General features: G+C 38.4%; 3 protein-coding genes across 3 annotated transcripts in view; all 3 read left to right on the top strand.

Annotated features, from left to right (window-relative positions):
• Positions 1-887: 887 nt before the first annotated feature.
• LOC121942625 (ATP synthase F(0) complex subunit C2, mitochondrial-like) lies at positions 888-5,024 on the top strand. Its single transcript, XM_042485889.2, has 5 exons — positions 888-978; positions 1,271-1,370; positions 2,503-2,574; positions 3,964-4,163; positions 4,643-5,024. Exons 1-5 carry the CDS (start codon positions 938-940, stop codon positions 4,755-4,757), a joined length of 528 nt encoding a protein of 175 aa, XP_042341823.1. The 5' UTR covers positions 888-937; the 3' UTR covers positions 4,758-5,024.
• A 1,802-nt stretch (positions 5,025-6,826) lies between these two features.
• Positions 6,827-14,854, top strand: nsun3 (NOP2/Sun RNA methyltransferase 3). The gene is made up of 6 exons (XM_042487405.2): positions 6,827-7,128; positions 8,988-9,091; positions 9,167-9,684; positions 10,711-10,865; positions 11,840-11,961; positions 13,123-14,854. The coding sequence occupies exons 1-6, from the start codon at positions 6,958-6,960 to the stop codon at positions 13,457-13,459; spliced, it is 1,407 nt and encodes a 468-aa protein (XP_042343339.2). The 5' UTR covers positions 6,827-6,957; the 3' UTR covers positions 13,460-14,854.
• A 33,924-nt stretch (positions 14,855-48,778) lies between these two features.
• Positions 48,779-60,948, top strand: part of LOC121948064 (ephrin type-A receptor 6-like) — a 69,064-nt gene continuing 56,894 nt past the window's right edge. The window contains exons 1-2 of the mRNA XM_088076625.1: positions 48,779-49,298; positions 60,032-60,096. Coding sequence (XP_087932751.1) covers positions 49,220-49,298; positions 60,032-60,096 — 144 coding nt within the window. The 5' untranslated portion in view covers positions 48,779-49,219. The remainder of the gene's footprint in view (positions 49,299-60,031; positions 60,097-60,948) is intronic.

Here is a 60,948-nt window from a genome sequence, read left to right as displayed (position 1 = left end):
GCTGATAGTAAATTTTTTGAACAAAAAACAAAAACAGCAATATTGAAATAGTTCTTGAAATATGTTTCCCAGTTGAGAAATATTGCAAAAAATAAAAATGATACCATCAGTGAGAAAAAAAAAAGAAAAAAGAAAACGTAAATTCTAGTGCTTACATTAATCTTCTCTCGCTTCTACAATTGCAAGTCCCTTTTTTTTTCGTGCATTACACAGCTCTATAGTTTGACTTCATGGTACAGAATGCAGCAGCCAGGCTGCTGACAAAAACTATGTTAAACAGTTTACTTTATCTAAATGACCTCAGACCTAGTTTGGTTTGACAACTATACATCTGTGAAAAGTTCATACTAGCTGATATATCAGCCTCTAATATAGATAACATTAAGTATTATTATATACCACGTTATTTACATATTGTTACTTCCAAAAAAACTTATATATATTAAATAAAATATCCCCAATTACTTATTGGCCTTTTTTGCATGACAAATGGGAAAATATTCAATTAATTACCTCTATAAATGATTATATTTATACATATTTTCTGTTAGGACTTTGCCAAATGTGTTGATTCAACATTTTTCTCAATTTTGGAGGCTGTCATTTCTACTAGTGGTATACTGTCTTCAGTTATATGAGGGTGTATATAACCTACAGCATGATTTGTTCAAATGGTCTCTAGGGGGTAGTAAACAACAGGGAGATTTTTATGTAAATCTGCATGTAAAAATATATTCAATGTATTTCCTTTGCGGACAGTGCCAGAATCAGTCATTATTACTATCCTTGCACTGCAAAGTCCTTGTTGTCGTTGATGAAAATACATTTAAACATGCTGTTATGTCATGGTCTGAACTGAACTGTAGCTCCATGTATGTAATAGAGTTGCTCCCTCTATCAGGAAACCGGAAATCAACCCTATAACACCACACTGCGCATGCGCGTGTTTCTCGTGTCTTCGACCTCTACTACAAACCGGTAAGAGCTAACCTCCTCTGTCACAAACTGTGTGTGAATTAAATATATATCTGTGACATTTTGGTGTAACTCGGTATATTTGTAGCTATGATAATCGCAGCGCTGCTCAGCTCTTATGATTTTACAACAAACGTGTTTTCAGCGACATTGTTGGATTTGTAGCTAATCTTGACCTTACTTGTGTGTGTCCACGTAACTTTGCACACTTTGTACTTTTATGTGCAGCAGACTCGTCTCAGACACAGCGGATTGAATTTGCTAAGAGTTGTTTTTCATGCATTGCTTTCTGCAGACAGCAGATACAGAATCAGCACCAGCTCCTTTGGTTGACCTGTCCACTACGTCCCATCGTGATGTATGCCTGTGCTAAGTTCGTCTCCACACCCTCTCTGGTGAGTCAATGAATGGAGATAACAGCTACATGTATCCTGCCGGTGGCAGTCTGTTTTTGAGAGCACAGAAAGCAGCAGATGTAATAATGTAGCCTGCTAACATTAGCACACAGCTATGTAGCAGTGTTTGACCCTCTGCTAAAGTCAGCTAGTGTTCACACCTGCAAGGACGTCCTTGTTTTAACATTATGGTGGCAAAGCTCTGCCTATCCACTGCATTCCCTTGTAAAACAGTTTATTCATAGTCTAAAGCAAATATGAATCCTTATCATCTACATTTGAAGAATATAATGCAGTTTATTGAGAAGCAACCATATTTAAGTTGAAAAAAGGAGTTGGTTTAATTAAATAATCCAATGCAACATTATAATTGCTCACTGCAGGTCTTATCTATGCTGGAATTTAGCTATTTACCAGAGTGGTGAAAAGCGCCAACATACATTTACTCAAGAACTTTATTTATGTACAATTTTGAGTACTTTACTTGAGGTTTTTTGTGGGGTTTTTTTTAATGATACTTCACAGAATTGTGGACAGGTCCAGTCATGACTTTGCATGACTGGACCTGACAAAATTTAAAAAAAAAAAAAGATTTGCAACTTGATTTGTCCTTTAACATCAGTTACTCAAGACTTCATTTGAACTTAAGTATTAGGACTTAAAAAATATGCCATAACTTCCCAAAGATATAAAAAAGTATGCCACAATTTAATTTGTATGCCACAATTTAATTAATTTAACGTTAATGCTATCGTTCCCAGCCAGTTGACTCGAGCCAAAAAATTATGACTTTTTTAGGATTTGAAATTGAAAATTGAAATACTTGTAACTTGCAAACAATGACTTGGTCTCACCTCTGCCACTTTATATTTCACTTTACTATATTTCAGAGGGAAATATTGCAGTCATACTTCTACTTTTATTTAGGAGCTAAAATTACTTAAATATTAAGATTTTCCATGCAAAACATATGATTAGTTTCTAAAATATTATCAGTATTTACTGACTTAAGGTGTAAATATAACATACTGGAAGAGCATCTTATCAGAGCATGAATGTCTGAACTAAATGTTTCAAAAATCAACCAAATCAAACCAAATCTTTTTCTTTTCTTTTCTTTTTTTTGATACAGGTCCGTGCTGGATCTCGGGCACTGTACAGACCGCTCTCAGCAGCAGTAGTCTCGGATGCCAGGAAAGCAGAGGTAGGTGGCTAATTCAACTGGGAATTATATATATATTTATTATTGACTTTGAGTGTTTATCAGAGGGGCACTCTGAAGCTATCACAGCTCCATTCATCTCCCATTACCTTGTTTTTCACATACGAAGAGTGACTTCGACAAATAAAAACCACTGCACATATTAAAGAAAGGTAATTTAACATTACAATGTTAAGTATTTCTGAAACTTTCAACATATTTTTAAGTCGTTTTAAGTATTTAAATTGGGATTTGATTGAGACATTTATTTTTGAACTTACCCATTTACCTAAAGCTAATATGATGCAAGTCCAAAGGCTGCATATTTTAACACTGTTTACTGAAGCTGCCAAACAAAGTTACAAAATAAAAAACACAGGCAGATTTTCAAGCTTCTAGCAAGTACAACAACAGACTGGTGAGGTGATGGGATTACAAGCTAAGTGTAGCATGCCCAGATTCGTATTGATGAGTACTACTGCATGTTTTGTTATGAGCAAAAGCGATTCTAGCATCTGCATCAATGATAAACTTCAGCTAGCTAGCCTTTGTGGCTAACATTAGCCACACATAGGTTGCAACTACTGTAACAAATACAATACAAATTCCTTTACCTTACAGAAAATGCACTTATGATCACTTGTTTTTTGGAGAACCTTAATCAAGTACACAGTAGAGACTAATTTAGGGCTCAAAGTTAGGCTGTAGCATGAACTTCAAAGCTATGTTAGTATTCCAGATAAATGCACAGAATGGATTCGACCTGCATGTTTGAGGGTAAAACCTCAGCAGCTAGTGAACTCACAAAAGTGACAGACATTGAACCGCAAAACCATTTCTGTGGATATTTCATGGTTATTTTGTGCAAACAGGAGCCTGTAAAACACCACTGACTGCAGCTTTAATGTCAAAGTTTGTAAAAAAAAACCAAACAAAAAAGCCCATCATAATAATAAAGAATTTAAAAGAAAAGTTACGGTGGGCAATTTATTGACTTTAAATTGAAATGGTAAATGCAGTGGACCATTATCTTCCAGAAATATAGAAAATAGGATATTTTACACCACATAACTATTGGGGGATCTTATCAAATCTTACTACATGTGGCAGAAACATGTTAGTGCCACAAGTGCCGCAATTTTTCACAAAGTGCAAATATATTCCATTTGTAATTGATGTAAATAAAATTATTATTTTATTATTAAATATTAAACAGGTGAGGTTGCACCTTGTTTTTTACTATTTATATTGTTATTTTTGCTTGCATATCTAGTACACACCTTGCTGCTGTAACAAATGCAAATTTCCCCACTGTGGGACTAATAAAGGATTATCTTATCTTCTGTCTTGTTGTTTTTTTTTACTAACCTCAGTTATTATTTTGTGTTTCAGACTGCTTCCCTCCTGGCGCCACAGAGCTTTGTAGCCTCCCAGCAGCAGGTGGCGGTGCGGGCGTTCCAGACTAGTGCTGTGAGCCGTGACGTCGACACTGCTGCAAAGTTCATTGGAGCTGGAGCTGCCACTGTGGGAGTGGCTGGATCTGGAGCTGGAATCGGAACAGTGTTCGGTAGCCTTATTATCGGATATGCAAGGTAAATTTAACGCATCATCAGTCATTTTGGGACATCTTCACTAAGGGGGTAATGTTTCATGTGCCAGCAAAAAAAAAAAATCCATTCAGTTAGTCAGACAGATAAGGCCTAAGAAGTATTAATTAGCTCTAAGTGGTTCCTCACATCTTAAAATCTCTGACTTTATATGGTTGTTTTTTAATGGTAATGGCAATAACTGTGAAACTCATATACTAGTTTCAATAGTCTAAAGTCAATTTAATTAGCATTTTAGGTGAAAAGAATGGCATCTTTGAGTGAATTATTAAGGGAATTATCTAATATCGTCATGGGTTTGTGTTGCCTCAAAGCCTTCCAGTTACTGATAGAATTATTTTATCACATGTTAAAACTGTCTTGGGAAACACTGCGATTGTCTGCTTACTAAAATGTCACGATACTTGTACTTTTAACACTTTGTACCTCCAGTTTGTCTCAGTTGCCTCTCTCTTCCTCAACAGGAACCCCTCTCTGAAGCAGCAGCTCTTCTCTTACGCCATCCTGGGCTTCGCTCTGTCTGAAGCTATGGGTCTCTTCTGTCTGATGGTTGCATTCCTGATTCTGTTTGCCATGTAAACCAGGCGCTGTAAAGGGACACATCATAAAGTTAACAAGATTTAGCAGTCTGAGATGCCCTTGAATGGTACGATGATGTCAGCTTATCGTTCTGCCCATTCTTGTTCACTGGTGCTTCTTCAAAGATTGTAAACCCACTGATGTAAGAAACTCTGGCAAACCCAAATCATCTTATGACTGAAGGTTTTGCTGTTATATTGTACATTTAATCCACTGTTTTTGTTAAACATAAAAACCAATAACAGAAGTAAAATGTTTAATTCATAATGTGTGTTTGTGCATTTATAAATGGTATCGGGGTTATTTTTGTATGCTGATTTACATTTAAAGTATCAGTTGCACTCTGTTTCTTCTAAAATAATGGTAAGGTGGATGGTTAGCCAACAGCTGCACAAAATGTGAAGAAATGGCTGTGATGTAGCTTCACGGAAAACTTTTAACTTAAAAGTCCCAATTAATTCACAACATAGCTCAAGTTTTTAAATCACCTGTGGTCTGTCTCTATTAGAGCTCCACCAATCAGTCATTTAATCAATCAATCCTTTAAGTCTTTTTTTTTTTTTAACGCCAGCAAAAATACCAAAAATGTGGCATTTCTGAGTTTTCAAACTGATTATCTGCTGCTTCCCTCATCTTTACATTATAGTAAGGGACTGTAGTTTATTCAGCAGAGTAGAGGGGCGGCTGGGGTGCAACTTCAGGTTCTTTTATATCAAGAAGACCCTCCTCTGAGCTACAATTACTTTTCCTCGACCATCTCTGAGTGAACGGAGGAAACTCTGTGACCTCCCTCCACCATAGGTAACCATATTTCACACTTTCTGGCTACAATAAATGCTGTTGTTTTTTTTTTTGTTTTGTTTTTTTTTGAAGAAAATGCTTTCCAACTCACTTGTGAGATTTGGGGTTCTGATGATTTTTAAAATAAATACAAAATAAGACCATTTAAAGTTGAATGTCCTTATAAGCCAAATCAAGCAGCAAAACTGCCTCACCAGTGCTAAAAAAATAATTTGAAGTGCTTCCCCCATTTTGCACCACCCCTCTTATAAATAATCAAGAGTTCCTAACATTAGAGTTAATTTTGTTGGATTTGGAAACGATGGTTGGACAAAGCAAGACATCTGATAAAGTCAATTTAGGCACCAGGACATTATAACGGGCTTTTCTTGCGGTTTTCTAATGTTCTGTAGACTTAACCATTAATCACGAAAATAATGTATACATTATTCGGTTGTGATGGACAACGTACTCAATTATTCTACTTAAGCAAAAGTAACAATACCAAAGTGTAGAAACACTGTTACAAGTAAAGTACGGCATTCAAAATGTACTTTAAAAGTAATCACAATGCAGAATTTAGCCATTCATAGAATAATATATTATTGAATTGTGGTTATTTCTTTAATTGTTATGAATGAATACAGTCATTACTTTAATGTTGCAGCTTTTAAAGGTGGAACTAACTGTAATTACTTTATATACTACTGAGTACTTTTACCTGTAATTACACATCATAATTTATTATCTGCTTTATATTTTGTATGAATAATAATTAAAGTTATGAAATAAATGTAGTGAAGTAAAAAGTGCAATATTTTCCTCTGAGATATAGTGGAGTAGGATAATAGAAAAACTCAAGTAAAAGTACCTCGACATTATAATTAAGTACGGCACTTTGCTAAATGTACTCAATAATTTTCCACCACTGTTAATTGGTAACATACTTTATCATTAATAACAGGATTACTTTCTACTATTTAAAGCTCAAGCAGAACCAAAATTGTCGTCGAAAATGTAGTTGACATGACTGTTAAATCTAGCAAACGTTAGCTAAATTAGCTTTGACCTTGGCACTAATTTCTGTCACCAGGCTGTATTTCTAAATGCTATTTTCGTGAATACAGAAATGTCTTTTTTCTAAATAATTTTGTAAGCATTTCCAAAAGTCTCTTGTTTGGTCTGGTTGTTTTTTACACTCACCAGTAACCTCCAAAATAATATTGCAAGACGCTACAACTTTAAAAAAAACAGGCTGCTGAAAAACAATCAGCGGTTATGAGGTGGAACTAAAGACAGAGAGTCAGAGTTGGCGGAGGGCGGATTTGAGTAACGTACGTGTGCCTGAGGTTGATGAAAAATACCCAACCAGTTATAAAAATTATATTCGGCTTATTAGTCTGTAAAATTACACAAACGAATGTCTAAATATATCTTGTCATTACTTCGCTTTTACATTGCGAGGAGGCGAGTTTGCTTAAAAAGTGAGACCCCGGCGCTGACAGCTCTGCGGACGCTGCCGTCGGTTAACTGTCACTCGGGTCCCGATGTTTTACAACTGCGCGAGCAAAAAGAAACACCCAAAAAACAGGTAAACAAACACGAGGAGGTACTTTTGTGGGAGTATTGCTTGTCGTTAAATTGTCTCCACTTGTTGTTTTTAAACCATGTAATTTTCTGTATTATCAGCTTTGTTACAGCCAAATTACATCTTGCACGTTCAACGTTTACGTTTCAACACCCGGTTTTTACTTTCGCAGCTCAGGTTTAGTAACAATTGTGTGGCTTGAATATTATCTTAAAACACAGTAACGTTAGTTCATTAAAGTTTGCACTCATTAGCTCGTCAGGGGGAGAAACTGCTCTTTTATTTGCCCACTAGACGGGGTAGTATGGGGAACTCGGGTAATGAATCCATTGAATGCTGAGCATTTTGTCTTAATTTCTTACAAAACTCTAGAAAAAGACAATGAGCAACTAAAGGGGACATTCCCCAAATATAAGCAAAAATTTAAATGAATAAATATGTATACAATTTTTACAACAACAACAGTACAAAGAAATTACCTGAAAATTAGTAATAAATAGATACATAGATATTTATTTAGATAATTAAATACATAAAGAAGAAGAAGAAACGAGTTTCAAAATAAACAAGGACTCAACCTGGGAAACATTTGACCAAGGGCAAAAGTGTTGCTGGGAACTTAATTGTAATTGAAATAATTGTCATAGTGTCATATAAGAAGGATATTGAACTGGCGAACATAGGACCCTGGGCAAGTTTTGTTGAGTCAGAATGTATTTACTGAACTGACAAAGAAATATTTGGATAATAATACAGACAAAGAAGGACTCCAAATCCATTTTTTAAAAATATAAATCATTTAACTTTAACTTGTTTGCGAAGAGGGGGTGTGTCACGTTGTGTAAATTGACACCTGCTGCTTGTGGTAACCTTGCCCCTAGTTTTTATTAGTGCACTAGAAGAGATTCTCTTAAAGAGCTCTGGTTTTTATCAAACATCTGATCCATTTTATATCATAACATTATTAGCATAACATAGCCAAAACACAGAATCACAAATAGACCAATTTGTTCAGTTACAATATGAGCTTGTTATTATGTAAAAGGGTAATTTTACCAAATGATTAAAAACAAAAGTAATAACCCTCATATCAACTAGTATAGTGATCATTTATGAGGAAAGCGAGTAAGTTAATTATCTCAATTGTTGTACTGATAAGTGAAGTATCAGAGCTCTCGTTATTTTTCACCATGGAAACATCGAGCTGCTGCTGCAACAAACTGTCAGCCATCAAGAAGCTAAAATGTGGACATGTGTTCCCAATTTAAAAAAAAAAACATACAGCAGATCAGGCCTGAAACTTTTACTTGTATTTACTATCGCTGATATTAACAACCATAGATGGAACAACAAAACAGGGGAATGCTGTGTTACATGAAAACTATGGCCAACTGCCTTTCTTTTGTCCCAGTTTCAGAAAGTTTCTTAATCTCATATGATTTCATGAAATCTTATGTTCATTTAGATATTTAAACTCAAATATACCTGTAGTCATTTCTAACGGGACAGATTTTACGCATAATATCCACCAGGGGTAGCAAGTGCACAAGACTAATGACGGCAGTTTTTCTTTCCAGCTTGAGCTCAAGAATTTAAAGGGAATTTGGTCAGTTAACTTTTGGGATGAGAGGTAAATGTAGAGACCAATTTTGATTGTTTCAGCAGGAATTAATTAGTGGATTTTGGTTTCTTGATGTTTACTCTTGATATTATGGTTTTCAATCATTTGTACCTGGTTAGGACTTACAGCTTTAAAACTAACTTCAGTGCTATCAGAGTTTACTTTAAGGATGCTGCCAAATTTCCTGCCTCTTTAAGGTTTATCTCTAGATTACATTTTCTAAACTGTCTGCCTGTAACAGGTAACAAAAAGGCCCAAAAAAGAAAGATTGCCATGTCAGCCAGTGCTGGATTGCTTTGACCAGCAGTACAGCCAGGAACTTGGAGACTTATGGGAACCTGCAAGGTAAATTTTCTCTGAAATGATAATTGAAATGTACAAATGTGCAGCATTTATACCCTTCCTGCTTTCCTCCCACAGAGCAGTGCTTCTGGACCCTCACTCTTGGCAGTATGGAGTTATGCTCAACCGCTTCAGCACTGTGACAGGCATCACACAGATTCTTCAATCACAGGGATTTTCCACATTGCTGCCACAAACAGATGACTCTGCATTGCTTCCTAATGGCTCCTCGACAACATCAGATTCAAAACACAAAGCAGAAGACTCTCTGTTGCTTTCTGACAACATCTCCAAGTGCCATCCTAATGACTCCCACCTCCAACCTGACAGCACCTCTCATGTGCTCAGTCAAGACCCTCAACCAGAGCCGTCACTCAGTTTGTCCGGTACGACATTACAGTGTTACATCCATCCATATCTTCTGCGGTTTCCCTCTCAGGCTCACAGGCCTGGCCAGCTGAAGCAGTACTACCTCCTGAATGCTGCCTCGCTGCTTCCAGTGCTGGCTTTGCAAGTCAAAGATGGAGAGAAGGTTTTGGATCTCTGCTCTGCCCCTGGGGGCAAAGCTTTAGCCATAATGCAGTGTGCCACCCCAGGTAAAAACAATTATTATTATTTATTGACTTTGCAAACTTTTATTTGCTTTCTTGTTATCATGCAAAGAGACATAAGATTGAGTATATTAGTGTAGTTTTTAAAACAAGGCAATATTTGATAAAAGAAGGCTAACAGAACTTATTCACTGCTTAGAGTGTATAGTTATAACTTTCTGATGTTAAATGTTAATTATTGTTATTTGCTATGTATAATCCTTTTATTTACAGACTTACATAGGTAATACATATAAATGATTATACTTAATTAGATGTAAATGACACTAAATCATAACTGTAGTTATGGGATGCTGACAGCAACAGCTTTCTTCTTAAAGGGAGAGTTCAGATTTTTTTTAAGGTGGAGTTGTTTGAGGTACTTACCCAAGGACAATGTACTACTTAGAGTAGATGATGGTCAGCACAGCCCAATTTGAAGCAGCAGGCAGGAGTACCACCATGAAAGCTAAGCAAGGGAGCAAAATGGATTTTAGCCTCCTAAAAAGACCCACTTAAAGAAATCAGTTTAAAGTCACTGCTTTACCTTCCTGATGATAAACTGAACTGGAAGCAGAACTTATCTTTGCTCTCTTCAAAGCCACCAGATTCCATTGACAAAAATAATAATTTTACTTAAGGCTTAATGCTGGAGCTACTGGTCTACAACTGACTCAATCAGTTAGTTAATGTTATTTTGTTACTTTGGTGTTTTAGAGGATTTGTTTGGTTTCACCAAAGTCCCACAATAACACAAGTAAATCACTGGTAGAGACAGTGGTAGACCAGCAACTGCCATTTCCAGTGAGGTAAAATGACTTTTTGTCAGCAGAGTCTGTTGGCTTTGAAGAGAATAATATAACAACTTCCTAACCCCACTTAGAAAACTCAGACCTATCCCTTTAAATATTCATAGTGTGCTTTGCATTAAAGTTACTGCAGTTGAATCTAAAGAATATTTGTTTCTGCTCTGAATAGTCTATTTGCATTGAATACTAGTAATAAGTAATGCTGCCCTGTGTTATGTTCCAGCACTTCTCTGCTGTAATGAACCAGACCCTCACAGACGGGACTGGCTGGCAAAAACCCTGGAGTCTTTTCTGCCCCGCTCACTAATCAGCAGTGTGATTGTGTCTGCACAAGACGGACGGTCTTTTGGGCAAAGTGAAGCAGGAACATATGACAAGGTGACAAGTTCATGTTTACAGCAGCATGTGACTGAATTTCGCTTCAGTGTCCAACAAATTGAGGGCTTTCAAGGCCATAGTTGGAATTGAATGAGAACAGCAAGCTTTTCAACAGAAGCTAATAAGCCCAGCGGACAAGAAGAAAACTGCTAATTCAAAACTGGAGCCAAGGATAGGCAGACAAATGGCTGGGAGGTTTCAAAAGACCCAAAGTGACTGATAATGGACCAGAATATTGAAAAAAGGAAAGCTCATAATGAAAAGTTACAGAGTAAAGGGCTGTAAACCATAACAACACCTATAAATACAGTTTGGTGTATGGTTCTCACTTATGTAGATGGCAGAGGCTGTCCCACAACTTAACAGGGTTCCCAAGGACATTAAGAAAACAAAACAAGAAAAGTCACAGAATTTCACAATCACATTTCCAAGCCTGGAAAAGTCATTGAGTTTGTAAAAAAATATTGAAAGTTCTGGAAAAATCCTGGAAATGTGTTGTGTGTAATAAATTAAACTACATTGATGTAATGCAAGGCTGAATTTATTTTATGTAGCTGTAAAATGGCTCTAATATACGTTGACGTGTGACACTGTTTATATTGTTCCTCAGTGTGGACGCTCATATTGTTATTGTCAGTTATTGCTCTTGGTATGGACGGCCCTTAAGACCCAATGTGAACAAAGACTGAAAGGCATTAGAGTTGCACAAACAGGCTGCATAGATTTAAGATGTGTTATAGAGGACAGATTCGGTAGAAGATTCTCAGCTGAGGTGTACACTATAGCACATTAATGTACAGACCTCCAACATTTGCCTTTTCGTCTGCCTTTTCCTTCATTAACTATTTACATTTTCCTACTCCTTCGCTTTTGCTTTTTTTCTTTGACCCTTTCTGTCTCAATGCCATTACACTCTTGAACTCTCTGACTCAGACTCTGAACTACTCCCATCTCTCGCTCTCTCTCCATTGCAGGTTTTAGTTGATGCTCCATGTTCTAATGACAGGAGCTGGTTGTATTCTGGCAGCAGCCAGCAGGGGGTACAGAGACTGCGGGAAAGAGCCAGGCTGCCTGCGCTCCAGGCTCAACTGCTTCGGTAAGTCCAATTCCCAACATAGAAATGTCTGCTATCCTCCTACATGTCACTACACGTTGCCCAAACTGGTTATGAAACAATTACCTGTGTTGCAGTTACATACAGAATCATGTATACACGATATAGAAAATGATTTAATGATGCAATTTGCACCATTTGTCAGTTCAGCTCTTAACCATTTAAATGTCAAAGTAAAAAAAAAAACACAAAATGTAGAGTTCCATGGAAGCTGTATCTATGTGGCCAGTATGTGTCAAAAGATAGTAAAAGGATTTACTGTGTTAAGGGAGAGAAACTCAACCAACATATAGTGTAGTCGGGGTGACAGCTAGTTTACAACTTAAAGGGACAGTTAACCCAATAATCAAAAATGCATATTTTGGAGATATCAACCAAAGATGCCTTAATAATGAATAATGTAACTAGAAGTCACAGACCTTGTTGTGAGCAGTTTCATGCAGGAACTATTTTCTATCGAACTATACCAGCCAACTGCATCACCACGCAGAAGTAGGTGTGCATCTACTGCTAGCTCACCTAGCATCACTGAGTTAGCTAACATTACAGCTCAGTCTGGGAGGATGCTACTAATGTTTACATCGCACGCTGTCACGAGCACAAGCCAACATCTCCAACACTGGACAGCTAACACCAAAACAATCTAAATTGATAAATAGCATGACAGGTAAGAAGAAAAATATGCAATTTCGATTTTAGGGTAAACTGTCACTTTAATGTCAGAGTCAAGAGTACAGAACGAAACATACCTTTTTTTTCTCCACACATTCTTTTAAACTGGCGCATACTTTACCCACAATGCAACTTAACAGTTTGGTCAGAGATATGTTATTTGTTATGCCAGCAGCAGATAATGTAACCTTAAGCTGCTATTCTCAGCAGAGATGAGGAGAGGGCCAAAGAGATCTGGTGAGATCACTTCAAACTTGCAGCCTTCATCCCCAACAGACACTGACTTAAGTGACATCATTTGAGGCAATTTACCAGACTTCCCACAGCTGTCTCTGAGGCCACAAAAGGCTTTATACAATTTTTTTCACACATCAAGTTGAACTCCTCAAGACCTGTAAACAGACCTTGATGTGTAAAGTTAGTGAAGTTCTCCTATAAAGTCCCTTGTCAACATTTGTCTACTCTTTACAGGTCTGCACTGTCAGCGGTGCGTCCAGGGGGCGTTGTGGTCTATTCAACCTGCACTCTGTCCAGCTCTGAGAACTGTGCCGTGGTTAAGACAGTGCTGAAGGACTGTCCTGAGGGTGTACCTGAAGACCTATGGGAGGAGATTGCCATTCCTTTATCAAAATACTTTACGTTTCATCCTGCTAACCCTGGTCATGGACACACACCTCACAAGCCAGCCCTGCAGCCACAGAACAGCACTTCGTCCTCTTATCGCCACAGACTCGGCATTTTAGTGGTCCCTCAGCCTGGCAAGACCTGGGGACCCATGTTTTTGTCTCGGATTAGAAGAAGGCAGTAGTGTGGATCCATCTAAGCAGAAAATATATGTGGAAACAAGTGGCTAAGCAAATACGTTTCTTTTGTAAGACTTTTGTCATTTGCATGTTTTTTAAAGATGCAAATGCTTGTAAAACAAACTGACAATGTACTAATTAAATTTTAGCACACTGAAAACTCTACACAGTGCCAGCCTGTGGCATCTAAAGAGGAGAAAATTAACAGCAGTTGTATAAACAGGTGGATGTTAACATGTGAATGACTGTTTACATGCCCAAAATACTCTAGTTTTTGCCCTTATTCTGAAAAAGACAACTCCAACTAAGCTGTTTACATGACTAATGAAATTATTCCACAAATGTTCCTTTTTACATGCAGCTGTATTTCCTGTGATTATCGTGTTCTAACATCTTTTTTTATCACGTCAAAATATGAAAAAGTGCAGTGATTATCACTTGTGCCAAGGTTTTTTAAACAGTTTAAACCATGCAAACACATTCTCTCTTTCATTTTTTTCAGTTTCAACCACCCTCTTTCAAAGGTCAATGTGACAATATTTGCGCCTGCCGAAAAGCTGTTGATGTCCAAGTCTTTGATAATGTTTAAAAGTGGGTTTGTTTCTCCTTCAGACCAGAAATGTGGGATTTTCTTTGTTCATGCATCTCTACCCCACAGCCTCGAAAACAGCTGGGTTGTGTGCAATGTATCCATGACAATGTACAGAGTTGATTGTGTACAAGCAAGAGGTCAGGTGTCGCAAACTGCCATAAAAACTGCAATTGAGACACATATTTCAGATGCACTGTATACATGTACAAAGAATGCTGCTAAAGCCCAAATAATACTGGCATATCCTATGTCCTATTCAGAAAATGCTACATTTGCAACAAGGCCTAATTTGGAATAACCAAACAGGACTAATGTTTACATGACCCATATCAAATTCAGAATATTGTCATATTCTGCCCTCTTGGCTAGGTCACTCTTGGAAAAGAGATTTTTAATCTCAATGAGTCTTTTACCTGGGTAAATAAAGGATATATATTTATATATATATATATATATGTTGGGAATAATAGTGGAATATTACCGTGCATGTAAACATCGTCAAGGTTTCAACATGCAAGCACAGATGATATGTCAATGTGGTGCTCACAACTTTTTTTTTAATGCCCCCAAGTGACCAAAAGAACCAGCAATTACAGGTTCAATTGTTTTCTCTTAGCTTCTACAACCCAACTCCTTTTTATGTATTTTTTTATCATTATTATTCATTGTTTCTGACAATTATGGAAACTGCTGATACTGCTGATGTGCAATGAGACAATATTGACTGAACAAGTGCTTAACATTAACTATTGTTTGTCCTAGTTGTATAATAAAATTGATAATACTTCAAGACTGCAATGTTCTACGATGTGAGATTGTAATATTAAAAATTCATTCATTGTTGTATTCTATTAGGAATCAGAATGAGACTAAGGATTATTGCCAGGTTGGTATTCACTTAGAGGAAATTTGCCACGCTGTTTGGTGCATACAACAAACATTAAGAGGAAATGAAACCAAAGGCAAAGTGCTGCAAAGGGAGAGACTGATTATGAGTTTGTGTAATTTTAGTTTCTATATACTCTTTGAGTGGTGGTTAGAAAACGTGAGATGACATTACAAGTCTGAGCACTGCAAGCTCACAGTCAGAATCTCTATCTTCCATGCTTGAGTCAGAGAATCTGGTTCATTAAATTTTGATTACCTCTTGACTTGAGTCATCACTAAATCTTACAAAAGTTTCTATCTGAACACTTATGAATGATATGTTTATTGGCCTATGTTTGTTTTTTAAATATATTAGTGCCATAACACTATCATAAATGTCTTCAGTCTTGACATACTAGATAGAAGGCTAAAAGTTTCCCGTCTGAGCGATTATTTTAATAACCAGGAAGAGCAGTAATGATATAATTAACGCACAGTTTCCCTTTCTCCGTCCCTGCTATTCCCTCCATGCATTGTCCTGCTCTGAATTAACACATGCTTCAAGTCTCACCGGCGGTAATCTTCCATCTGTCATCATCATTGCCTCCCCTCAGTGTGATTGAGACGGCCGTTTCATCTCCTATAGTGGCTCATTACCTGGGTGGACTGTTCTTGTGTCATGCTTGAGTGAAAAGTAGACTATTTCATTGCAGTGTTGTAGCTTTTCATCAGGCCGTGATTGCTCAGACCAGAAACTGAAGGGTGTTTTCAAAGTAACTGTAGACAATAACGCAAGAAGAATTCATATATTTTTTTTACCATTTTGAACATAACAGACTGACAAAGTATGCTGTTGCCGAGGCAGTTATGTGTGAAAACCCTTATTTCTTCCTCCCAAATATATAAGGCTGGTGGTTCTGGGCGCACCTATGAGACACTGTCACGGATGTGATTGCTCAAATAGGAAAGCTACAAGAGCCTTGCACCGGTTTCACTTTGTGTGGCCATAGACACAAGCATTATTGGGTGCATTTATATGGCTATTTTTATTGGTTGTCCTACTTTTGCTCCACTTCTGAGTGTCTTTGAAAAGTATCTCTGGTCTCTGATACGAGTGCATCATTACCCCACCACCGCGACATCAACACGACTTAAAAGTGGCGAGATGTGGAGATGAAGTGGGGCTTCATTGGGGTTAACCATGTTGCTGACCTTTGTGTGAACTCTGGTTTGTTGATGTTCCCCATATTGCAGTGTTTCCTCAAGGGGAGAATCTCTAAGCAGCTTTTCCTCCACTTCAAAGGGAGAGAATGTAGGCCTGCTTTGCATAATCAGGTGGGGAACAGCTTTTTGCCAGAGAGGCAGGAATTAATTTGTGGCACCGCCAGATGTAATCATTAAAACCCCAGTCATTGACTATAAAGGGAGGGGGAGGAGGAGGAAATAGAGGTTGGAACTGTAGAACAGTATATAGCATGAGGAAGAGATACAGAGCGCTGGATGGTCCTGAATGCCAGAGGACACTAAAGCTAAGCAGGCTAATCTGGTGTGAGCTCTGAATGCCATGTTTCAGTCTGGTAGCATCCAGCTCTGTAACTCTGTGTTTATTTTCCATGTTTATTACTATTTTAGTGGTGCACACAGTGATGAAAAGAGATCACAAAAATAGTTATTTAAGTAGCTATATGCTGTATGTCAGTCACACTGAAGGCCACATAGCAGTATGTCTGCTTTAAAGCTCCACTCAGTTTGTAGTGTGTTGTTCAGTCTTACTGCTCTCATTAACTTTACTTCCAGCAGTAAGCAGCTGTTTTCAACAAAAAAACCCTCTCAAAACCCACTGTACTCTAGCTGCTCAATACCAAGCAGCAGACGGATAAAGTTAGATAACTTTGTGCTGAATCTGTCCCTGTGCTCACATTAAGTAAGAGATAATATGTGAAAAAAAATCATATTCCTCTGCCTACTCTGTTGCATTGTTGCAATTCTTATAAGCAAAGCTGGCCTGTGATAGGGCGCCAAATGACCCGCCAACCACTTTTCAATTCACAGTAAAAGTAAACTGATTTGCACTGGGCTTTTTCTTTGTACACTGATCTTAAATAAGGTGCTTGAGTACATAAAATAGCATGTAAGTAAAGATTATTTATCACGAATGAAAACTAACTTTCAATCACTGCTTGTGAACTACTTTCAAACTGTCAAGCTGGGCATCACTGATCAAATTTAAAGCAAGATTCTGTTACTGCATTGCCTATTTCTCCCCTATAATGTGTTCAGAAACATATTTTAGTGTACTGTTTGGCTGTAAAATTAGAAAGTTGGCACGGTCAGTGGGCGTTACTTGGTATTTCTCATTTTACAGCTTATCAGGACACTAAAATTTGGCTGGGTCCAGACCTTTGAATCTACACATTCCACTGAGTTTGAGTTGACTGATTCTGGTCTGGCATTGTGATAAGAAACAGAGGTTTCTCAGTGTTCGTTGGTTAACCACATAACAGAGAGGGACCGGAAAGCTGTTTTAAATGGAGTGTCACATCTGTGATTCAGCAGCAGCAACTGCATGACACTCAGCTGACAAAACAAATATCAAATCTGGCCTACAGGGCAAAATCTGTGGTAGCTTTCCTTGCTGACAAATAATTGCCTGCATGGACAGTGATGCTCACAGTATGAACTAATGTAAGCCTTAATTTTATTTCATTTTTCATTTTATTTGACCTTTATTTAAATCAAATTTTTTAAAAAATGGATAAATTTAAAGCTTACAATAAATCATATCGTAAGCATCACTGCCCATAATGACATTCGACAGTTCTCTGTCCTGTCACTCTGCCTTGACCTATTTGTGGTCATGGTAACGTCAATGCTGCTCTTGCTGCTGAAATTTAGTTGCAGATGCGGCATATCTACCGACTTCAATAACTGTCAAACGGTGTGCAGACTCCACCTAATTGGCACACCGCAGGCATACGCTGGTGTGCTAATGGTACAGACCATAGACTGTATATAAAGGTGGATGACATGACAGCTTCCCCAAATTGTAACTTTGCAATCTTGACCACCCCCTGGTGTCTGACTACAGTATAGGTCATGAAGCCCTCCTCCTCCGTGTTAGTGAATGGGACCTAGGCCAAACTAAAAACTCAAAGTACACGCCAAATAAATTTTTCCCAAAGATGGTTTCTGTCACTGAAGGTAGTTCTCATCATCCTGATGTTTGTTCAAGCAATTGTTTTATAAGTTATTCATTTAAGAGTTATTCAATTCTACAAAAAGGTGATTTTCCACTTGCGTTCAATGGAGCTGATCACTATTGGTCGGACGGGTGTTTTGGCAGGAACTCCCCCACCAAGGATTTCGCCACTGCGCAGACTTCGGCTCTCAATGACATCACCTGCGCAAGATGGCAGTGCATGCATCTTGGATATTTTAACCTCACTTAATGATAGTGGGGGCACGTTGTCCATCTTTATATACAGTCTATGGTGCAGACCCAAAGTGGACTTAAAATGAGTGACTGATTTAAATGAAAATTGAATCTCCCTCCGCCACGGAAAAAAAGTTGGAGTGGACTCAGTGTCAGACTGAAGATGGAAACATAGTGTGAGACAATTCTGTCTGATATCAGGCAACACTGAAATATGTTACTAGTAATTTGAGGGGAGAAATAGGCAATGTAGTAACAGAATCTTGATTCATTTAATCAATATTGCCTTGTTGGAAAGTCTGACCGCAGTTGTAGGCATTACTGACAGCTGCATTAGAGACTCCACAGCTCTGATAGGTTGTTGTCGGTGTGCCATTGTAAAGTAGCGTACCAGCAGAAAGAGGAGGAGGGACATCATTTTTTCACAGATCTGTCCCATGTACTTCTTTCAGGAAACTGTGACAGTTTCAGCAAATGCAGCACAATATACTGTAGCTTTAATGTTTCTGGGTTAATTGGTGGGTTCATTTTATGTTATAATATATTCATATACAGTACACTAAATAGAACATCACTGACTTAGAACAGTTTATTCAGTATTTGTACTGCTGAAATCCAATCGGATTCAACGCACAATAATCACACTGTCAATCGGATATTTTCCCCCTTGTGACAAATGTTTGACTTGAAGCGTTTGACACTGAATGTGCCAGACAGTTTACAAGTGGGTCTATAGATTTAGTACCTTTTGGGGTATCCATCACTCATTTCAAATGTCATCATTTGTCAATATTCCATTAGTGGAAGTGAGAGACCAGGATCGCTGCTCTTGATTGATTGTCACACAACTAATCTCTGAGGGGAAAAAAGTCTGCAAAGCATGAATACTTATGGAGGTCAAGTTAAACTGTTTGTCCATGTGTTAATTAGGCTACAGCTTTTTACAAGAGTAAGTGTAGAAGTCAGGGGCAAGCACACACAACTGCAAAGAAGGAACAAGCCCGACAAGAAAACCTGAGGTTAGCAGTCTTGGGAACTCATAATGGACCAGAGCTGGGCCGAACAACTACTGTACACCTGCAATGCAATCCTAAAAAAAACTGCTCAGGTCATTATCTTGCCACTTCTGGCTAGACAGATGATAAACTAGCAGCAACTAGAAAACCACCACCTGTGACTCTTTAGAGGAAGAAAGTTGGTTTAATTGCAAGTTTCTGTATAATCCAAATGCAATACATAACAGAGAACATATTTTTTAAGGGTTTTTTTATTTGAGCACAGACTGAAAGAAAATTTCCTGTCATGTGTTTTATGGCCTGGGGAGACATCGAGCGGCATCAATGTCAGCACAGACAGACAATGCCAGAGGAAAATTAATGGGAGGGAAAGTGAGAGGGTAACTGAAACAACTTCAAGATAAACAGACATTTTTATCCTTTTATCTGCTGTTTGTCTGTCAAACACAGACTCCAAATGCAAAAGAAACTCCAAAGTAAAGTAAAAGTAATTTTATTTGTTTAGAGACCTTGCAGAGAAATCAGAAATACTTTATTGATCCCTGAGGGGGGGAATTTGATACATTTAAGTTTCTCTAATATATAGCAAACAGAACTATAAGACAGTAGAAATAAAAATAAGTATGTAAACAAATTTTTTTTAAAAAACTGTGCCTTATGCCACAATGTTTAACACTAGTATGTAAAATAGACAAAAATATTTGTGTATGTATGTAAAAATATTTTTAAAAAGTGTATTATGCCACTATGAATAAAACTAGTATGTAAAGCTTGAGAAATATAAAAACATGAGCACTGTTACAATTTTAACACTAATAAGTAAAATATTTAAAAATGTGCATTATGCCAAGCATGTGAAAAAATATATTAAAAATGTGTATTATGCCACAATGTATAAAGCCAGTATGTAAAGTTGAACAAAATCAAAAATATTAAAATCTGTGTTTGTGAGCACTTCTCCTTTGCCAACATAATGCCCCCACCTGACAAGTGCTGCATATCAAGATGCTGATTAAACAGCATCATAACTGCACAGGTCTGCCTAGGCTGGTCCCAGTGACCCTGTTTAGACCTGCCATCAACATACATCTCAAGTGATCTGACTATAAGTGAAAAGCACTAAAGCTGTGTTAACAACCACCAAAACACATTTCCAATACGATCATTCAAACCACTTGCTGAGGTGGTGTGGCATTGACCACATATTTTTTGTAGTGTAAACAGTACCGTTGTCCTGATGCATCTCCGACAAGGACCATGTCATCAGTGCAGGACCCAATGGTTGTTTTATTGACAGTGCACTAATGCTCTGCAGCTTACCCATTTTATGTGGAGTTGGACTAAGTGTTGCGTGACGATCCCTCGCTTTGCTCTGTGGAAGTAGATGAGCTGAATTGTACTGTCAGTGATATTTCCAGCTGTACAGACAACTGCTCATGTGAGCACCAAGCATGCTACAAGCAGCTAGCACAAGTGCAATAAATGTGCACTGGGCAGGAACGAAATCTGAACACAAGTGGTCAGCTGGATATGTTTAATAGGCCCGGGTGTAAACAGCGATATGTCTCAGCTGTCCACTTATCCACCAAAACACATGTTAATACCAGGTCTAAACGGGCTCAATAAAAGGCAGCTCTAAAATGTGCAGCTTGATCACACAACATAATGACACAAATGTTACAAGTATTGAGGGAGCATGCCAATGTTGTTTACATTAATTTTGCAGCACATTTACCCTCCTACAACCGTGGATTACATGTAACCATACCAGCTCAAGACCTCCACATCCAGCATCTTGGCACGCTCCCTCAAAACATGGGACATCTGTGGCATTGTGTTGTGCGATTAAATTGCACATTATTAGAGTGGCCTTTTATTGTGACCAGCCCAAGGCACACCTGTGTAGTAATGATGCCGTTTAATCAGCAACCTAATGTGCCACACCTGTCGGGAGGATTGATTAGCTTGGAAGAGGAGAAGTGGTTACTGACAACAAATTGTGACCAATATTTAGGAGAAATATATCTAAATGCATGAAAAAAGTGTTAAAACTTAGACCTGTGAAAAATGGAAGCAAAAACTAAAGTTTTACATTTAATTTTTTGTTCAGTACATTAAAGCGTAAGCAAGAATAATTTAGGATACTGAAGGGCAGTGATCCTAGTCTTTCTCTGAGGAATCAAGAAAATTACTGAAATATACAGTATATACTTGACTGTGTCTTAGGAAACAACTTAAATAAAGCTGTAATGGTTGAATTTCAGTTGGATAATATTTAAATACTGCCAGAAGCAGCAGGAAGTGGCGAATGCTTGTCTGACCTATTCTCGTTTGTTTCTTACTGCATATCCCAGTTTAACATTCCTTCACAAAGTTGTTTTAAATCGAAAGGGATTCATGAGCAAAAGAAAACGCATCTAAGCATCAAGAGCACTTGAAGACTAACTGCAGTGTGGATGCTGATGAACTACACCAAAAAGAGATATTGTGTGGTTGTCCCTCCCTCAGACCTCTGTGAGCCTCAGCAGCTGCAAGGAAGGAGACATCCATAACAGCTGCACCAAGAAGACAAAGCACGGGCTGAACAGACTGAAGGCAGGACAGATTACTCAGGCCCGGACATTCATTCATCCTTTGAGGAAAAGATAGAATTGATCGGGAGATATAAAAACTAAATAAAAGCCCCGGACAGTCATGCAGCGAAATGGGATTTGAAAGAAAACTACTGGGTCTTTTTCAGTTTTAAGTATCAAGTCATCACTCTCCCACAAATGACATGCAAATTGGAACAGCCGATCGGTAAAACTGGGAGCAATTATGGCAACTGGCACTTAAACAGTAACTTTTCAAGAGGTTTACAATCATGAATTAAAAATGTGAACAGCAGAATGACAGTATATGTTTTCTACATGACATGAAATATATCAAAACCAGCCCAAAACAATCTTCTTCATATTTGAGGTACTGACCCCTACTTTTTCCTAAAATGTACGGTGGATAAATGAATCTGATATATAGTATCTGAAATAAACTGAATTTGTGTTTGTGAGAGGAAAGTCATTTGTGCAGCCCTTCCAACAGGAAAGCGTAGTAATATATACATTTTTCATTTATTAAACAAGAAAAATGACAGTCTACATGACTTGCCAGGTTCGGATCCTTCTGACAGAAAAGGACTAATGACAGACCTGCACAGCTGCGCACTTGGACTTCTGTCAGACTTATATCAAAGGAAATTTGTCCATGGGACTTGACTCAGACCTGAGACCTCCCCTGACAGACCTTGTTTAAACACATCCCTGGCACTGTAATTTTTTTATTATAAAGTCCTGTCTGTAGGATTTAGGGGGACATATTGCCAAAAAAATTGAATATAGCATAATAAGAAGGTTTTCTTTGGTGTATAATCACCTGAAAATAAGACTTGATGTGTTTTTATTACCTTAGAATGAACTGTTTGTATCTACATAGGGAGCAGCTCATCGGCCAGAGATCGGCATATTGTACGTTGAAGTTTGCAGCCCCTCCATAACAACCCAACCAGCATTGGAAAAACAACTTTTTGTTTTGTTTTTTTTACATGAAACTGCCACATTCAGTGGTTTTTCCAGTTTAAAACTTAGGGTACATTTGTTTTGTAGAGGAAGAAACCTCTGCAGACAGTTTAGTTCCCAGTAAAAAACTGCTGAATTTCTGGAACTGAAGTTATCAGAGAAAAAAGGTGAGCACACATTAACAGGTGCTAGCTCTTTAATGAGCCGAACAGTGTCAGAAAAATATTAATTTGCACCATGAAACTGCTTTATTTAGTGTTTTTAGTGGTAATCACCTGGGCCATTTGTTTTGGAGGAAGAGACCTCTGTGTGTAATTCAGCTGCCAGTAAAAATCTCCTGAATATTGAACACCGAAGGAATTATAACAGGGAGCTCACAAATGACACATGGCGAAAAAGTTTTAGCTGGTTGCAATGAGCAATCCTTACTGCTACTAAATCCTAAACACAGCTCTTTTAAAAGGACAAAAAGGTCTCAGCAATTTAAAAAAAAAAAAAAAAAAACATTTCCAAGACAACATCCAAATGTCACAAAATTTTAACTGACAGCATTAAAAGGCCTGAATGTCTTATACTGTAGCATGATTTGCAAATGGCTAAAAGACCTGACCTACTTAGTCTTGAAAACTTCAATTGGGACTTGACAAAACTTTAAACTTTTATATGGATTTGCTGTTTATATGGAAAGGCAAATTTTAAGCATATTGAGGAAATTTTATCCTAATTAATTTTTCCCGTATCCTAGATTCTGCTTCTTAACATGTGAAAATCAACCACTCTCTGTGCCTGGACCACTGCAGGTTCGGTTAAAATTCAGGGGACTCCATGCTTCGTTATCGGTTTGACGTCATTTTAGGAAATCTCTCTCTCATTCCAGTATTCCAGTACAGTCAATTTTCATGTTAACCAGCCCCATAGCTGCAGTTCATGTGTATTTGATCCTACCTTAAAAGAACATGCACACTGAAGCCCCGTGTTAACTCTTATTTGACCCCTGCATAGATCCCTATGGTACGTGTTCTCCAAGAATAAAATGTTCATCCAGAAATGGTGTACCCAGATTGAGTTGCCTCATCTCAATTTTCACTTCACTTCTGTTAAATTTCCTGACTTCAAACCTTGTTGAAGTGGACACTCCCCGAGTGAAGGAGAAGCATGAATAATAGATTCTTCACCCAAAGGGAAAAAAGGGGAGAGGAAGTCAGAGGGGGGAGAGGTATGAAGGAGCTGATTAAAACTGATAGATTTCAAACCAATACTTTCAGTTTAAAACTTCATATAAAAAAACATTAGTGGGGGATGTTATTCAAAAGATTGAATGGTTTGGCACTTCCTCAAATTAAGAACATGTTTGCAGAGTGGTTGGAGGTAATTCAGAAATAATGGAGGTCTCCTGGAGCCTACCTTTAAAATGCTTAGATTGGATATTCAATAGTCTATTCATCACATTTTATGTAAGCACTTAAGCACTTACACATAATATATTTATTATTTGTATTCAGCCGGTCGTAGTGGAATGTGCAGCTGGTAAGTATTGCAGGAAGCCATCTCTCCCCTCTCAGATTTTTCACACCATTTATGTCTATTTTGATAAAACTTGGACAGCTTGCCTTTGAAATCTGGCATTGCTAAAAAAAAAATATGTATACTTATTACTTTTGGTACACCAACAAACTAATTGTGCTACTTTGTAAGGTTTGAGCTATCACAAGGAAACAGTTTAGTGTATTTGTTTTCATACAAAGTGATGCATTTTGTTTTAGACTTTCCAAAAAGTTTGATCAACAAGAAGGCCTTTGCGAGGCTGCACTTAGTCACACTGCAGCTTTGAGTTAAATGCTTAAAACACCATGCTTAACATGCTGATGTAAAGCAGGTATAATATTTGCTATGTTCACCATCTCACGGGCCAGACAGAGTGAAGTGTGACCCACTAACCATTTTCTTCTAATTCACAATAAAAACTGATTCATACTGGGATTAACATATCCTCTGTTTGTGTGCTATTTAATGAAAATGCAAATACAATGGTTTACATGATATATCACAAGTTAGAGTCCCACAAATGACAATATGTACATGACGTAAAGCTACATTCTTAGGTTACTGTGGCTAGGTTTAGGAAAAGTTCACACAGTTCTGCAGTGGAACAGGGGAAGATTCCTGGACACCCTGAAAGCAGTCCAAGCTATGTCCCAAATGTTTCTTTTCTATGTCCTAGAAAAGTGCCTGTGCACACCTGACCTGTGCAGTGCTGCTGCGTCTGGATTTGCCTCTTGGCAAAAATTAGTGAGGAGAGCAAACATTAATTTCATCTGATAAATGTTATTAATGTTTATTCATTAACTAGTCCCTGGTCTCCTGCCATTTTTCGAAAGAGACGCTCAGACAAACCAAGTTCAAAATCCCTGACTTTAGAGTTAGCATGCTAACATTTGCTAATTAGCAAATTAGCAATTACAAATGAACACTTCAAGATACATGAGGGGGGCAAGAACTACTTCAAATTACAGAAAACATCTTTGAAAAAACATTTCTTTGACATGTACTTAGAGAAATAAATCCCCTTTGTTAGCACATTGGGGGCAGCGTCTATGACCCATACTGCAGCCAGCCACCAGGAGGAGATCAAGATGTTTTGGCTTCGCTTTTGAAGAACCGTTGAAACATATCTTTATATAGAGTCAATGCTCTAATGACAAAGTACAGCTGAAGCTGGGGGGCATGTCTTAAGATTTTTAGGTATTTTTGACAAATTGAAATTTTGACCTCATTGTGGCACTAGATGAAAAAGTATTAATATCACCAAAGTTACTGCACTTCACCCTGAGGGGGACATGATTGCCGGAACCAAATTTCAAGGGGATCTGTCCAATAGGTGTTGAGATATTTCAGTCTGGACCAAAGTGAAAACCGACTGACAAACAGACTGACATTGCCATAGATAGATCCATACATGCCGTGGCTTTAAAAAAACTCAGTCATTGGTGCAAAGTAGGTGCTGCATCATTCCTCATTGAAACCACTGCAGGCTTATTTCCAATTAGCATGACTCAGTAGTCAGTGTGCTGACCGGACAAGTGGAATGCCTGCCTTGTTTCAAGGGTTTCACAAGGCATACAGAAGGTGACACCGAGGCCAATGCAGAGCATAATCTGAAGTCAGCATTAAGGCAGGTGGCAGAAGGGAAATGTCTTCTACTTATCCTCCCTGTCGATTTTTTCTTTACCTGCCTCCCTGTCCCTTCTGTGCTTCCAGAACTTGCTATTCTCTCGGTCTCCTTGTCGCTGGATGACTTTTTCTCTCCCTTTCCTCTGTGTATGTGGCTGTCTTTCTCTACCCCCCTCCTCTCGCTCGCTCCCTCTCAAAGGCAGCCTTTGATCTTGCCAGCCCCAGCACAGAGGTAGACAGTGATGCTGTATAGCTTTTCTCTGCCTATTAATGTCTTAACTCTTGCTCTGCCTTTTGCAGGAGGTCTACTGAGACATCATTTCCCCTCACCACACGGTCTAATGACAGGCCTGGACACCCTTAATCACCAGCGTATTCTGTGTGTGCGTACGTGCATGCATGCGTGTGTGTCTGAGGGATAAGGTAAATTCAAATAAAGTAAGGAACGGGACTGAAATTCATATAAACTGGATTAAATGCAGTGACAGCAATAGCACCTCGGTGTCCTTATGACAAAAATGCCAACATGTAGTCCGCTGTTTGTTTCCATAAATAATGCACAGCACACACTGGCCTGTTGTAGTCTGATGCAAATAATCATTTTGTTGCACATTATAAATACATACAATATGAAATATGACATAAAAAAGAAAAATATCGAAGGACATATGTAGACTGAATTTAAACTTGCACAATAAGATTATCACATAAAATGTGATGAATTAATATTTGAAAGTATCAGAAAAATTTTGGACTGATGTCTAAATATTTCATCCCAAACTTTGCATCATCAAGGCATCATTCTGTGATCCTATTCTGAATCATTATAGCTCCAGGAGAAAGAGAGGAAACACATTTCTCTGGCAGTAAAGTAAACCGCTAAATTAAGATAAATATCCATTGTGGTGTGTGCCAAGATTGCTTTCCCAGTGTCACACAAAAATAATGATATCAAGAGAGCACAATCGTCACAATGGGAGGAAGTCAGAGTGTCGAGGATTCACTGGAACAACCGCAATGACACGTTTACCCTTGCGGTGACTGTAAACAAACAAGCTGAACTTGACCAAAACAAAAACACATTTGAATATGGTGCTGCATACAAATATGCACAGAGACAAAGCAAAATAGTTGCTATCAGATTTTCTATCAGTTAACCAATCAATTAATTGACTGATTATGACAGCTCTGCTTTACTCTATGTAAGGGTGAATTAAATGCTTTATATGAAAGCAAAAAAAACCCAGAAGAATAAACATTTTGGCAAATCCTGCACTTGCCCATGATCCCTAAATTAATCCCAACAAAACATTTTAACTTAACTCTTCGATGCCAGGGGTGGAGGGTGGCTTCAAATGTTTTCTCAAAAGCACTAAATCAATGCTATTCTGCAAGGTGCAACCTCTGCGGCCGAAAAATGAAGCCAACGCGAAAGTGCCAAAAACTGTTGTTCCTTGAATGGCCACTTGAGGCTGGCTCGAGAAGCCAGTCCCCATAATCCCCATGTTAAAATCGTATTATGTAGCAATTTGGGTCCATGCGCTTTGGTGCCTACCAGAGGTCTCTGATCACAACACCAAAGTTGTAATACACACATAGTGCTGTTACACCTCCCTCTCATTGGCAATTTAACTTTTTAGTTAAGTTGAGGTGTGCGGAGCTAGCAAAGACATGAGAGACCAAAGAACCATATAAGCTGACAAGGTACAGTAATATTACCAGATTTCCTCCGTTACCGTCCTCTTCCGTCTCTTAGCCTAAGCCACTGTATCAAACAGTACCAGGACGAGCTGACTGGCTTCTTTTTAGCTAAAAGGCTGGTGTGTGACGTAGTGCTGATAAGCAGTACTCTCTGTGGGAGTGGGATAGACACCATTCTCCATGTTGAGAGTTGGTGTACCATAAGATCAACTCAAATTTAAGGAGGAAAAGCTGCATACATGGTTTCCACACATTTCCTTGGACAAAATTTCAAAACTTTTCCATGAATTTTTAAGGACCCATGATAGTATAACATGAACAGAACTGTATGGTATACTTTGCTTCAAATGTTAACTACTGTATTGAAACTAAACAGCAACCTTTTCCGATCTCTAATAACTGCTTATGTCTGTTGATTTCCAATTGAATTTTAACCACAGGAGACTACTGTAACAATTAACTCCATTACACACACAAAATCCATAAGTTTTCCAAAACTTTCAAGGATTTTTACTAATTCCATGACTTTTCCAGGCCTGGAAAATAATATTGTGAAATTCTGTGACTATTCCAGGTTTTCCATCACCAGGGAACACGGTACATAATGTTGCTTTAATAAGTCCAACATTACAGCAGAAATAAACATGCTTACAGCCTGGTACAAAAAAAATCCCTTTCATGAAAACTGCACTGGAAGTGATTTTTTAATCATTCACTCATTTAAATTTTATTAAAGCTTAAAGCAAGTTATTCATAATTAACAGAGGGCCACTTTGAGTGGCAGGCTGTCTGCAGAGACTGTCCCCTGCTTTTCAGTCAGATCCACCCCTTCCTCCTCCAGAGCTCCACCCTTTTCTCCAAATATGGTCACTTCTGGCACCATAGAAATGAAATGGCGATGGCCAAAATGCTGAACTCAAGGCATCAAAATGTGAGTCCTCAAAACAAAGGTGATGTAACAATGGCCACATCCATTATTTGATACCATCTATGACTTTACCAAATGATTTACTGTTGCCTTACTTGAGCCTGCTCCACACCAACATATTAAATAAATAACTAATTTTAAAAAGTAGCTGACAGCTGACAGTGAAGACTTTGCAGACATGCTCAGTAATAATCTCAGCATCATTATGTTTTCCCTGAAATAAGAATATACTTGCAAATGAACTAAGCCGAAAGGAGATGTGCTTGCTTTGCTCTCATCTCTCTCTGTGAACCAGTCTTATGTCACTCGTTCTCCTCCTCCACTTCTCTCTCTCTCTCGCTGTCTATTCATCTTTCTCTCTTTCCTGGAGTGATGGCTCAATTACCATTCCTCACACTCAGGCTTCAAAAGTGAGCAAAATGGAGCAGGATTTCTTGACCATGTAAAAAAAAAAAAAAAAGAAAAGGAAGAAGAAGAAAAAAGACTTTTAATTTCCCCTCACTCTCCGTCTCTGGCTGCCGAAGTTCACTCAGCTCTGTAGTGAATTGTGACACCTGTAATTTAAGAGGTTTCTGGACTGCAGCTGAGCTTTGGAACGATTCAGTGAACTTGGTACTTAACAACAGAGGAGGGTAAAAACTTCTGAATGAATGTATGAGGGAATCAATTAGTCATAAACTCTGCTTCCTGCAAAGACTGATATGAACAATGCAATCTCATCCAATCTAGGTTTAGTATTAAAATATCTTATCAGTCGGTTTCAACAGTATAAAGTGATGGAAAGTCATTTACCCCAATCTTTCCATTCATCAATTTTCCAGCTGCACACTTCTCCTCTGCCTCCCTTCATCTCCCCGCTTCTGAAGTCCCTCTTTCTCTCCCCCCTTAATCCTCCCTTTCCCTAAGTGCTAGCTCCCAGCCTTGAGCCTCGGGGATCCGCACGACTTGATTGTGTTTTGATGTTCTTGTGAAACTTACAAGTGCACTCAGCACTCAAGACCCATAACATACATTCTCAAGACCGTTCACCCAGAGGAAAAGAGACGGAGAAAGGAAGAGTATTTACTATTACTGCTGTTGGTGCAGTGTACACACTCGCAGCTGCATATATGCACACAAAAACCTGCATTGCTATATATGTGAATGCAAAAAACATCCTGTATACCGACTCATGAATCCATGTTTCCTTTATGTCCTGAATCAAGCCCAAAGTGGACTGACTTAAGCAAATTGTAAGTCTGTTTTTTGCTTCTTTTTGTCTTGTTATTCCATGTTTTAGCTTACTTATCAGTTTCTCTGTACTATATAAAATAATCGGTGAATGCAGTAATTGACATATAGCCAATCTGACATGCATAAGGTAAAAAAAAAAAGAAAAAAAACTTGCACGATTAATTAACTCTATAAATGATATTAACTTCTGACTAAAACTTCACATCTTAACTGGTTATTACTCAATCTTGTATCAACTCACAATGAGCTGAGGTTTTTCTTGAGTCATTATAAAACTATCAACTTGCCCAAAGTTGAAAGGCCCTGCACACAAGGGTTTTAAACTACAGAGGCTGCAGGGATTTCACCAAACTCTATGTGCTAATAAGCACGACACAAGTTGTGCAGGTGCAAAACAAGAGAGGAGAAAGATATTTATCCAGCACAGTTTGTACACACCCACACAGTCCTGAGAGGAAGTCTTATTGGGCAACATAAGTGAAAACACCTGTTTGAGTGGGCTAAGTGTGTGACAGTTAAAGCAACAGTTCACCCCCAAATGAAAATGACAAATTTTTCCTCTAACTGTAGTGCTATGTATTTATCTAGATTGTTTTGGTGTACGTTGCAGAGTGGTGGAGATTCCAGCAGTACAGAGATGTCTGTCTTGAATATAATGGAACTAGATGACACTCAATCTTGACCCTGTTATTCAAGATAATTAACAGACCTTGTTGTCAGCGCAAAATACAACCATAAAAGGCGTTCTGCTTAGGTGAGCTGTAACATTAGCTGGCTCTGTGGTGCTAGGTGAGCGATCAGTAGATACACGCCTTCTTCTGCGCAGTGATACAATTAGCAGGTAGCATTTGGTTGAAAGGGAAACAGTTTCTTCATGAAACTGCTCACAACAAGGTCTGTGGATTATCTTGAGCAACTCACATCAAAACAATCTACAATGATAAATGGGTAAAAGGAAAAATATGTTTTTTTACATTTACTCATTCATTTCTTTCAATGTACTCACCAAAATAAAAGCCATTGTTGTTCTGTGTAAAAATGACTGAATCTACTATTCAGTTGCCTGACTTAAATGAATCAGTCAAGTATCTGCCAAAGTTGTCCACACAGAGTCTAAAGTGCAGATGCTGAAAAGACTGAGAGGTGTTGTTTGTGGGTTCATAATTCTCCCCACAGAGGTGGATCACGCTGATGTGACAGGTGGCTATCGGCCAGAATATCAAATATGGTATCTTTTTCCTCTTTCTGAAATCAATAAGTAGTAAATCTGAGGAATAAAGCTTTTGGAATTCAATAAGCTGAAGTTTTATGTAATAATTCGTGTAATTGAGCTACTTGAAATGATTCTTTGGGGATTCAATGAAGCTATTAACATTGTACATTTTTATGTGTGAATCAAACCGTAGATAATGAGTGATTGAAAAGGCAACATGGCTGATTTGTTCATGTCCTGCATGTGCACTTGTTTCCTTGTTAACAAGCACCAGGAGACTCTTACTGGTTGGGGCAATATGGAGAATCATGGCAGAACATTATCTGAACTACAGACCGTGCAACAGGAATTAATGTTTCATTTTGTCATGTCTCCGAGGGTCTTTTTCTTTGAAGTGTTTAATTTCATGCCACACACACTCTTGGAGCAGGGCTGGCTTCACACGAACACACATGCAGCCATGTTTTATATTAAAGTGAGTAGCCTACATATGATGCAGCACAAACGATGATCAGTGAGCAGCAAGGGAGACATTTTAGCATTTAGCATTTCAAGTTGCCATCCTATTGTATAACTTACTGAACTGATACATGAAAAGAAACGTCAGATTATTTTTTAATGAATGCCACTTGAAATATACCAGCAAGCAACATGAATGTCAAACAATATAGGTCCAAGTGTGAAAACATAAACAGACAGTCTATTGTGTTTGTCGCTGCTGTGCCACATTCATTATACACAGCTAGTTTAAATGAATAATGCAGGTGACTAAATGGTTCTACAGAAGTAGTTCAATTATCATCATGAATTATAAATGTATTATTAAAAGGTGCTTGGAGATTTTAGTCACACAGTGAGGCAGTGCATAATCACTTTGCCAGACTTGTGTGTCAAATAAACTCCTCTTCAACACGACCTACAAATTGCAAAAAAAACAACACCAGAGTAACTGTTCTCAGGCAGCACGAACACTTTCACAAGGGTGATATCGAGTTTTTAGTTTTCTAGAGAAAATAAAATCACACTTATTCAAGGTTACTGATTCATCTGAAGTTGTTTACAGTCAGAAGTAGCTCAAATGCGCTCACAAACATAATGTGACAAAACTGTGAAAAAAACTGAGTCATCATCTGAAAGAGACAAAACTCACTTATTTCCATTTGTGAGAAATGATCTTATTTTCTTTTCCTAACTGTTATTCTGCTAATTAAATGGTGAAAAAAATCTTTTATCATCTTCTACCACTTCAGCTCTCTTCACCCTTTTTCTCCAGCCATATTTCGTCCACTTGCCTGTCCATCACGCATCAGTTATGACCAGGAAATTAGAGGGGATATAAATTATTAATGGGCTTTAAGATTCAAATGAAGCTTTAATTGATACTCTTAAGCATTCCACATCATCCACACATCCCCTCTGCATATTAGATGTGCTCAGAGCCTTCAGTGTCAGGGGTGCAATGGAGCCTTTCCCAGCATGCATTTGGTAAACAGGAGGGACAACCCATGTCAGGCCATGGCACAACAATTTACAAACAAAATTACTTATTTTAGCTAAATTCTCTAGTGTCACCACAGCCTGGAGCTCTATTTCTTTGAGGAACTACCAGAGTACACCTGCTCGGACTAAAAGGTGCAGAGAAAGAAAAATCTGTTGTGAGAAATCACTGTGAGCCAAATTTTTACTTTTCAGCAAATACAAAGCTGAACCAGACTCTAGATTGTCCATAGGTGTGAATGCAAGCATGAATGGCTGTCAGTCTCTACAGCACCTTTTACAATGCCTGTTCGAGGCGGGAATATCACGATATTATGCCACCTCACCGTTTTGTATAAAAGGCACAATCGCCAAATGGGGGGACAGAGTGGTCTCGCTTTTGAGCCGGCAAGGAGGTAGTAACAATGCTGAACCTGTGTCTGTATGAAAAAGGGCAGCTGGCAGAACAGGATAACGGGCAGGACGTCTTAACGGCATGTTATGCATGCAACCTACAGCGGGAGACTTAATAAGCAGCCGATAGCAGTTAGTGGTTAACTCAAAGAAACAACAGCCATAAATGTCTGCAAAAATGGGAAAAACTGGGAAAATGATGAGGTCCAGGATCTCCTTACCCTCTGAGCAGAGGATGAGATCAGCCGTCGTTCAACTGGGATGGTAAATGATTATTATTGACACTGCTGTCAGGTACTGTGTAAAAATACAAAGGAGGCATTAATAAGGGACTTTGTAGCTTAGCCATAGCACGATCTTTGTGGAAAAAAGGGCTTGTGTGTCAGCCCTGTGTTAGTCTGGTGACATGTCAAGCGTGCACCCTGCCTCTCGCCCAGTGAAAACTGGGGTATGCTCCAGGCCCCTGCAACCCTTTTGAGGATAAGCGGTTACAGAGAATGGATGGACAAAGCTGAACCAATATTAGCAGTTTTTTTGCATTACCATTTCTTATTAGTCAAATACAGTGCATATTAGCATCTATTATGATGGTTTAATAGTAATGTTTTGGGTAATTAACAAGTAAACCACACTGATATATACTCAATGTAACATGAAAAGGTTAAAGTCCTCAAAATAAAGAGAGAATGTAAAAGTGATGTGTCAGGAATTGTTTTTCTCCTTACATATGTGAATGCGAAAAACATCCATGTTTCCTTCATGTCCTGAATCAAGCCCAAAGTGGACTGACTTATATGCAAATTGTAAGTCTGTTTTTTTACTTCTTATCCCATGTTTAAGCTTACTTATCAGTTTCTCTGTACTTTATACATTTAAAATATGGGTAATTAACAAGTAAACCAGACTGATATATACTTAATGTAACATGAAAAGGTTAAAGTCCTCAAAATAAAGAGAGAATGTAAAAGTGATGTGTCAGGAATTGTTTTTCACCTTTGTGAACTTTAAGCAAAATGACACCCAGTGAGAATTACGCAAAATGAACAATCACAAATCATGTCCAACTTAACAATGAATAAAGCTGTGTCTTTATGAAGGTAATGTTTTGATACACATTCTCATTCAGACATGGATGACACTTGTTGAATACAAGCAGGGTTAATCATGTTAATTGAAAGGTAATGAGGTAGACAGGAGATGAAATAGCTGGCAGGAAATAGAAAGACACAGTAGGTCAAATGAGCCTCTAACCTTTAATGAGATCAATGAGCCATGAGACGAAGGACGGCAGGTGAGAAGATGTTAAAATGTATTGGGTCAGACTACAAGTGGACAGAGAATTAGAGAGTATGATAAAAATGAAAAAAAAGTTTGCAATAAGACTAGGGAAGTCAGTTTTGGTTCATTTTGCTAGATATATATATCTATATATAAATATATATTTTGATTTCGATAGGCTGACATTCATTAACTGGTAATTAACCCGTTCATTTTTAAGAAAAAAACATGAATATCTGTACAAAACTTCACAGCAATCCGTTCAATAGTTGTTAAGAAATTTCAGCCTGGACTAAAGTGGTCGACAGCCAAGAGATTCCATAGAGCCATGCCGCTAGCACGGATTAAAAAGAGTAATAATATGTAAAACGGAAAGCGGTAAGAGGCAGACAGAGAGATAACAAAGCAAACTGCTGAAGAGGAGATAACACACACTGTCACTCTAGAGTTTACTATTAACCAAATGTTTAACAGCGTCTGCAAAGGTAATTACATGTAGCCACAGGCAATAATATGAATGTTTGCTTTGTTCTGATTAGGGTATTCTTTTTTTTAAGATGAGAAAAACTATAACTGCAAGGTACAAATAATGTACCACTCATGCATTATCAGCCATGCATCTTAACACCTGGGAAAAGTACTGCTGGATAAATTACGTCGTAGAGTCCCTTGCTTGAGCATTTCGTGGGAGGACTGAGCTTGCTGAGAGTTTGCTGTGCTTGCTGTCTTTGTGGTCAGCGAGAGGGCAGCAGCCTGGTGCCACCTCTTTATAATTTCCCCTGGAGGGGTGATACATAGGTCTCACTGACTCATCTTATCAAACTGGGCCTGAGCTTAATCCTCACCAGGACACTTTGCTTCAGAGAGAGAGGGCGAAAAAGAGAGAAAGCGCTGCTACAGGAGGTTTTCACAAGTGTCAAGTTTTTTTTTTTTATATTGTTTTTCCTTGTGTAGCTTTGGGCTTGAATACACAGACTTACAGGATCATGTAGGCTGATGATCCTGAAAAACGGCCTTTAAAACAAACTAGGATTACTGTCTTGCGGTTGTATGCCTCTGCAAACAAGTGCAATGACAGTTTACTTCCATGTCTGTCCTAAGCCATATGTTGCTATGACATTTTACAGTGCTTCTAATATTGCTGCAATGAAGCTTCATATTCAAAAATGCGGATGCTTCAAAAACATCTTAAGCCCAGCAGCACAGAGGACCTGTACAATCACCACTGTTTCAAGATTTGACCAAGTGTTTCTCCCTCTGTTTCTGAGTTCTGACTCTGAATAATGGCCTGAAAACATTATGTTGTCACAGTAAAGTTGACTTTTGACCTTTTGGATATAAAATGGCATCACTTCATCATTTTATCCTATTGGACATTTGTGTAAAATTTGTCTTGATTAATGTATACATTTTAGAGTTACAGCCAAAAACATGTTTTGTGAGGTCACAGTGATCTTGGACCACCAAAATCTCATCAGTTCATCCTTTAGTCCAAGTGGAGGCTTGTGTCAAATTTGAGGAAGTTTTCTTAAGGTCTACTTGAGATATTGTGTTCATGAGAGTGAGACAGACGCAAGGTCAGCTTGATCTTTGACCACCAAAATCTAACTGGTTTATTTTGAGTCCAGCTGGAACTTTCAGCCAAATTTAAAGAAATTTTGAAACTTTGCATGAAAAAAGAGAAAAGAATCGTCAAATATTCGTGTTGAACTGCAGAATCTGATTTGACTGGCATAATTATAAGTCAGGTACCACCCTCCAGACCACTACTTTTGTCTGTTTGAAGGGCAGGTTTTGTTATCAAATTATTATGGATTAATATTGGCTGTGGCTTGGGGCAGCTGTGGCTCAGGAGGTAGAACAAGCTGTTCTTTAATTACCAGGTTGGCAGTTCGTTCCCCAGCTCCTCCTGTCTGCATGTCAAAGTGTCCTCAAGCGACACACTATACCCAAAGTTGCTCCTGATGAGCAGCCTAGCACCTTGCATTGCAACCACCATTGCTATATGAAAAAATGAATCAATGAGAGGCGAATAGTAACACGCTTTGTCTGGGAAGGTAGAAAGGCACTACATACAGTAAATGCTATCAATTTGATGTAGAATTGCCAATAGTTCTTTCAAACAATCGTGTGTTCAGACCTGTAGTTATAAAACACTTTTGAAGGGCACGAAGCCTTTCACATCCCTTAATCACTCAGAGGATTCAACATCCCACTGGGCCTCTTAGACACAGCTTCAATCCAATTCCTAAACCACAAATCCTGGCTTCCCCTCCTGCTACCGAGATCGATCTTATAACAACAGGTGTTCACAGGTGTTCAAATGTGGTCATGCATCGACTAAAGGCCTTTCTCAGCTTAGAACAAAGGAAATCAGCTCAGTAGGCAGCGGGAGGGGGAGGGTCGCAGTTTATGTGATGTCCTCTATATGTTTGATATGTCACCTTCTCTTTGCACTGGAGATAGAGGGTTGAATACCTAAAGCGTCCTCTGACTTGAAGGAAGACATGAAGGATTTACTGTTACATCGTTAGGTTGTCGTCTTTACAGTGACTACCACCTTTCACCAATAAACAGTTTGATATATTTATAAGGTCAACTTAAACTTTATGATATTTCTTTTTTGGCAATATGATAACTCATCAAGAATGCTCTGTTTTGCATCTATTAAAAGACATTTTAACGGGGGTTATCTGTATTGTTTAGTGTGTATTTATTCATCCCCTTTATTTATTTTCATGGTTTCAACTATTATTCCTGGGGATAAAAAAAACATGCAAAATGCTAATTGTGACCTTTTTCCTTTTTACTAAAATGAAACTTCTCCCTGAGGGAAAATAAAGTTTATCAATCAAACACTACACGCTGGCAAAAGGATAAAATGAGCCTAGCATGGATATTAAACTTAACATACACACAACTTAATTTTCATATGGCCCATTTTCTCGTTCAGTGCACACTGTTCCATTTAATAGCAATGAAGCTGTGGTTAATAGTCACAGCAGAGGTGGGCTTAGTCCACTGAACTGTAATGTTAAAGTTAGGATTCTTCCTGCTGACTTCACAGCTTTCATGCTCTTGTGTTCTCAGTTTTACAATACAGCTACATGAAAGTTCACATCCAGATTTTTCAAGCATATCAAAAATAATACACTCTGGAGGGGAATGAAGGCTAAGGGAAAATCTTAACTGTCAGATATTAATGTGACTCAAAATGAAGATGTCTTGTTAATAAAGTTCAATTTTTTAAATGTTGAAATGGATGTTAAGCAAAGGGAGAGGAGAGGTGATATGAACCTTGGCTTAAACTAAAGAAAAGTAGGAGTATTATATTATATATACTATCATATACTATTATTATAGTATTTGGTGTAGGAGGAAATATAAACCATGGAGCACATGAAAAATTAAGCTCGGAAAACTTTCTCTGTGCTTCTTCAGTCCAAATTCTCTCTCTCTGTCTTCTTTCGATAAGCTGGTTATGGGCATTTTGCTCCTTCAGTCAAACCAACAAATTTTACCACGATCTCTATTAGCCAATCATGTTGCTGCTGTCAAACTTTCTCCTGTCTGCTGCTGTCAGCTGTCATTGCTGGCAGGAATTGTCATGCTCTCCTTCACCCCATCCACTCTCAGTCATTATATCCAGTGCCCAGGTCTGGCTCATCATCGCATCCAAGTCCTCAGCCGACTCTTGATCTCATCACCACAACCACCAGCGTCTAGACTCCAGAGGGGGTTCCTGATTCTACTACAGCATCACAACCTCCTTAAAATATATGACATCACAATAGGGTTATCACCAAAGACTATTCACATTTCTCATACTTTGGTCTTTGCACCTGTAAATTCATAGTCTTTCACTCAGAATAAGTGAAAGACTATGAATTTACAGTACAGTAGTTGTGCGAACCCAGACAACCTGACAGTTAGCTTTGCAACTTTGAAGGAATAGGTGTTTTTGAGAAATACAAACTTCTTCATCCACCCAATAATTCTGTACAGTGTCCCTGTCTGTAGCGCAGGTTTCCCAAACATGATTAGGGAGGACACGTTTTGATACCTGTACAGGAACAATGGTACCACGTGTCAAGAAATAGTTACACCAAGTTTATCTTTCCAAAATAGATCATACAACAAAGACAAACGGAGTTAATTAGTGAGCTTTAGAAATGTTGGTACATTGTTTCCCCCACATTTATTCATTTGTGGCAGCCTGCCAGTATTTAAACATCTGTTGCCTCAAATTAATTATATATTTTTTGAAGTTGGAGTGTTCATTAGGAGTGCTATTAGGAAATGTATACTATTTGGTTAGTCATTTGCCTCAATCCTGGACTGCAGAGTGTACTTTGAGCAAAGATGGAGCAGCAGAACACCAGGTGCAGTGAGAGTGAAACTGGGTTGAAAAAATTTCCTTTCGCTCCTCTAATCTGTCAATCTGATCTCTCTGACTGGATCAAAAGATCAATGATCCACCCTGTGGCTCCTAATTCATCAAACGACCGCTGATTCTCATGAACTCATGAAAGTCTGCCTGCACTGGATTCAAGGACCCCCTAAAATGTCTGAACGTCATGATTTAATCACGCAGCTCTTCTAGAATTTCTAGAGAATGTTATTAGACAGAACAAGGTCACTTCAGGAGGGTTGTGACACTCAAAAAAAAGTATTTTTGGGCCACATGGCATCACGTGATGGGCTGGAAGTTGTGATTACATGATTTGGCCACTATGTCAAATTGGCTTCAAAGTCAAGAGCCATGGGGGCTTGGGTGTGTGAGGCTGCACTGTGTTTTTACCAAAATGCTCACTATGTTCACTATCTTAATTTGGTGGGTTACTAGGATTGCAAGCTAACAATTGCTAATTAACACTAAATACAAAGCACAACTGGGAATGTCATTAGACCAAAGTGGTGTACCGGGCAATTGACACATGGGTGGAAATCTGGTCTGCAGGGAACCCACATGCTTAATTCTGGACTTAAAGCCACTCCTCACAATCTGTCAGGATTTGATCGTCGTGTCTGCACGCTTCAAACAAGTTCATGCATAGTAAATTTCAGAGCCACTTAGTTGGAAATTAAATTAGCCTCTCTAAATGCATTTTAATTCCTGTACACAAGAAATGATTCTTTATGTGATGAACAGACCCGTTCAGAAACAAGCTTATAACCGATTACCTCCCATTCACACACACATACGCACCCTCTAAATGACTGTCTGTTTCCTGTTCTGTCAACCCCTTTTCCACTTTCCTCTAATCATGACCAATAAAAACAATTAAGCATCTCTCTGTTTATCTGCCAGCTTTCTAATATATCTCACTTTCTAGTCTTCCTTTCTTTACCGAGCTATTCTCCTTCTTCTTCTTCCTCTTCTTCTTCCTTTTCCCCTGTCCTCACTCTTCTGCATGACCAGTTCCATGTCAGCCCTTAATTGTGTTTTGATGTTCCTCCAGACCTGCAATTGAGCTCCATTCTCGCCAGCCAAAACAGAACAGACATTTGTCAATGCACAGGCACTGAGATTCCCTACTCCCTCTCTTCCACATTTTCTGCTGTTGCCCTCCATTTAATCTCCTTTTTACCATCCTTTCTTCCATCCTACATTTATCCAGACTTAATATGCTTATGCCATCTATCTATCTATCTATCTATCTATCTATCTATCCATCTATCTATCCATCTATCTATCCATCTATCTATCCACCATCCTAGACTTCAGAGAGTGCGATGGAGCAGTAAAATCAATGTAGGACAATACCAAAGACCTCTTTTCCCCTCTGGGGCCCATGTCACATGTAATCACTGTTACTTATAAGACAAACACACACATGCACATACACACACTGTTAGTTTGTCCTAACACTGAACTAAGCTCAGCTCAGAGAGTAAATATTTGTGCTGTGCAAGCTCTAGACAGAGGAAGGCTCCTCACCTCAGCACTGTGCCACCAAATCATGAAATATTCACAGACAGAGATGGGAGGAGGGAACGAGAGAGTGAGAGTGAGAGGAAAAAAGAGAGAGAGGTCACACATAACAGAATAAGATGGACGGAGGGGAAAAAGTGCGTGGGCAGGTGGCTCGATCAGTACTACAGTGGAAGATCTGAAGGAGAGGAATGGGTTGTTTGTGGAGAGGAAGAGGAGAAAAATCAGAGGAGGTGTTGAGGGAGGCCGCAGGAGTGAACAACAAGGTTGAAGGCTGAGGAGAGAGGTTGAAGAGTGTGACAGGACAGAAAGGAGGCAAAGGAGCAGTGAGGGAGGGGAGGGATGGGTGCTCTAAATGTGGAGGACAAATAAAGATGTAGACTGACAGGCAGACCAAATCAGGAATAATCAGGCAGCACAATGCGTGGTGTCCTACAGCAGAGGAGATGTGTAAGAGTAAATGGATTGCAGGAAATGATGCTCTAAAGCTCTTTACGGTCCCAGTCAGTCTGCAGCTGAAGAGTGATAATCCCCATCCAGCACTTAATGAGGGTTTATTCTTTCACAGGTCATTCTGTCCTGGTATCTTGAAAGACTGGATCACAGCTCTATTCACTTCCACTCCACTCACTTTGCGACGTTATAAAGGATCAAAAAATGATTACATTTTTTCCTCCTGTCTGATACTTGCACATGTAATTGAGTGAAGTTTACTCTGAGCTAATTATAATTAAACAACAGTTACAAAGCTGATCTTTATTACATTTAAATCTTTATCTGCAATTTGATTCAGTGTGTTATGCTCAGTTTTTTAGCCATTTTCTGTGGTGGGGGAAGTTTTTAGAAATACTTTACCTACTAAATGACTATCTGTATCTATTACTCACCGTGTGGAGTTTGTGAAGAAAATGTAGGTTTTTTTGTGTGCCCCACAATAAATGAAGACTTCAAAAACTGAGACAATTCGTAATGACTTGAAGGAAAAGGGGGGCATGTTAAGCAACAACATAACTACATTGCAACTCTTACATAAAAGTCTCATTTATCTAGTTATATGCTCAGTACTTACCAAACAGACTGCCTTTTCTATCTATCTATCTATCTATCTATCTATCTATCTATCTATCTATCTATCTATCTATCTATCTATCTATCTATCTATCTATCTATCTATCTATCTATCCATCCATCCATCCATCCATCCATCCATCCATCCATCCATCCATCCATCCATCCATCCATCCATCTATCCATCCATCCATCTATCTATCTATATATCTATCTATCTCATCAATGATCTCTTCAAAGACCTGCTGATCAAACTAACTGATCAATGCAGTGGTAGACCAGCAGCTCCCATGTTCAGTGAGGTAAAATTACTGGTTTTGTCAATAGGGTCAGGCTTAGAAAAGACATTAAGTTTCACTTTTAGTGCAGTTCCCCATCGTAAAGAACTGTCTGATTGGTAAATACTGAGCATATAAGTGGATAAACAAGACTTTACTGCACGAGTTGTGTGAAAGTTTAAAACCCACTGTTTTGATATAGTTTTGCTGATGTTAAACATGGACCTCTATGACTTTAAGAATTTGCTAAATTCTTTTGGATTTTTCAGTCACTGGAGGCATGCAAGAAAAAAGCATTTTCTTAATGAATTCAACATAGCAAGGAGTGAATAATTTATATAAAAGCGGTCATTTTGGGGATAAAGTATTCCTTTAAGTAAAAGTAGCAAGCAAGTAGCAAGTAGCACTATGGTGTAGAAATAATCTGTTACAAGTAAAAATCCAGCATTCAAAGTCAAAAGTATTTGCATAAAAATATACTTAAAGGACCCAAAGCATAAATAGTCATTCTGCAAAATGGCCCATTTCAGTATTGATGCATGAATGTGTTAATCACTTTCATGTTGCAGCTGGTAAAAGTGGAACTACTTTTAATTACTTGCTGGGTAGTTTAATCCATAATCATACATCGTAATTTTTTAGTTGCTCTACAGTATTAATTATCAGAATCCGCAAAGTAACTAAAGCTATCAGATGAATGTAGAGAAGAAAAATATTTACCTCCAAAATGCAGAGGAAAAGAAGTATAAGTACCTCAAAATTGCACTTAAGTACAGTATTTGATTTAGTTGTACTTAGTACTTAGTTACATTCCACCACTGACTAGCATTGTTACAGAAGGGAGAGCTGGTCAGAGACATGGTCCATCACTTTGGTCAAAAGTAAAATATTTTGACAATGGAAAGTCTTAACATTTTCGCATTCATGGTTCTTGTGATGTATCCTAACAACTTCATGATTCACCTAGTTGACATTTTTGGTGCAAAGTGACATATCTCTGGAACTATTGGAGAAATTGCACTGAAATTTGATACATCTTCAGAGACTGAATAACTTTAAAAAAAAATGATATTTCACTGAACTTTCTGCTTGCACCACCTCCAAACAATTTCTGTAACTTTCTGAAACTGACGATCGCAACACCATGAATTCTCCAGCGAAAAGTGAATGTGTGCCGTTATCCCCATTAGAGTGATTACTGCGTCTTGCCCCTCTACATGACAGCAGCAGGCTTTTCATCTCATCTTTGAGTCAGACCATTTTGAATAGCTATAACCACTTTTGCCTTCTGACATGGTTGGATGTCCCGCTGTTTAAACTAGTTTGTTTCAAGCATATACCTCCGTCTTTTGTTTTTCTGATGGCCCATGCAGCATATAGAGACATCTAACATTGGAGCTGAATGGCTCAATTATAGCCAAGCTGTCTCTAGAAAAATCACTTTTCACACAACTGTGTACGTGGAGAATTGTTTCCATCTAAAGTGAAGCGATGAGAATAGCAATATTCTAAATGTTTTGGCTTTTGGGGATGTGGAACAGGTATGGGCTTGTATAGTATTTGTAAATAATATGTGTTAACAGCAAATCAGTCTTCAGTCATCATTAAACAGGGGAAGCAGTATCTGCGTTTCAGTGTCAGGAGCAACAAGATGCATCAACTCCAACATGTACAACAGCTGAAGGTGTTCTGGTGGGTGGATTTAAGTGACTGTTAGCCACTGGAAAAAGTGAAAAATTGACCTGGCAGTGCTGAAGTATTGCTGGTTGGGAGCAGAGCCAATACAATATACATCTGTTATGTCTCAGGACATGTCTTTTTTTTCTTTCTTTTGCATCTTTATCCCAATTGAGTTTTCTGTGCTGACACTATGTATTTATTAAATGTAACATTAAAATGATTTGCAATTACAGGTATTGATGACAGCAGTGTGAAGACCCAGACCAATATCAAAGAACTAGTGGCAGCAGAGGCCGACTGTTGCGTCACCTTACAATGCCTGTGTTTCAGCCAAAAGTTTGCATCTGAACACACCTGGCCAGCTAGCGAGTCTGTTCTGCACCTGCAAGGTTTTAATACTTACAATTGATTTAAATAATAATAAACATACACATTATGATATATTATAGAATCAATCTGTAGATTAGAGATTTTAACTTCAAGTTTATATTGACAAATGAAATGTTTCATGTTACTGCAAATGCACACTATTCAAGTCGCTTGCCTGCAGCTATTCTTCAGTTTGTTTTGGGTTCATTTGCAGAAATATCTGCAGCGAGAAAATGTATTGTGACAATTTTTTTCCCACTCATTTCCAGAAAACTACTGAAGGCAATGAGACACAGTACAATGAAAGGAAAAGAAACTTCATTTTAAAATGAAAATATCCCAACAATGTTTAATTTAGAAAATCATTCTTGTGTTCATTCACCTTTATGTTTCTCTTGATAAATGTAATTTTAGACCTGAAAGACTGTGAAAGCCAAAGCCTATCAGTCAGCGTCATTCATTAAAATAATTGGTAGGTAGTCTGCACATGATGCAGCTGCTGTGAAACCATCCTTGTTAACCTTCTCTCTTCATAGTTCCTCAGCAGGAGTCCAAAACAGCCTTTTACATTATAGATTATAGATGGCACAGATACATTATAGTACAGATGGAAGAGGATTTGCACTTCTAACAACTCATTATCAAATCATAACCATTACTATATGTTCAATTACCCACAGTCCAGCCAAGACTTATGTTTTATTTCTTTACATTTAATTTTTTGGCACACGTTTTTGTCCAAAGCCATATGGTAAAAATGGATGTACTGTGGTCCTTTGGGCTTAAGATGGATGTTTGCTACTTTTAAAAGAAAGCCCCTATCAGAACACAAAGAGCATGCCATAGTAAGTGAAATGTGGGAAGAGGTAAACAACACTGCTAACACAAAAGAAAGATTTACTAAAGGAGTCAGAAGTGCAGCAGAAACAATACAAAAGCTTATACCCCTATAATATTAGCAGCTCCTAGAGACTGTGATGATTTACACAACTGGCGTTTATAGACATCAAAAAGCTTCTTCTGAGTGAAGCTTGTTGATATATAATAATTTAAATCCAAATGGTTTACCATTTTTGAAGAATAATTATTACACAGCAATCTCTTTGTTCGTTTTTGAGATACCATGTGTGGAAAGCTGGCGTGTTAACGTAAGTGTCGAGCAGTGTTCAAAAATGGGAATGATTAATCCTCAGGGGAACACAAATGCGCTCAGTATGTTTCATGGAAATATGTTAATGAGATGTGTATGGCACTTCTTATATTAAGTCTAATATACACAATATGCAAAAAAAAATCATACTGCAATTATTTTGATAGATACTGCAATTGCGATATGAGTCGCAATGATAAGATTAATTGGTTCTTGCTGGGTTCTGTCACAAACAAGTATGTTCTCTTACATCTGGAATATGATTTATGGGTCTGGGAATATCTGTGATACTCAAAGCTTCATTTATAATGGTATGTTATGGCACATTTTCCTTTATCAAAAAATTAAATTAAATTAAAAATATCTTTTTCAGACTTGTAGTCTTCAACCTCTTCTGCAAATGACAACACTTCTGGCAATTAATCAAATTTCACGCAGCTCTCTCAAGAGCCACAAAAGGCTTCATACAACTTTTGTTTTACATTTGTAATGGTATTCGCCGAGACCTTTAACAAAAGTTAATTGTATGCAGTGGAGTTCATGTGGAAAGTTGGCCTGAAAGTGGTGCTTGGTCACAAAGTCACCTAAAACATTAGCATCAGGACCTTCTGTTGAAAATGAATACCAACAACATTGTTCATGGAAATACACAGATTTAGCCCTAAAAAAATGTCTTCTAGGACACTCTTAATTCGTCAATAGAGTGTCACAGTTTGGCATTGTTGGGCCACTGACCAAGTGTTGGTATTTGATGAGTTTGGAGTGAGAATGTGTTGTCCAGGAAATCGTGAATATCAACACCAAATCCCATGGAACTGGCCAACTGTTGAGGTATCATACTTTGAACAAATGTGCTGCTTGGGCAGATGGACAAACAAATTAAAATGCCATCCTTTTGGACCCACTGCTTGTAGGGCAAAAATAGAATCATAAAAATATGGGAGGCAGATATGCTCAATTTGCTCTGCAGGAAGTAAAAGGATTAAAAATGACTGTTAGAATCAAAAGCCACATGCCTATAGTCTTTCAAACAGCAGGTAGAACAGGAGGATACAACAGAGAGACAGAACTGAAAACAAAAATACATAAAACAAAGGGACGTGGTTAGCTTAGTTCAGTCAATCATTCCAAAAGTTTTACAACTAAATGAATTGGAGGAATATGGTCAGTAACAGTTATGATATGGTTTTGTGCTGTATATTTTAAAAACAATAATGCTTTAAGAACACAATCCAAAATCTATTCCAACTTTTTTAAAATCTATACCATATCCTGCCAATTTCAGCAGAAGGTGGGAATAATGGTAGAGGAATGGAACTTGTCCCTGAAAACAAGAAGCAGCAATATCAGAACGATATGTTTAAGTTAGCAAAATAAAATACTTTAACAGTTTACTAATCGCTATAACCACAAATCTGCATATGTATGCCAATTTCTGTAGGTAATGGAAGATGCCTAAGTAGATAACAGAGACTTTTGGTGTCTAAAGTATCCTAGTTTCTGTTTGTAGCCTGAGAAGTTTTGACCAGTCATGAGTGATAGTTAAACAGTCCACGTGAAAAGGCAGAATGTACTGTTCACAGCATGTTGTGCCTTTATTTAATTAATCTGTATTAATACACATATGGAGATATCTGTTTATAGAGATCAGTCAAATGCCAGGAAAGGAAGTCTTGACTCAGATATCTGCTGGCTACATTGGATCTTCTTACATACTGGCTATTGCAGCGAGAGGCTTATTGTCGTTGGACTGATAGCTAGCGGGTTCTGAGATTGATAGTTGACTAAATCCATCTGGCTATGCAGATGGCACACAAACAGTCATGATTTACGTGAATATCTGAACCCTTTCAGAATTTATTTGAACTTATGCAATGCAAAAAAAAATCAGAGGCACACTCTTCTGCAGTCTGGTGTAACTGTCCATGGTGCTGAAACACCGTATTAAAATAGATTATCATTGAGAGAAGAGATGAGCCCTGTTTCCTTCATTGGAAGGGCCCTGCCTTTATATTTTGGGGGGCCCCAAGTGATGTGATCACCTTTATTTTACAATGTATAAAGTAACACAACAACAACAGGACACTCTTCTATCGGAAAAGACTAAAACAAAGTTCTCCAAATATTTAAAATACTCTATTGTAATTACAGGTGTATTTAGGACATGTTTCTAAGCTTCACAAAAAAATCTTCTCAGATAACTGACATCAGAGAGGCAACAAAAGTAACCTTTGAAAAAAATTAACATTTGCTGTCTATCCAGAAATTATTCACAACTTGTGTAAAAGGTGAATACAGAGACAAGACAAAAAATGAAAAAAAAAAAAAAACTGTGTATATGGATTACCCCTGGAAACTGCCACAGACCTGCCCTGACTGGAACCTGGTACACATGTTACACCACAAACACACTAAGCAGCGGCAAAGTGCTGCTGGTGGTGAGCTGCCACGCAATAGTTATGGAAAGCTGCAGCGGCTACTCAGACCCGCAATTGTTTGATTCTCCAACAAAGTGTTTCCAAACTAAAAATGAGGTATAGTATAACTTTTAGCAGCAAACTGCAGCCAGATGATACCTGCAGCCAATCAGTAAACAGAGTCCTGTGGCTCAAGTGACAGGCGGACTTATGTCACAAAGATTTTCCTCCTGCCTGAAACACATGAATACATCTCCCGGCCACAGAGATGTGTAATTATTGCTGCATTTGCCATTGCTTGGTGTGTTTTTGGTGCTAGTTTGGCTCAATGGTTCACCATGACAATAAAAATAAAACTGGTGCAGCCTAAGAATGCAACAAAGTTAGGTTCAGTAATCATCGTGGTGACTTACTGTTTCTACAGAAGGTGAGCAAGCTACATTTCTACTCCTGCTGTGTATCTGCAACACCACTTCTTTTCTGTAGGCTACAAGCTCATCAACAATACAGTGGATGTAATTTTTTGTCAGCAACTGCATGCTAACATTGTTGAACTGCCCTGCCTAAATGCTGCAATGCCATTGTCAATGCAGCCAGCAATTACTTGAGCTATCAGTCAAAAAGACAATAGGTGACTGATGTAACCCATCAGTCCAAGCAGCACCTTTATCCTCCAACAACCGAGCTTAACTCTGGAGGCCAAAGGGTCATTATACCATCTCCCTGTGGACTATTAACAATCAGCTCTGCTATTGTGTTACAGATTAAAGCTCACAGGCCATTAGTCAGGACAGGTAGAAGTGTTTGAAGAAAGCATTAAAGCCCAATTAGTGTAAAAGTGATGTGTGGGTTCATTTCTAGTGTGCAGCTGAGACATATCTACCAAAATGTGGCATAAATATGGGATAAGGAAACGTACACAAAAGCATGTTAATTTATTTTTCCCTGTACAACCAGAACACAGGCTGTTTGCAAACATAAACAACACTATAAAACGCTTCAAAAACTGAGTAATGTAAATAAATCACTGCCATTTTGTATATGAACATTAAATTACAGTACATGAATTGGCCGCACTGCTTTAAATTCCTTCTCACAACCATGAAGGGACTCACAGGAGCATGTAAATGAATCTGTGTGTGCACCTTCAACCCACCACGCCATATCAACTTATACTCTATTTGTCTGCTCGCCTTCCTCCCCCGCCACCATAAATAGAAACTGGCCCAGACACATTACTATTCCTACAACATAATCCAATGCAGGTATAACCTACATCATGGCACAGAAGTGATACACCGACTTTAATAATGGCTTCATATTTCCTTCCATCTCCACAGCGTCGCCCCCCTGAATCAATAACAGAGAAGCCCACACATTCAGTCTAATGGAAATGACTGACCCGCGCGTTTTGCGTGATGTAAAGCGAGAAAGACCAAGTTAGATTTGCACGCATGGACTTGTGGTGGAAAAAAAATCGGCTCCTGTGCTTGCGCCAGAGAGAGAGAGAGAGGGAGGGGGAGAGAGATACAGGCAGTGATACAGAGACACAGTGAGGGATGCACTGGCTGAAAGTGAAGCGGGAAGTCCGGGATTTTCCCTTTTCTCTCCCGTTTTGGGATAAAAACATTAAATGACAGACTTTAGCACAAACGCTCATCGGGGAAGTTCGCTTTTCGGACACTTTCGGGATAGTCTGCACCTGCCGACCTCTCCGTGTTCTGAGGTTTCAAGACAACATTCATTTCTAACTTGATCTCTTGTTGGGTGTTTGTGCGCAATGGCCGGTCGTTTACACGTGTCTGTGGTTCGGGATGGCTGGAAAATTAAATAAATTAGAACTCCTGTGGATGCGAGAGTGACCTTCTAATTGGATATTGGGAAGATTTCAGTCGCCTCTTTCATGAAACATCCTTACCTTTTCATTTTGGGGATCTACTTAGGAGTCTGTGCAGCGTTTTAGTTCAGAGCGCACTTGTGTCTGACTCAACGATGTGCTCCGGTGGGAAATACTGTGCGTTTTTGTTCTTGCTCAGAGGTATCCTGTCGGACCCGGGAACCTCAAACCAAGGTGAGAGCGAGGTTGGATGCACCAAATGTGACGATTTTGAAGTATATTTTTAACAGTACTGATTGTCTCTTCCCATTACGCACATGCACGCTCACACGCAAAACACAAGGTAACTTGATGTTTTTGCAGTGCAGTCTAGTTTACTGTCTACAGCCAAAACATTGTTTTTCTAGCATATTAAATACTTCCAAAAAAAACAAAACATGTACAGAATATAATGTCTTCACTTCTCACATGGGTCATGGATGTCCTAATAAGCATTAAAGTGTAATCTTTTCACAGGTGATTCTGGGCTGTTTTGCACATTAGATAATAGAATGACACCTATGGGTGACTATTAATTTGTGTTTTCCTTCAGGTGTTTCGCTTTTTCCCTCCAATGTCAATTTGTCGGTTGAATCAAGATGTCAGTCTCTTGGTTTGAGCAGGAGATGACAGTGGGTCTATGAATTATTACAAATTACAACAACAACATACACAGCAGAAACAGATATAAATTGTGTACAACCTAAAAAGGCACATACAATTTTCAATTTCTTGGCTGAACCAAGAGATGTCAGTCTTGGTTTTAGACGATGTGTCTGTCCTAACCACTGATGCTGTGCAGCGTAGACAACACCTCTTTGAAAGACTCAGCATAGCAATAATAATGTTTTTTGTTACTTTTCTACCTGCTCTCTTTTAAAATAGATAAACTGTGGCCTCAAAATGCATGCACAAATTTTAGCTAAACCAAAAGATGTCATTCTTTGTCAGAACATGTGTCTGCTGTACTGATTACTGAAAGGTTGCAACATACATATCTGAAAGATTGAACCAGCAGTGTTAATAATGTGGTTACTTTTGTACATCCCATGTTTGAAAAAAAGATGAATTTGACTCTGACTCTTACAAAGAATACACTTTTAACTTTTGCAGCCTCAAAATTCAAGTGAAATAATCTGTTTGCTGGTTGAACCAAGAGATATCTCTTGGGCTTAGTTCACCATTTATCTAAAAAAGAAAAGAAAAAAAAAACACTTTTATACATTCACAGCCTCAAAATTGAAGCAAAAACATATTTTTTTTCCTGCCTGAACCAAGAGATGCCGGTCTTGGTTTTGTAAGTCACAATCATCTTTACTGTATTTATAACAGGGGTCTTCAGCATTTTCTCCTACTTTGAGGAGAGATGGACCCGGGACGTCCTACTATGTTTACTGCATAAAAATTAGCTGCACATGAGATGCTTTCAGTATATTTTTGTTTTTTTCCTCATTTGAGCTTACTTGTAGCTGCAAAGTTAGCAGCAGCTGTGGTATGGCTAGGTGCATCAGCCAAAATCTTTGCATTTTTGCTCATGGTTTCTGAGGTGAACAGTATGTCATTGTCTTGCTTGATGATGATGATCCATTATGACTCACAAGACTGCACGTACACTTGGAATAATAAAATAGCAAATTGGCCAGTATGTTTCAATAGTAAGTAAGTGTTAGCTAACTATTTCACTTCACCGTTATGGATAAGTGTCACACAGCGATTTAGCGTTAACTAGCTCACATGATTGCACAAGGATTCATGGGTAACATGGTTAGCCTATCAATAATGTTGTGCACTGTCAATAAAATGTTGTGTTTTTTTTAATGAATAGGCTGATTTATTTTTTCCAATAATATGTTGGATTTATGTTACTGTGTATTTTCAGATAAAGGCTATTTTTTATTAAAAAAAAAACAACACAAACTTAAACTAAAACTTATATTACATTATCAAACAATCATTTGGTGCCCCCCTGCTGTAACTCCAAGAAACATCTAGGGGTCGTGGACCCCCTGTTAACGGTCCAGGTTTTACACCAAAAATATTCGAATGTTTATCTATTAATGTTGCTCTGATTTTATTCTTTTTTATTCATTTTTTATTTTTTACAAAAAATATGCATATAAAACACATTTGCAGCCTAAAAAATCAGAAAGAAATGGTAATATGTTGGCTGTTTTCAGTGAATCTGTAGTCAAAATCATCAGTATTCTACAACTTAGAGTACACATCTTTAAAAGACTGATCACGGCAATGCAAGTCATGCTTTCTTACAGTTTTTGACCATCTTAAATCTCAAAAAAAGTTGACGTTGCTTTCAATTTTGCAGTAAATACACCCTGAAATACAAACTTACTGCATCAACAGGCAAAAATGTAAATTTAGGTTCTGTGTGCTGTTACTGACTAGGAGCTCCATCAGCAAAATTATGGAAGAGGCCCTGACATTATTCTTCACCTCCAAAATCTGAGTGCACAGAAACATTGCAACAGCTATAGGTACCACACAGTGTTTCAGTAAATGTCAGCCTCTAGCAAACTCTGTCAGCTATACTGATACTTTTGAGTTGCCTATTTCTGTCTTCTATGATGAGTTATACATTCATGAATAAAAATATAACTGATTTCAGCCCATGCAGTTCCCGAGAGGATTTCTCACAGATACTTGTTTTATACTAACTTTAATATACTTATTATGTTGGGCCAGTGGTTCACACTAAATGTATCAGAATAATTTCCCACTCTCTAAAATTCATTTTCCATTCATGTGGGCAGTGTGTACAGTTGCATATGTATGAGAAACACAGGACAAAATAATTTTATCTCCCCTCAGTCGTACTCATAAGTCACATGGGTAAATGGTTGCCATAATGTAATCTGTTCATGACATCTTCCACTTTGCACATTTGCAGAGGTCAGTTTAATATTCCATCCTGAATGTTTAATGTTTAGGATACACATTTTCAAAGACGACAGAAGCCCTTTCACTAGCCAAATGTCAAAGTCTCCTTCACTTCATTTTTCTGTGTGTCTTCTTACGCGTGTGTGGTGTGTGTGTGTGTGTGTGTGTGTGTGTGTGTGTGTGTGTGTGTGTGCTGAGTTTCCCCACAGGATGCCTGTCTGCCTGTGGTGGTGACAGGCTTGAAGGGGAGGGGAGGCACAGAGGGGAAACTTGGAAAAAAAAAGAAAGACAACGTGAGGAGTTTAAAATATAGTGAGAGCAAGCTTATATATGTTAGCCAGGTGCCATTTGTCTGAGTGACTTTTCTAATGAATGTGAATCACTTGAGTAGCTATGTCCTCTCAAGCTAAGAGAAATTCAGAGAGAGGACGTGTGGTCTTCATATAGCAGAACATTTATTGGCCATTTTAGTTGTTTTTGGTCAACAAACATTATTTGTTATAAATGATGTCAAACCTGATGATACTTAGATCTAAAGTTACTTTAACTGTCCATACAATGTCTTTTAATATTGCTCTCTAAACTCCCACCCTCCTTAGTTCCTTGCTTTGCTTGGGGGCCACTTTTGCAAAATGACAGGAGGCAAGGGGCCAGTCCCAGCAGCCCCATACATGTTTCTGAGATTTTAGGATATTTCTCGTAATTAAGGACATTTCTTGTATTTTAGGATATTTGGTGATTTTAAGCCAATTCTAGGATTTAAGGCTGTTTCAAGGATTTTAAGGCGCTTCTAGGATTTTAGAAAATTTCTCAGATTTTAGGATGCTTCTTAAGACATTTCTAGGATTTTAGGACATTTCTAGAATTTCAGGACATTAGGGGCTTAGCTTGGACCTCTGTTGGAAGGGTGCGGGTTATCCTCCACTGACATTGGTTCTGATAAACAAGCGCTATTTTGATGCTGTTTTATGCATTCTGGCACCTCGCGTATACTAAAATTAAAAAAAAAACAAAACAATTCCAAGTGGGAATCATTTTATTTTTATTGTTAATTAGAAAATGGTTGGAGGGCCACATAGATCTGGCACATGGGATATAAGTTGAGTATGACTGCGCTGTGTCTTTCAAACATCTATTGTACACTGTATATTACATAAATAATTTGCAATGATAAGGGTGACAGATTTATGGATAAAACTCTTCATTTTTAAAATAATTAGTCTTTCATTGCAGACAGACAAAAGCAGGCTTCTCCTTGCAAACAAAATTTTGGAGACTGAAATGACATTTGTCACTATCTTGCTAACTAAGCTAACACTAGCGTTATGAATTGTGTGAAAATGCGGGTACTGGTTGACTTGTTTATGTTTCCAGCTGACTGGTTAAGAAAGGGAGAGCACTTGTGAAAGGGCTCTTAAATATGCACTTGATGGTTACATACATGATATCAAGCTAAAAGCCCCAAGCAAAGCTTCATGTCTCATGGGTAAAAAGACCTGACCAGATGTCGGTTCACCATGTAGAATACATGGAAATAAAAAGCAACATCCTTGCAGTGTGAAGTTAGTCCTTAAAAGTATGAGAAGGAAAATGTCACATAAAACTGTTATTTCTTATATCTTCTTAAGATAACCTGCGATGATGCCCAGCTTTCTTGTTTGTATTTTCGAACGGTATTATTTCACATTTTAAGGTCCAGGTTGTAGGATGTAGGCATATATTGGCAGAAATGGAATATAATATGATACGAAAGTTTTCTTAAATATATAAACACCTAAAAATAAGTGTTTTCATGACCTTAGAATGAACAGTTTCCATCTACAAATGGAGCAGGTTGGAAAGGACGAGACTTCTGTGCCTGGTAAAAACCTGCTGCGCAATGAACACTGAAAGAAGGGGGCTATTTGGCATGTACTTTGAGTTTTTAGTTTGGCCAGGAACTGTCATGTTGTGCATCTTTATATACAGTCTATGGTATTTTGTCTGAAAGGTCATTTACAAGCAAGCAAATCTGTATAACAAGAAGCTTTAATTACCAAATACAGTACTTGGTATATTCTCTTGCTAAATGGCTCACACATGAATCAGTTATCAAAACAGTCATTTGCAAATGTTCTGTCAGTCAATTAATCACTGAATTGATTAAATTTCTCAGCATTTCTTTGTCATACAGAGTGTATTTTAAAAGGAGGTAACCATTGCATCCAAACTCAGCAGTAGCATTCAGGCAGATCCTGCTCTTTCTTCCTACTTAAATATAAGGATGCGGCATCATCTGTGTCATGATCAGGTGAATTAGATGCTGCTGTCAACTTTTATTATCATCTCATATAGAAAATAATGATTCTTCCTCCCTCAGTGGCTTTTTGAAACCACATCCTGGATAACTGGAAAAAAGGGCCCTTATAGAAATGCCTGTCTCTCTGGAGGATCACAGCCAAGTGCTTGTCTAGTTGAATTTCCTCAGCCAAACACTGCAATAATTGAGGATTCAAACTTAATGTCTAGCTTTTGAGCATTCATGGGCCTCTTGTGGGGAAGATATATATGAGACTTTTCTCATTCAGCTCAAGTCCAGGTTTTAGACAGGCATCACCCACAGACATATGCAGCAATTTTCTGAAAAGTACTGCTCAATAAAGTCTGTGTACCTGCCAGAGAATAGATCGTTGCTATATATGTGAATCCACATTAGGAAGGTAAGGTTTTTTACAGTGAAATCACATGTGTGGTTCCACTGAACTAAGTCCATTTACTTGGTAGACACTAGACAACAATATCTGTAATATGTGTGGTGAGTGGTGGGAATCCTAGGTCAAATAACTACTGATATTTGGGTAACTGAAGGAAAACCTCCTTAAGGAAATAGTTTGACACTTAAAGGGGTAGTTCACCCCAAAATCAAAAATACATATTTCTCCTCTGACCTGTAGTGTTATTTATCAATCCAGATAATTTTGGTGTGAGTTCCAAAGTGTTGGCCGTAGAGATGTCCAATATAATGGAACCAGATGGCACTCAGCTTGTGCTACTCAAAGTGCCAAAAAATATATTTGAAAAATTCAATAGTTATGTCTCTTTGCAGAAAACATAACCTTTTTACTAAAGATAATCCACAGTTCTTGTTGTGAGCAGTTTCATGTAGGAACTATTTAATTATTTCAACCAAACTACACCCAAGGGCAAAGGTAATGGTGTGGTTTCATCTTTTCAAACATTTGGCCTGACGAAGATCCAAGCAGGATCAAAATGTTGTCTGAAACAAACTTGTGTGGCATAGAGTAAGTGTGCAGGCGTTACCTTTTTCATCATTTGCACTGTTTTTTGACAGCCTTGCACCGATGCAATGTGCATTTTACTACCCTGTTTTAACCAAACACCCACAAACCATAACACTACCAGCAGGAAGAGTGCATCTTCATTGCCAAAATCACCAACACTCATCCCCTCACACCAAAATATTTCAGACGATACATAGCAGTGCAGGTGAGAGGGAAAATATGTATGTTTTAGGGATACACGATAATATCGGCAAATCATTGGTATCGGCCAATATCAGCTTTACAGTGAACAAACAGAAATGGCCAACCTGCTTTTTCTTATTTTGCACAATGACTGAATATTACACCAAAAAATATTTTATGTTTCCATCTACTGGTGGGACATCACGATAAGAGTTTGCAAATATAGTATGACGTTAATTCCACCACAAAAGAGACTTGATGATCACCAAAACAAGGTGGGGAAAAAGTGGATATATTGATATTGGACAACCAGAGAAGATATCGGATAACCAGTTATTGGCCAAATGAGTTGTTATATATCAGCATATTGGATATCATCAAGAAACCCTATATTGTGCATCCCTAGTATTTGTCTCTTTAAGGAAAAACAGTTATTTGTTTTCTTACTGAGAGTTGGTGAGAAAATTGATACCACTTCAAATGTTTGTGCAGTAAATATGTAGCTGCACCCAGGAGTTGATTAGCTTAGCTTAGTAAAAAAAAAAAAGAAAGCCAGCAAAGTTCTGCCCACCAGACCCTGTAAAGCTCACTGATGTTACATCTTGTTTGTTTCTGTTCACAGAGATGTAAAAAGCCACGAGCTGTGGTTTTCTGCTGTGACATTGGAGTTGTTGTGACGTCAGCAGTGACTGGAATGTATTCTGTGTCAGATGCTGTGGAAGTTTAGTCTGTAGCTGTTTTTTGTTCACAAAAGCACACTGTGATTATTTCTGTGAGATTTTTCCAGGTAGAAACATACTGTATGTCTCGGCTGAGCTGACAATGAAGCTCTTACTGAAGGGAGCCTCAATGTTCAAAGCAACTGAATACACTCAGTTTAGTTCAGCTTGAGTATTCAGTGTTGGACATTTGTTTGTTGATGTAATGGCATAACACTTCAGCCAGCAATATCAGTGCAACTGTATCAGTGACAAAGCACAGAGAGAACTGTAGCAATTTACTGCTTTATATATTATTTGTGCTGTCCTTATTTTCTAAACGTGATAATTTTCCTGTGGTGGAAAGGACTCTTTCAGATTATTGTGCTCCCAGACACAATATCCAGACAAGAGTAATGTGATTTGTCCTCCTGATAAATACTTGTCTGCAGATGTGTGTGCAGTATGTACGTGTGTGTTTTGAGTGAGAAAGTCTGTGTATCAAATTCAGTGCTGTGGTCATGGGTTATCTATTATTTCCTGGCTCCAAAGACAGTTGCAGGAATGTAATTATTCTATGACTACATTACTGTGTATGTTTGGGTGTAAGAGAAGGACAGGCAGACAGCGAGGGGAGTTGGTGGAAAAAGAAAAGTTTGCAGCTGTCAAACATGGTATGGAACATCGCTCTTCATAATGAAAGATTGTTTTTCTAATTTTGTCAAAAATCAATATCTTTCTGTCTCTCTTTGTCTGTCTCGCAGTCTCTCTGCCTCCCTCTCTCTATGTCCTCCTTTTGAACAGAACCAAGGCCATCTTATTATAATTCAGCCCTTAATTACCAGCAGGGGATCAAGGCTAATGAAGTCTCTGTAAATACTGAAGCGGTTCATTTAGTCTCACCAAAGTGTATCTTCTTTGGTTATCTGACTTGTTCTCAAAACAGTGGCAACCCCATTAAATTAGTCCAGATTTGGCAAAGTTGGCTGCGCGCTGGATTGACAGGTCGTCTGAAGATGTGACTCTTTGGTCTATAGTGTCGACCACTGAAGTGGGACGCACTTTATTGATAGAGATTGTAATTAACTGGCTGTGTGGAGACAAAGGAAATTGCACATTCATCATATCAAATTGGCTCAGGGGGCTTAGCGAGGGCCAGATAATGGCTCTCTTCATGCCTGAGCCGTGACCGGAGTGCAGACAGCTTGAGATTGTCACACTTGCATGTACACAGTGTGGTCACGGATGCACACAAAGAAACAAAGTTGTTAACATTCTCATGCAAAAACACCAACAAGCACCTATGCTGAAATAAGATTAAACTTTATGTTTGACTTTTGAAATGATCACTGTGTCAGATTGGCTATTAGAGTCAAAATTCTTGCTGTGACTTGGCCAAGAGTCAAGGCAGACTAGCCTTGACCAATGAGAGATACTGTGACATATAAATTGCAAAAGTATGCGAAAGAAGGCAAACAATTATTTTTGTCAGGGCAGTACAAAGTTTCCTGGATGCTGCGTTGGTTTTTTTCCACTAACACACACTACACTGTATAAAATGAGTGATGCCTAAAGTCTGACAGGTCGGCCATTTTTGGGCTGATGTTGTACGGTCTGAATTGGACACAAGGCAAACAGATGTGAACACACACTTGACCCATGGTTGAAGTGAGTGTGATTGTCCCCCATTATAAAATCATAACATGTATCCTTTCATCTGTCACAGGGCCCTATTCAGACTATGCATTGCACATAGTCTTAAGTGCATGGTGCAAGTCCATTTAGGGCGTATCCAGCAACTTTGTCTAGTGAAACAATGCATAATGCAGGTGCAAAAAAAAGGTGCAAGGGGCAAAGGGTCTGTATTTAGTCGCTTAATAATTCACAGGTGTATTTCGGGCGTTACATGTATTCATCCAGTCAAACTATCATCTTCCATTCCCTTTAAAAGCCAGATGTGCATGCAGTGGGCGCACTACTATTTGCAAGGCGGATGCTGCAAATTGGAGAAGTGAGCGGTTGTCTGCTGAGAGTAGAGCAGTAAAGTCACTACGGCAAAACTAAAAACGTAGTTCAAAATTTGAAAGAGAAAACAACTATATTTTAAGCTTCTGAAATAATCAATGAAGTCACGCTATTCCTTGTGTGTAAACACACACAGCATCTCTCTTAATGGGGTGTTGGAAAGCACCTCTGCAGCTCTGCTATGAACACATTTCACAGAAGGCAATTAATATTTTATTCATAAATGACATATTTCACCCGCCTGCAACCCGTCTCTGTGTCCCTGTGTGTGTAGCAAGCAGAGTGTGCGCATGTTGTGAACTTGTCAATGTATAGGCATCTTACTATCTGTTCAATATGCTCTTAAAATAACAAGGAAAATACTGCAATATTGACTTAAGACCAGGTACTGTTGGTGCTGCACAAACAATGCACCTGACCACACCTCATTTTAAGACCTTCACAGCCGTGGGGACACAGACAGGTGCAAGTACATTCAGTACTTACACACCATGGACACTGGCTTTGTAAATGACAACTGCACCAGAAACTAGCAATGAAAGTCAAGCTGCACTGTGCTTTGTGCTGCTTTGTAGTGGGATCAAAATAGGGCCCTCAATCTGTCTGTCAATCCATATGTATGTCACACATTGAACTGTTCAGACTTTAACTTGTGTTTACTTGTTTACTTTCATAGAGCAGTCTCCCCACTGTGATTTTGCATTCAGATGTGTCATGTGTTCACTAATCATCAAATACTTCTGCATAAAACTCTGTTACAATTTGGCAAAAACTCTTTTACACAATCATGCGCTCATAGCTGCTATCAAAGTCTACCGCCAGACAAGAACACCATTACTAGATGATTCTACAAAACCATGGATTACTTTCAGTAAAAAAATGGGTTTTCTTTTTTTTCCCGAATCCAACATTGTTATTTAACATTTAGATGTTTTTTCTTTTCTTTCTTCTTCTTTTTTTTTTTTTTTTTTTTTTTTTAGATTTCTTTATTTATATGTCCTACAATATCTGTACATATGAACAGTACATTTACAGTTTTGGAAAAGATTGAAGTTGAAGATTCAGGAAACTGAAACACATGTATAAGTTTGGGGAATGATCAGTGTTATGGTTATTAAAATGGAAAATCTTAATTCTGTGACAGGAGACAAACTGCATCTCTGCATGAAAGATGTGCCATGTATCCACCAACCCCTCACTTATATTGCTACATATAGGGCATACTACTTCCTGTGCTGGGACTGATGATTGGAACTGCAAACTGTGAACTACAGAGTCATGCATGGGAGTAAATTTTAGGGATACGGGGTTGTGGCCGTCACTATATCCAGAAGACTGGCTGTGTTTATCTCCAATCCATTTTAATTAAGTCAAATTTTATTTAGTTAAATACTTAAAGTTTTCATAGTCCTCCTGTCTTTCCCCTTTATTCATCTTTGGCTCATATTTGATGTCACGCAGCACAGAAAACTCCTGACCTCTGAGAAGGAGAGTACTAATCTTCCAGACTTCCACATGGAGGGCGGATCTGTGTTAGTGTTGGTGTTGTCCTAGACTTTTCTAAGAGCTGTTATTTCATAGGTGGTTGAATCTGATAAGGGCTTTACAGCTCTGTCAGCTCCTCATTGACAGCTTGATAACTATTGTCTGCTCTCTTCCTATTTTGTCACCTCCATTTCTCTTCTTTTTAAATTCACTGTCCAACCTCTCTCGCACTCTCTCTCTCTTCCCCTCTCCGCTCTCTCCTGTCACTCTTTGTGCTTATACTGTCCTTCTTTCTCTCTTCAAACTTTTCCCCTCCATTTTACATGACTTTCTGTTGCACCACCCCGCTCTCTCTCTCTAGTGGTTCTGTTGGACACTACGACAGTGCTAGGAGAACTGGACTGGAAGACCTATCCTGTCAATGGGGTGAGTGACATTAGCATTTCTTAAAGTAAGAATAGTCAGTTAAGCAGTTTCATTTTGCCTACATGGAATAAAACCCCTCAAACAAGTGCGCAAATTGAATAATTTTCACCCAAAATTAAATAAAACAGTTTGACGTAAAAATTTTAGTGGAGAGATGAACATTCAAACTGTCGTCAACCTGACCTACAACCCTTTCTTTCCAAAACTGAGCCCTTGAGTCAGAGTCGTCAAAGTTTTTTTTTTGTGCTTAGGTCAAATACAGACAGGAGACAGGACCTTGGGTCTTATTAAAAATCATACAAGCAGGAGGTTACATATTTTATATGCCAACCTTTCTGACAGAAGTCAGACCAATGTGTCATCCAGTGAAAACTGACCTGGCAATTTGCAGGTCAAAACGTCTATATGTCAAGGTTAAACCTGAAACGAAATGTGTTGAAAAGGGAACAATATCCAAGTTACATATGTTTGTTTCAAAATCATTTCAATGCATTACTTCAGCGTGTGCTTCACATTGAAATATAATTCAATCAGCCAAGTTAGGTAGAACGGATTATAATGAGAACATAGAGTATCTATAACAATGACATTTGGTGTCTGGGCTCACACAGCACAGCAGGGAATAAAGAGCAATGATATTAACTCCCCCCCTGAGGGAAGGCACTCAGAGCCAACAGGTGGATGCTGGGGTAGAGGTGAGGCTTTTGAAATGCTGTATGAGCAGCGGTGGCAGCTGTGGCAGTTAAGTAACAGCATAGCTTTCAGGTGAGCTGTGTGGCAGCTGCTATAAGAGTGTGCAGCGCTTTGATGGCTTAAGTACACCACCATGATTGAAAGGGTGTGAATACAGTA

The sequence above is a fragment of the Plectropomus leopardus genome, chromosome 1 (assembly GCF_026936395.1).
Source record: "Plectropomus leopardus strain MGB_pleo_1.0 chromosome 1, ASM2693639v1, whole genome shotgun sequence".
Lineage (NCBI taxonomy): Eukaryota > Metazoa > Chordata > Actinopteri > Perciformes > Serranidae > Plectropomus > Plectropomus leopardus.
The sequence above is the reverse complement of the archived record's forward strand: the minus strand, read 5'-3'. Positions and strand labels throughout refer to the sequence as shown.

Excerpts from the sequence above, each read along its gene's own strand:
- nsun3 (XM_042487405.2), top strand. The coding sequence starts at position 6,958 with ATGTCTAAATATATCTTGTCATTACTTCGCTTTTACATTGCGAGGAGG. Across the intron at positions 10,866-11,839 it reads AAGCAGGAACATATGACAAG|GTTTTAGTTGATGCTCCATG; the intron begins GTGACAAGTTCA and ends TCTCCATTGCAG. Across the intron at positions 11,962-13,122 it reads CTCCAGGCTCAACTGCTTCG|GTCTGCACTGTCAGCGGTGC; the intron begins GTAAGTCCAATT and ends TACTCTTTACAG.
- LOC121942625 (XM_042485889.2), top strand. The coding sequence starts at position 938 with ATGCGCGTGTTTCTCGTGTCTTCGACCTCTACTACAAACCG. Across the intron at positions 979-1,270 it reads TCGACCTCTACTACAAACCG|ACAGCAGATACAGAATCAGC; the intron begins GTAAGAGCTAAC and ends TGCTTTCTGCAG. Across the intron at positions 1,371-2,502 it reads TCGTCTCCACACCCTCTCTG|GTCCGTGCTGGATCTCGGGC; the intron begins GTGAGTCAATGA and ends TTTTTGATACAG.